Source organism: Lutra lutra, chromosome 4 (assembly GCF_902655055.1).
Source record: "Lutra lutra chromosome 4, mLutLut1.2, whole genome shotgun sequence".
NCBI lineage: Eukaryota > Metazoa > Chordata > Mammalia > Carnivora > Mustelidae > Lutra > Lutra lutra.
The window spans coordinates 88,141,336-88,213,424 of record NC_062281.1 but is presented as its reverse complement, the minus strand read 5'-3'; the positions used below and the strand labels follow the sequence as shown (position 1 = coordinate 88,213,424).

At 41.9% G+C, this 72,089-nt stretch overlaps 1 protein-coding gene, 2 non-coding genes and 1 pseudogene across 3 annotated transcripts in view; 3 read left to right on the top strand and 1 right to left on the bottom strand.

Moving 5' to 3' along the window:
• Positions 1-2,748, top strand: part of LORICRIN (loricrin cornified envelope precursor protein) — a 2,849-nt gene extending 101 nt beyond the window's left edge. The window contains exon 2 of the mRNA XM_047726515.1: positions 1,423-2,748. Coding sequence (XP_047582471.1) covers positions 1,446-2,516 — 1,071 coding nt within the window. The 5' untranslated portion in view covers positions 1,423-1,445 and the 3' untranslated portion in view covers positions 2,517-2,748. The remainder of the gene's footprint in view (positions 1-1,422) is intronic.
• A 27,291-nt stretch (positions 2,749-30,039) lies between these two features.
• On the top strand, positions 30,040-30,231 carry LOC125099365 (U2 spliceosomal RNA). Its single transcript, XR_007127134.1, has one exon. It is a non-coding gene; the product is annotated as a U2 spliceosomal RNA (small nuclear RNA).
• A 9,627-nt stretch (positions 30,232-39,858) lies between these two features.
• On the bottom strand, positions 39,859-56,442 carry LOC125097313 (peptidoglycan recognition protein 4-like; annotated as a pseudogene).
• A 13,639-nt stretch (positions 56,443-70,081) lies between these two features.
• LOC125099350 (U1 spliceosomal RNA) lies at positions 70,082-70,239 on the top strand. The gene has a single exon (XR_007127127.1). It is a non-coding gene; the product is annotated as a U1 spliceosomal RNA (small nuclear RNA).
• The last annotated feature ends 1,850 nt before the right edge of the window (positions 70,240-72,089 follow it).

Below are 72,089 nucleotides of genomic sequence, written 5' to 3'. Positions count from 1 at the left end.
TCCTGGCTCTCATCTTTCCAGCTAGTCTTCCCCAGCCCTGCTCAGGCTAGGTGGACCAGGGCACAGACCTGTAAGGCCTCTCTTCTCTTTGGAAACTACAGGATCTCTGCCTTTCCAACTGCATTCATGTTTAGAGGTAATTCAGGTTGGAAGTTGGGGGCTGAGCTGCTGCTCTACAGATGGTATCTCTGGTTTTCTGGCCAGAATGGGAATTCCACAAAGGCAAGACTACGTTCTGTCTCTCTGGCATCCCAGTAGGGCCAGGCAGTGATGGGCACACATGGACATTCTGCAGACTACCCTTGTGAATGGGCAGGATGGACCTCTTGCACCTGTCAGGAGGAGAGGCTGAGTCTTACTTCCAAAGAGTAAGGGAGAACTGGGAGAGTAATTCAGAGAATGCTGCAGATGGGGGAGATTTGGGGAGCCATAGGAACCTGGTACCAGTTTTTCAGAGATGTTCTGAAAGAGAAATGGTATGAGATACTGGGACACAACTTCCTACTAGTAATGGTTGCCTCAACCAAGCTTGGATGTAAACAAAGCCTACATCTTCTGGTCAGAGATGCTGGTCCAAAGGACCACTGGGTCTTTTCCCCTATGTCCAGACAGGACCGGGGTGGGAGGGGGTAGCCTTTTCTGATAACTAGCCCTGGTATCATGCCTAGGCTCAGACCAAGAATTTGAAATAAGAGCGCTTTTTTTTCCCCCTTAAAGATTTATTTATTTTAGGGGGGGAGGGGCAGAGAGAGAAAGAGAATCTTAAGCAGACTCACTGCTGAAGGAGGAGCCTGCCTCTGGGCTAAATCTAACCCTGAGATCATGACTTGAGCCGAAATCAAGAGTCTGACACTTAGTTGAATGAGCCACCCACCATGGCATCCCTGAACTAAGAGCATGTCGGGTGGGGAGCAAAAACCTCTGACATTCAGATAAACCCCCCCCCCCCACACTCTGTTGTGCCAGGGATGCGTAAAATCCCCTACCTTAGGTGGAGGTTTGTGCTAATTTCTATTTGCATTCAGAGAATCCGTGTTGGGAACGGAGACCTGAAAGATGAAGTGCTCTAACCCTCTCATTTTATAGAAGTCGAGGACGAATGAGGGAGTGTGGGTCATTTGCTGCCAAATCACACAGCAGATGCCAGAGGCCAAGCTGGGAGAAAGAAATGGGCAACACTACTGTCCTATTTAAAGCTTGGCAAAGACTTTCTGAGGGGAAGTACAACTCTTCTGAAAGCACTAATCCTAAGAGTCCCATCTGAGAGCTCTCCCAGATCTCAACAGAGGGCTTCAAGCCAGGCCCAGACAGTGTAGCTCTGAGGTTGATGGGCGTTTTCAGCGCTGCATGAATGTATGCAGCTGCCTCCTCCGCAGCATCCTCTTACGGCTGGTCCAGTGATGCTCTCTGGTCTCCTTCCAGGGTTCCATTCCTCCTTAGACAAGATGTCTCACCAGAAAAAGCAGCCCACCCCTCTACCCCCAGTCGGCTGCGGGAAGACCTCAGGCGGCGGAGGCGGCGGAGGTGGCGGCGGCTGTGGCTTCCCTAGCGGCGGCGGCGGCTCCGACTGCGGCAGCGGTGTTGGCTTCGGCGGCTGCGGCGGCGGCGGCGGCGGCGGCTCCGGCGGCTGCGGCGGCGGCGGCGGCGGCTCCGGCGGTTGCGGCGGCGGCGGCTCCGGCGGTTGCGGCGGCGGCGGCGGCTCCGGCGGGAGCGTCAAGTACTCCGGCGGCAGCAGCAGCTCTGGCTGCGGAGGCTACTCTGGCGGCGGCGGCGGCGGCGGCGGCGGCGGCAGCGGCTCCAGAGGCTGCGGAGGAGGTTCCGGTGGGAGTGTCAAGTACTCGGGGGGTAGTGGCTCCTCCGGGGGTGGCAGTGGCTGCTTCTCCAGCTCCGGAGGTGGCGGCTCGGGCTGCGGGGGTGGCTCCTCTGGGGGCGGCGGTGGCTGCTTCTCCAGCTGCGGCGGCGGCGGCGATTCCTCCGGCTGCAGCAGTGGCTGCTACTCCGGAGGCGGCGGCGGCGGCGGCGGCGGCGGCTCGGGCCAAGAGGTCCAGTGCCAGAGCTACGGAAGCGTCTCCAGCGGCGGCTGCGGGGGCGGCGGCAGTTCCGGCTGCGGCGGCGGCTCCTCCGGGGGCGGCGGCAGCTCGGGCTGCGGCGGCGGCGGCTCCGGCTGTGGCGGCGGCTCTTCCGGCGGCGGCTCTGGCTACTTCTCTCAGCAGACCACCCAGGCCACGTGCATGCCTCAGCAGAGCTACGGAGGGGGATCCTCCGGAGGCAGCTGCGGCGGCGGCTCCTCTGGGGGCGGCGGTGGCTGCTTCTCCAGCTGCGGCGGCGGCGGCTCCGGCTGGGGCGCCGGCTCCTCCGGGGGTGGCGGTGGCTGCTTCTCCAGTGGTGGGGGCGGCGGCGGCTCCGGCTGCGGCGGTGGCTCCTCCGGGGACTGCGGTTCCTCCGGGGGTGGCAAGGGCGTCCCGATCTGCCACCAGACCCAGCAGAAGCAGGCGCCTACCTGGCCAAGCAAATAAGGCCCGTTAGACGCCGCGGAGAAGAAAGAGATGGAAGTATTCTCCGTGAGCGCCAATGGGCTTAGCGATCTCATGATACTGCCCTGATGTTCCCAAATCCTTCAGGTGTCAACACCCGAACCACTGAGCTCTGGGGCTGCATCTTGTTCTGCAGTTTTTCCTCTTTGGTTTCTGTACAACGATCTCCCAGCCCCGGTACATCCTCAGTCAATAAATTTGAAATTCATGAGAATTTCTGCGTTTTCAGGCACCTTTGTAGCTTCCAAGTTCATTCATTTTATTTCATTCATCTTTCCTCCATTCACTCATTCATATCTACATTCATTCAACAAATGTATTTATTGGGGGAAGGTGGGTGGAGAGACGAAAATCATGGAGGAATGGCTGGCAACCAATAAACAAAGATGTGAACTCTCTGGTTTATGCCTGAAGATGGTGAGCTGAGCCCCAGACACTAAGATCCTGGGAAGAGATTTCAATAAACAGCTCCTGGTGGGTTGGGTAGTCCCTGTGGGTTTTCTTCTTGAGCTCAGTGTTTTTTAAAGACAAGTCTGCCCTGGGGAGAGGCTATCTCTCATAGTCCATGTCACACTCTTCAAGGTCTGAAAGCAGGGTGGTTGTACATAAGAAGGACTAGCTTATGCTACCCAGACTCACAGGAGTATGAATAATTGCATCAGATATTTGTGACCCTCTATAGTGTGTAACAATGTTCAGGAGGCATCTGTAAGGAAGAGAAGATGTAGAGGAGATGTTTCCTGCTCTCTTAAAGGAGCTTCACCCAATTTAGGAATATACAGCATAAGTGTATGCAATAAACGCCAGTACCAGAGAGGTCATGGGGAAATACAGGAAGTATACCTATTAACAAGGAAGAAACTACAGTTGGTCTGTTAATTGCATAGCTTTCAAAAGAGATGTAGAACATTTACCTGGTCAGGAACTCTCCAGGCCCTGTTTCATATGCTAATTATACTAGCTCTAGGTAAATGTTAACTTATTGATTTACTCAGAGCAAAACACCTGCTACATCAAAAAAACAAAGTGCTCTCCCTACCCAGTCATTGCTGAAGATAGAAAGACAAATTATCCCTCCCTGACTCTTCCATTTACAGAATCAAAACAGGGAGCGCTTTAAAGACCACAGTAGTCTGACCACTGCATTATTTCTGTTGTTGTTGTTTTATTTTTAATAAAAGTAGGATATTTAGTTCTGTGTCAGATGGAATAGATTCATTTCCCCTTATTGCTGCTGCTAACTATAACTAAGGTACTTGAGCATAATATATGTTTTTTAAAAAAAAAATTTTTTAAAGTCTAAAAGGTGGAGAGAAGGCAGAGTAGCTACAGTCCTCAGAACTTAAGGACTGACACTGTGGTAAGTTTCTTAGGTTTTCTTTTTGCCTCTTATTTATCTCAGACTGGACACTGGAAAGTCTGCAACCTAGAAATGACAACAGGTGCAGGCAAAAAAAATAGCTCCCCCCAAATCTGCTTTCTTTATCCAAAGGATCAAGAAAAGAGATAAAAAGGTGACCTAGTAAGGCAGAAATATTTTTTGATAATATCCACCTGTTTTAGCTAACCATCTTGGAAGAAGAAAATTGGCAGATTGAAATTCTATCTGGACCTAGTGAAGAGATAACATCCCCTACATACACACTTACTTCACTGGTGCAGCATTAGCAGAGACCTGCTATAGTACAAGATTTGAGTAACATCCTGACTCTCCTAACACAATGCTGTAAATGTTTAGCACACAATCTAAAATTACTTATCATACCAAGAACCAGCAAAATCTCAGTTTGAATGAAAAAAAAAAAAAGACAATACTAATGTAAGGTTTTATAGGCGAGATAAACACGACACCAGGTGAAGTGGGTGCAAGGCAAGATTTATTAAAGGCACTCTCCTGCAAAGTTTCAGGGCTCAGGAGAAGGGGAGCCAGGAAAGTTGCCACTGGGAGGAGGTGGGCACCCTCAGGCGAGGTTCCTCAACTCCGGAAAGGGGAGTGGGGGAAGTCGCACTGGGAGGGAGTTGGGAAGGGTCTTTTATCTGTTTCCTGCATAGGTATCGGGTTACCTATGGAGCCCTGACCTGGGCATACATCCTTTTGGCGAAAGAGTCAAGGGTGAAGGAAAGGTGGGGGAGGAGGCTGGAAGATGGCAGGACCCTGAGGTCATTTCTATTGTTCCTCCTGCACTCCTGGAGCCCGCCGACCTAACATTCCGACCTTTTGGGTGTAATAGGGGCGGCGATTCAGATCTCCTCCTGCATCTCTATATCCGCCTACCCACATCCAAAGGACCCTATGACAACTCGCCTTTGCCAGCAGGAAGTAGCCAGATCTGAGTCTTCAGTTTGAATAGTTTCTATTTACTTTTATTCAAGTTCCCTGATTCTTTTGCTAAACTCAGGCTTCTGTGAAGCTGATCCAGTAAAATTTTCATTTCAAATATTGTACTTTTTATTTATATATTGTCCATTAGTTTCTATTGTAAGGTCCATTTTCCTACTGAGATTCCACATCTGATACTTATTCTGACAATTTTTCCTATCAATTCATTACCATCTTGGTAACTGTTTGAAAGTCTGCTAACTGTACCATTTGGTCATCTCTTGATCTATTGCTTTTCTTTTTCCTTTTTGTAACTTAGTAATGTCAAGTCTTTTGGTTCTACTTTCTTCCTTTAGAAAATGGTTAAATTATTGTTTTTTGTTCTGACAGGTAATTACATTACTAGCAGATTACCTTAATCCCGTGGAGGTCTTTATCTTGCATTATATTTATATGTATATTGAATATACATATCCATTTTGTTTTCTTTTTAAAGATTGTTAAATATCTCATATAGTCAGAGTACATATTACATAGTTATAGTCTAAAATTAATAAAATGAATACCTCAACACTTAACATGTATCCAACACATATCTTAAGAAGTAGATAATTACCAGTAGTTTAGAAATGTATTGGGTGCTTCCTCCCAGTCACAACCTCCAATTCCACCTCATCCTGAATTTGTGAAAATCATTGCCTTAACTTTGATGATATAGGTATATAAGATTAAATCATGTAATATTTAATTTTGACCACATTTTTATGTTTATATAAATGGATTCATACTGTGAGGTATCTTCTATGATGTTTATTTCACTTAACATTAAATTCTTGAGAGTCATCAATTTTGAAGCATAAAACTATTTTTCATTAATTTCCACTGATGTATAGTATTCTACATGTGACTATAGTACTGTATACTTATTCATTGTAGTGCTGATGATATTAAATTGCTTTCAAGTTTTACAATGTTAACAAGTCAAACTCTCACTCTTCACAGATGACATGACACTTTATGTGGAAAACCAAAAAGACTCCATCCCACAATTGCTAGAAATCGTACAGGGATTCAGCAAAGTGGCAGGATATAAAATCAATGTACAGAAGTCAGTTGTATTTCTGGGGTAAATGTTGAGTTATTGCATATTGTGTTTATGCATTTCTGGATTAAGGTTACCAATAATTGTGTTCAGAATTTTTAATCCATATACATAGGAGAGTTTTGTTCATTTCTGGCCTTGGTGTCAAGGAAAACCTGACTTTTCAAAATGCATCAGTATATGAGCTCTTCATTTTTTTATTTTATTTTATTTTTAAATTTTATTTTTTATAAACATGTAATATATTTTTATCCCTAGGGGTACAGGTCTGTGAATCACCAGGTTTACACACTTCACAGCACTCACCATAGCACATACCCTCACCAATGTCCATAATCCCATCCCCCCTCTCCCAACCCCCCTCCCCCCATCAACCCTCAGTTTGTTTTGTGAGATTAAGGGTCACTTATGGTTTGTCTCCCTCCCAATCCCATCTTGTTTCATTTACTCTTCTCCTACTCCCTTAACCCCCCATGTTGCATCTCCTCTCCCTCATATCAGGGAGAGCATATGATAGTTGTCTTTCTCCGATTGACTTATTTCACTAGGCATGATACCCTCTAGTTCCATCCATGTCGTCGCAAATGGCAAGATTTCATTTCTTTTGATGGCTGCATAGTATTCCATTGTGTATATATACCACATCTTCTTTATCCATTCATCTGTTGATGGACATCTAGGTTCTTTCCATAGTTTGGCTATTGTAGACATTGCTGCTATAAACATTCGGGTGCACGTGCCCCTTCGGATCACTATGTTTGTATCTTTAGGGTAAATAGCCAGGAGTGCAATTGCTGGGTCATAGGGTAGTTCTATTTTCAACATTTTGAGGAACTTCCATGCTGTTTTCCAGAGTGGTTGCACCAGCTTGCATTCCCACCAACAGTGTAGGAGGGTTCCCCTTTCTCCGCATCCTCGCCAGCATCTGTCATTTCCTGACCTGTTAATTTTAGCCATTCTGACTGGTGTGAGGTGATATCTCATTGTGGTTTTGATTTGTATTTCCCTGATGCCGAGTGATGTGGAGCACTTTTTCATGTGTCTGTTGGCCATCTGGATGTCTTCTTTGCAGAAATGTCTGTTCATGTCCTCTGCCCATTTCTTGATTGGATTATTTGTTCTTTGGGTGTTGAGTTTGCTAAGTTCTTTATAGATTTTGGACACTAGCCCTTTATCTGATATGTCAGTTGCAAATATCTTCTCCCATTCTGTCAGTTGTCTTTTGGTTTTGTTCACTGTTTCCTTTGCTGTGCAAAAGCTTTTGATCTTGATAAAATCCCAAAAGTTCATTTTTGCCCTTGCTTCCCTTGCCTTTGGTGATGTTCCTAGGAAGATGTTGCTGCGGCTGACGTCGAAGAGGTTGCTGCCTGTGTTCTCCTCGAGGATTTTGATGGATTCCTTTCTCACATTGAGATCCTTCATCCATTTTGAGTCTGTTTTCGTGTGTGGTGTAAGGAAATGATCCAATTTCATTTTTCTGCATGTGGCTGTCCAATTTTCCCAACACCATTTATTGAAGAGGCTGTCTTTGTTCCATTGGACATTCTTTCCTGCTTTGTCGAAGATGAGTTGACCATAGAGTTGAGGGTCCATTTCTGGGCTCTCTATTCTGTTCCATTGATCTCTGTGTCTGTTTTTGTGCCAGTACCATGCTGTCTTGATGATGACAGCTTTGTAATAGAGCTTGAAGTCCGGAATTGTGATGCCACCAACTTTGGCTTTCTTTTTCAATATTCCTTTGGCTATTCGAGGTCTTTTCTGGTTCCATATAAATTTTAGGATTATTTCTTCCATTTCTTTGAAAAAAATGGATGGTACTTTGATAGGAATTGCATTAAATGTGTAGATTGCTTTAGGTAGCATAGACATTTTCACAATATTTATTCTTCCAATCCAGGAGCATGGAACATTTTTCCATTTCTTTGTGTCTTCCTCAATTTCTTTCATGAGTACTTTATAGTTTTCTGAGTATAGATTCTTAGTCTCTTTGGTTAGGTTTATTCCTAGGTATCTTATAGTTTTGGGTGCAATTGTAAATGGGATGGACTCCTTCATTTCTCTTTCTTCTGTCTTGTTGTTGGTGTAGAGAAATGCAACTGATTTCTGTGCATTGATTTTATATCCTGACACTTTACTGAATTCCTGTACAAGTTCTAGCAGTTTTGGAGTGGAGTCTTTTGGGTTTTCCACATATAGTATCATATCATCTGCAAAGAGTGATAGTTTGACTTCTTCTTTGCCAATTTGGATGCCTTTAATTTCCTTTTGTTGTCTGATTGCTGAGGCTAGGACTTCTAGTACTATGTTGAATAGCAGTGGTGATAATGGACATCCCTGCCGTGTTCCTGACTTTAGCGGAAAAGTTTTCAGTTTTTCTCCATTGAGAATGATATTTGCGGTGGGTTTTTCATAGATGGCTTTGATAATATTGAGGTATGTGCCCTCTATCCCTACACTTTGAAGAGTTTTGATCAGGAAGGGATGCTGTACTTTGTCAAATGCTTTTTCAGCATCGATTGAGAGTATCATATGGTTCTTATTCTTTCTTTTATTAATGTGTTGTATCACATTGATTGATTTGCGGATGTTGAACCAACCTGGCAGCCCTGGAATAAATCCCACTTGGTCGTGGTGAATAATCCTTTTAATGTACTGTTGAATCCTATTGGCCAGTATTTTGGTGAGAATTTTTGCATCTGTGTATATCAAGGATATTGGTCTGTAGTTCTCTTTTTTGATGGGATCCTAGTCTGGTTTTGGGATCAAGGTGATGCTGGCCTCATAAAATGAGTTTGGAAGTTTTCCTTCCATTTCTATTTTTTGGAACAGTTTCAGGAGAATAGGAATTAGTTCTTCTTTAAATGTTTGGTAGAATTCCCCCAGGAAGCCGTCTGGCCCTGGGCTTTTGTTTGTTTGGAGATTTTTGATGACTGTTTCAATCTCCTTACTGGTTATGGGTCTGTTCAGGCTTTCTATTTCTTCCTGGTTCAGTTGTGGTAGTTTATAGGTCTCTAGGAATGCATCCATTTCTTCCAGATTGTCAAATTTGTTGGCGTAGAGTTGCTCATAGTATGTTCTTATACATGTTCTTATACAAGTTACTATACTATACTACATACTATACATAGTATGTTCTTATAGTTGTCTGTATTTCTTTGGTGTTCGTTGTGATCTCTCCTCTTTCATTCATGATTTTATTTATTTGGGTCCTTTCTCTTTTCTTTTTGATAAGTCTGGCCAGGGGATTATCGATCTTATTAATTCTTTCAAAGAACCAGCTCCTAGTTTCGTTGATTTGTTCTATTGTTGTTTTGGTTTCTATTTCATTGATTTCTGCTCTGATCTTTATGATTTCTCTTCTCCTGCTGGGTTTAGGCTTTCTTTCTTGTTCTTTCTCCAGCTCCTTTAGGTGTAGGGTTAGGTTGTGTACCTGAGACCTTTCTTGTTTCTTGAGAAAGGCTTGTACTGCTATATATTTTCCTCTCAGGACTGCCTTTGTTGTGTCCCACAGATTCTGAACCGTTGTATTTTCATTATCATTTGTTTCCATGAATTTTCAATTCTTCTTTAATTTCCTGGTTGACCCATTCATTCTTTAGAAGGATGCTGTTTAGTCTCCATGTATTTGGGTTCTTTCCAAATTTCCTCTTGTGATTGAGTTCTAGCTTCAGAGCATTGTGGTCTGAAAATATGCAGGGAATGATTCCAGTCTTTTGATAACAGTTGAGACCTGATTTAGGACCAAGAATGTGATCTATTCTGGAGAATGTTCCATGTGCACTAGAGAAGAATGTGTACTCTGTTGCTTTGGGATGAAATGTTCTGAATATAACTGTGATGTCCATCTGGTCCAGTGTGTCATTTAAGGCCTTGATTTCCTTGTTGATCTTTTGCTCGGATGATCTGTCCATTTCAGTGAGGGGAGTGTTAAAGTCCCCCACTATTATTGTATTATTGTTGATGTGTTTCTTTGATTTTGTTATTAATTGGTTTATATAGTCAGCTGCTCCCACGTTAGGGACATAGATATTTAAAATTGTTAGATCTTCTTGTTGGACAGTTTCTTTGAGTATGATATAGTGTCCTTCCTAATCTATAGTCTTTGGCTTAAAATCTAATTGATCTGATATAAGGATTGCCACTTCTGCTTTCTTCGGATGTCCGTTAGCATGGTAAATTATTTTCCACCCCCTCACTTTAAACCTGGAGGTGTCTTTGGGTTTAAGATGAGTTTCTTGTAGGCAAGATATAGATGGGTTTTGTTTGTTTATCCATTCTGATAACCTGTGTCTTTTGATTGGGGCATTTAGTCCATTAACATTCAGGGTAAGTATTGAGAGATATGAATTTAGTGCCATTGTATTGCCTGTAAGGTGACTGTATAATGTCTCCATTTCTTTCTGATCTACTACTTTTAGGGTCTCTCTTTGCTTAGAGGACCCCTTTCAATATTTCCTGTAAAGCTGGTTTGGTATTTGCAAATTCTTTCAGTTTTTGTTTGTTCTGGAAGCTTTTAATCTCTCCTTCTATTTTCAATGATAGCTTAGCTGGATATAGTATTCTTGGCTGCATGTTTTTCTCATTTAGTACTCTGAATATATCATGCCAGCTCTTTCTGGCCTGCCAGGTCTCTGTGGATAAGTCTACTGCCAATATAATATTTTACCATTGTACGTTACGGACTTCTTTTCCCAGGCTGCTTTCAGGATCTTTTCTTTGTCACTAAGACTTGTAAATTTTACTATTAGGTGACGGGGTGTGGACCCATTCTTATTGATTTTGAGGGGGGTTCTCTGAACCTCCTGGATTTTGATGCTTGTTCCCTTTGCCATATTGGGGAAATTCTCTCCAATAATTCTCTCCAATATACCTTCTGCTCCCCTCTCCATTTCCTCTACTTCTGGAATCCCAATTATTCTAATGTTGTTTTGTCTTATGGTGTCACTTATCTCTCGAATTCTCCCCTCGTGGTCCAGTAGCTGTTTGTCCGTCTTTTGCTCAGCTTCTTTATTCTCTGTCATTTGGTCTTCTATATCGCTAATTCTTTCTTCTGCCTCATTTATCCTAGCAGTGAGAGCCTCCATTTTTGATTGCACCTCATTAATAGCTTTTTTGATTTCAACTTGGTTAGATTTTAGTTCTTTTATTTCTCCAGAAAGGGCTTTTATATCTCCCGAGAGTGTTTCTCTAATATCTTCCATGCCTTTTTCGAGCCCGGCTAGAACCTTGAGAATCGTCATTCTGAACTCTAGATCTGACATATTTCTAATGTCTGTATTGATTAGGTCCCTAGCCTTTGGTACTGCCTCTTGTTCTTTTTTTTGTGGTGAATTTTCTGCCTTGTCATTTTGTCCAGATAAGAGTATATGAAGGAGCAAATAAAATACTAAAAGGGTGGCAACAACCCCAGGAAAATATGCTTTAGCCAAATCAGAAGAGATCCAAATTGTGAGGGGGGAGAAAGGGGATAAAAAGAGGTTCAGAAAGAAAAAAGAAAGAAAAAAGAAAATTAAAAAAAAGAGAACCAATAAAGAAAAAATATAAAAAGGAAAAATATATATATATATATATATATTAGATAAACTAGTTAAAAAAACGTTAAAAAAGAAAAAGGTAAAAGTTAAAAAAATTTAGCAGAAGAAGAAAAAAAAATTGAAAAAGAAAAAAAATTAAATTAACTGCAAGGTTATAGAATCATGGGGAGAAAGCCATGAGTTCCGTGCTTTGCTTTCTCCTCTGGAATTCCGCTGCTCTCCTTGGTATTGAAACTGCACTCCTTGGTAGGTGAACTTGGTCCTGGCTGGGTTTCTTGTTGATCTTCTGGGGGAGGGGCCTGTTGTAGTGATTCTCAAGTGTCTTTGCCCCAGGCGGAGTTGCACCGCCCTTACCCGGGGCCGGGCTGAGTAATCTGATCGCGTTTGCTTTCGGGAGCTTTTGTTCCCTGAGCGCTTTCCGTAGAGTTCCAGAGGGCGGGAATGAAGATGGCGGCCTCCCGGTCTCCGGCCTGGAGGAGCCGAGAGCCCGGGGCCCCACTCCTCAGTGCGCCCTCAGAGAGTAGCGCCCAATTACTCCCGTCACCCTGGCCTCCGGCCGCTCTCTGAGCTGACCGAGCCTGAGACCGGTTCAAGGTAGCCCAGAGCTTAGAGCTTATCCTCGGCTCTGTCTCTGTAGCCAGCTTCCCCGTTCTAATACCTGTAAGCTCTGTGACCCTGAGGGACCTGAGGCTATGCTGACCCCGCGTGGGCTTCACCCCGGTTAAGCCTCTGGAGCGATGTCCCTCAGCAGAACTGGCTTTTAAAAGTCCTGATTTTGTGGTCCATTGCTCCGCCGCTTGCCGGGAGCTGGCCCCTCCCCCCACAGTCTATCTTCCCATCGCTTTGGATTCACTTCTCCGCCAGTCCTACCTTTCAGAAAGTGGTTGATTTTCTGTTTCTAGAGTTGCTGTTCTTCTTCTCTTCGATCTCCCGTTGGATTTGTATGTGTTTGCAATCTTTAGATAAGCTATCTAGCTGATCTCCCGCTACCTGAAGTAGTCTCAACCTGCTACTTCTCTGCCATCTTGACTCCCGAACCCCCAAGCTCTTCATTTTTTACTTTGTAATAGCTCCTATACAAGTAGAAAAATCTATTATCTGGAACAACTGTAGAATCTACAGCTGGATATTTTGTTTGTTGAGAAGATTCAAAATTTGTCATAGTTACTTAGACATTCAAGTGTTCTACTGTTCTTAATTCTGTTTTGAATATTTACATTTTTCTTAGACTATTTTCCATGGAAAACTGTGTTTTTGCTTTATAAACCGTGCTTTGGGGTGCACATGGGTGGCTCAGTAAGTTAAGGGTCTGCCTTTGGCTCAGGTCGTGGTCTTGGGGTCCTGGAATCAAGCCCCCATTGGGCTCCCAGGCAAGTGGGGAATCTGCTTCTCTCTCCCCTACTTATGCTCTCTCTCTCTTTCTCACTATCTCTCTCAAATAAAATCTTAAAAAAATATATTTTGGAAACAAAGGACATTAGTGTTATGTTTATTCAACTTGTAAGAACCAGGCCATTTGCCAATTTTTCGATTATCTAAGCAATTTTTCTCAAAATGAGAGGAAATGTATCCCTTAACTTTCTTATTTTTTTTAAACGTTTTATTTATTTATTCATAAGAGACAGAGAGAGAGGGGGAGAGAGAGGGAGAGGGAGAAGCAGGTTCCTTGCAGACAGGACCCTGGGATCATGACCTGAGTGGAAGATAGATACTTAACCAACTGAGCCACCCAGACACCCCATATCTCATAACTTTAGAGAGGGGCAAGTAATGTTCTGCCTCTTGAAAAATATTTGACTTATTTCATTTTACATAAGTTTTTATAGTAATTCTCTATTACCATGAAAGTAGATGTTCTCTACAATTCAAACTAATAAGTGCAATTTGTGTACAATATTTCATTGTAATTTTTAATTTTTTATTTAAATTCAATTGAATTAAGATATAGTGCATTATTAGTTTCAGAGGTAGAATTTAGAGATTCATCTATTGCATATAATGATCAGTTCTCATTCCATTACATGGACTCCTTGATTTGCCCCATCCTGCCCACCCACCTCCCCTCAATCAACCCTCAGTTTGTTTTAAGTGTTAAGAGTCTTTCATGGTTTGTCCCCTCTCTGCTTCCATCTTACATTATTTTCCCTTCCCTTCACCTATGTTCATCTATTTTGTTTCATAAATTCGACATATGAGTGAAATCATATGGCATTTTTCTTTCTCTGACTGACTTATTTCACTTAGCATAATACCCTCTGGTTCCATCCACGTCACTGCAAATGGCAAGATTTCATGGGTTTTGATGGCTGAGTAACATCTCATTGTATATACCACATTTCTTTATCCATTCATCTGCAGATGGACATCTGGGCTCTCTCCATATTTTAGCCACTATGGACATTGCTGCTATAAACACTGGAGGGCAGGTGTGCCCTTTTAATCACTACATTTGTATCCTTTTGAAAAATACCTAGTAGTGCAATTCCTGGGTCATAAAGGAGCTCTATTTTTAACTTCCTGAGGAGCCTCCATGCTGTTTTCCAGAGTGGCTGCACCAGTTTGCATTCCCACCAACAAGCTAAGAGGATTCCCCTTTTGCACATCCTCACCAACATCTGTCACTTCCTGAATTGTTCATCTTAGCCATTCTGGCTCGTTTGAGGTGACATCTCCTTGTGGCTTTGATTTGTATTTCCCTGATGCCAAGTGATGAGGATTTCCTCATGTGTCTGTTGGCCATTTGTATGTCTTCTTTGGAGAAATGTTTGTTCATGTCTTCTGCCCATTTCTTGACTGGATTTTTCAGGTTTTTGCGTGTTGAGTTTGGTAAGTTCTTTATAGATTTTGGATACTAGCCCTTTATTTGATAAGAAATTTGCAAATATCTTCTCCTATTAAAAAGGTTGACTTTTAGTTTTGTCAACTGTTCCTTCTGCTGTGCAAAAGGTTTTATCTTGATGAAGTCCCAATAGTTCACTTTTGCTTTTGTTTCCCTTGCCTTTGAGGATGTGTCTAGCAAGAAGTTGCTGTGGCCAAGGACAAAGAGGTTGCTGCCTGTGTTCTCCTCTAGGATTTTGATGGATTCCTGTCTCAAAGTTAGGTCTTTCAACCATTTTGAATTTATTTCTGTGTATGGTGTAAGAAAGTGGCCCAGTTTCATTCTTCTGCATGTGGCTGTCCAATTTTCCCAACACCATGTATTGAAGAGGCTGTCTTTTTCTATTGGATAATCTTTCCTGCTTTGTCAAAGATTAGTTGACTATGCAGTTGAGGGTCCATTTCTGGGTTGTCTCTTCTGTTCCATTGACCTCTGTGTCTGTTTTTGTGCCAGTACCATACTGTCTGATGATTGCAGCTTTGTAATATAGCTTGAAGTCCGGAATAGTGATGCCTCCCACTTTGGTTTTCTTTCTCAACATTCCTTTGGCTATTTGGGGTCTTTTGTGGTCCCATACAAATTTTAGGATTATTTGTTCCAGGTCTGTGAAAATGCCAATGGTATTTTGGTAGGGATTACATTGAGTGTGTACATTACTTTGGGTAGCTTAGACATTTTAACAGTATTTGTTCTTCCAATCCATGAACACAGAATGTTTCTCCACTTTCTTGTCTTCCTCAATTTCTTTCATCAGTGTTCTATAGTTTTTAGAGTACATATCCTTCACTTCTTTGGTTAGGTTTATTCCTAGGTATCCTGTGGGTTTTAGTACAATTGTAAATGGGATCGATTCTTTAATTTCTCTTTCCTCTCTTCATTGTTAGGGTATAGAAATGCAACTGACTTCTGTACATTGATTTTATATCCTGCTACTTTGCTGAATCCCTGAATGAGTTCTAACAATTTTGGGGTGGAGACTTTGGGTTTTCCACATAGAGTATCATGTCATCTGCAAAGAGTTAGAGTTTGACTTCCTCTTTGCTGATTTGGATGCCTTTATTTCTTCCTGTTGTCTGATTGCTCAGGCCAGGACTTCCAGTACTATGTTGAACAACAGTGGTGAGAGTAATCATCCCTGTCATGTTTCTGACCTTAGGGAAAAAGCTCTCAGTTATTCCCATTGAGAATGATATTCACTGAGGGTTTTTTGTAGGGGACTTTTATGATATTAAGGTATGTTCCCTCTGTCCCTATACTGCAGAAAGTTGTTTTTTTTTTTTAATTTCTTTTTTTAGTTCTTTTTTTAAAGATTTTATTTATTTGTTTATTTGACAGAGAGAGACACAGTGTGAGAGGGAACACAAGCAAGGGAGTGGGAGTGAGAGAAGCAGACTCCCTGCTGACCAGGGAACCTGATATTGGGCTTGATCCCAGGAACCCGGGATCATGACCTGAGCCAAAGGCAGACACCTAACGACTGAGTCACCCAGGTGCCCCTGCAGAGAGTTTTAATCAAGAAAGGATGCTGTATTTGTCAGATTCTTTTTCTGCACCTCTTGAGAGGATCATGAGGTTCTTTTCCTTTCTTTTATTACTGTCATCTATCACATTGATTGATTTGTAAATGTTGAACCACCCTTTCAGCCCAGGTATAAATCTCACTTGGCCGTGGTGAATAATCCTTTTAATGTACTGTTGGATCCCATCCACTGGTATCTTGGTGAGAATTTCTGCAACCATGTTCATCAGGGATATTGGTCTGTAATTCTCCTTTCTGGTGGGGTCTTTGGTTTAGGGATCAAGGAAATGCTGGTTTCATAGAATGAGTTTGGAAGTTTTCCTTCCTTTTCTAGTTTTTGGAACAGCTTCAGTAGAATAGGTATTAGTATTTCTTTAAATGTTTGGTAGAATTCCGCTGGAAGGCCATTTGGTCCTGGACTCTTGTTTGTTGGGAGTTTTTGGATTACTGCTTCAACTTCCTTGCTGGTTGTGGGTCTGTTCAGGTTTTCTATTTCTTCCTGTTTCAGTTTTGGTAGTTTATATGTTTCTAGGAACACATCCATATCTTCCAGATTGCATAATTTTTTGCCATATAATTGCTCATAATATTCTCCTATAATTGTTTGTATTTCTTCAATGTTGGTTGTGATTTCTCCTCTTTCATTCGTGATTTAATTAATTTGGGTACTTTATCTTGTCTTTTTTGATAAGTCTGGCTAGAGGTTTCTCAACCTTATTTTTTTTTCTTTCTTTTTTCTTTTTTATTTCTTTTTTTCATTTTATCTTTTCTTTATTTTGTCCTTTTACAAACCCTTATGTCATCAACCTTATTTTATTTTCAAAGAAACAGCTCTTAGTTTCATTGAACTATTGTACTTTTTTTTTTTACTTCTATAACATTAATTTCTGCTCTTTGTTAAAAACATTTTATTTACTTATTTATTTGAGAGAGGGAGAGAGAGAGAGCAAGGGAGAGAAAGCAAGAGAACACAAATCAGGGGAGAGGGGCAGAGGGAGAGAGAGAGCAGCAGAGTCTCTGCTGAGCAGGGAGCCTGATGTGGAGCTTGATCCAAGGACCCTGAGATAATGACCTGAACTGAAGGCAGATGCTTAATCAACTGAGCCACACTGGCACCCTTGTTTGTACTCTAATCTTTATTATTTCTCTTCTCCTGCTGTATTTAAGTTTTATTTCCAGCTCCTTTAGTTGTAAGGTTAGATTGTGTATTTGAAACTTTTCTTGTTTCTTGAGAAACTCCTGTATTGCTGTATATTTCCCTTGTAGGACCACCTTTTCTGTGTCACAAAGGTTCTGAATCATCATGTTTTCATTATCATTTGTTTCCATGTATTTGTTTAATTCTTCTTTAATTTCCTGGTTGACCCATTCATTCTTTAGTTGGATGCTCTTTAATCTCCATGTATTTGTGTTCCTTCAAAGTTGTCTCTTGTGATTACACTCAAGTTTTAAAGCATTATGGTCTGAAATATGCATGGTATAATGTCAATCTTTTTTGTACTGTTTGAGACCTGATTTGTGACCCAATATGTGAACCTTTCTGGAGAATGTTCCATGTACACTCAAGAAGAATGTGTATTCTCTTGTTTTAGGATGAAATGCTCTGAGTGTAACTATGAAGTCTATCTGGTCCAGTATGTCATTCAAAGCTCTTGTTTCCTTGTTGATCTTCTGCTTAGATGATCTGTCCATTGCTATGGGTGGGCTGTTAAAGTTCTGCTACTATCATTGTACTATTTTTTTCCATTTTTATTTCTATCTTTTGGCAATTTATAAATACAACTTATGTCTTAGTTTACTACATGGTGGCATGACTTCCTGAAGTTTTTCTAAAACCTAAAAAAAGAATGCTTCCATTTTCACACTTAACATTCTGTCTTGATTTTCACAGTTTAGGTCCATAACATTGGGAAAAATACCAAATATTTTCTTGTGTACATAAATGCATATATACAAACAAATGTATAGAGGAAATACAAAATTTCCTAGGATAATAACATTTGGAGATGTCATTACCATCACCACCAACAACAAAAACATTACTGCTGTTAAGAGCTTTACCTTGAAACTGTAATCCTAAATTCCTCTGTTTAGAAGTAGCATGTAATCAGGGTATGAAACTCTAGAAATTTAAGTAACATAAGAGTGACTTGGAATACTTATGTAGCTATAAGACCACTTAATTTTAGGCTACATCTGCATCAGGCAGTTAGTTAAATATTTTTATGGACTAACTGATTCTAGTGAATTTAATTTGAATAGTGAATTCAACTGTGTGTTATTTTCTTCCTTTGATATACTCACAGAACAGACTTTCAGAATCATGTAGAAGCTGAGATAATCTCTTTTGAATTAATATTGTGTTATTACCATTAAAATTCTTCACTCTAACCCAAAATAATCCCGTCTACAATAGACACATTTGGAACCTAAAGATACATCCAGACTGAAAGTGAAGGGATGGAGAACCATCTTTTATGCCAATGGGTCTCAAAAGAAAGCTGGGGTAGTGATTCTCATATCAGATAAATTAAATTTTTAAGGTATAGACTGTAGTCAGAAATACAGAAGGACACTATATCATTCTTAAAGGGTCTATCCACCAAGAAGATCTAACAATTGTAAATATTTATGCCCCCAATATGGAAGCAGTCAACTACACAAGCCACCTGTTAATCAAAATAAAGAGTCATATTGATATCATTGTACTATTATCAATGTGTTTCTTTAATTTTGTTAATATTGGTTTATATAGTTGGATGCTCCCAAGTTAGGAGCATAAATATTTACAATTGTTAGATCTTGTTGGATAGGACCTTTTATTATGATATAGTGTCCTTCTTCATCTCTTATTACAGTCTTTGGTTTCAAATCTAGTTTGTCTGATATAAGGATGACTGACTTTTTGTTGGTTGTTACTCACTTTCTAATAATTATAAGACTGAGGAGTTCTTCAGGTCAACAGTCTTTCCTACTAGTCTTTTCCTCCCAGCTTCCATTCTCTCGCAGATGACTTGTTTGTGCCTCATTCTTTTCCCATGCACCATCAGGAGGCATCACTGGAGTGCTTGGCTTCAAAGATGTATATATATACATCCTCTCCCCCAGAGGCCCGTTGCCAGTACCTTTTTTTCTAAAGACTATACATAAGGATGCTTGGTAACTAGTATAATTTCTCATAGGTTATATTTTAAGCAGTATATTACTCTGAGGGATGGTTACACTCCAGCATTCTTTTGATGTCCATTAGCATGAAAAATTGTTCTCCACACCCTCACTTTCAATCTGAAAGTATCTTTGGGTCTAAAATGAATCTCTAGTAGAAAATGAATCAGTGGAACTTGTTTGTTTGATTGTTTGTTTGTTTGAATCCAATCAGATACCCTGTGTCTTTTGATTAGAACATTTAGTCCATTTACGTTTAAATTTAATGCCATTGTTTTACCTGTAAAGTTGCTGTTTCTGTAAATTGCCTCTGTTCCTTTCTGGTCTTTGTTACTTTGGGGCTCTCTCTTCACTCAAAGGAGTCCCTTTAATATTTCTTGCAGGGGCTGGTTTAGTGTTCACAAATTCCTTTAGTTTTTATTCGTCCTGGAAGCTCTTTCTCTCTCCTCTCTGAATGACAGCCTTGATGAATAAAGTATTCTTGGCTGAATATTTCTCCCATTTAGCACATTAAATATATCATGCCAGTTTTTCCTGGCCTGCCAGGTCTCTGTGGACAGGTCTGCTGCCAGCCTTATGTGTCTATCCCTATAGGTTAAGGACCTCCTGTCCTGAGCCACTTTTAGGATTTTCTCTTTATCTCTGAAATTTTTAAGCTTCACTCTAATATGTTTTTATTGATGTTTGTGGGGAGCAGGGGTTCTCTGTGCCTCCTGGACTTGAATTCATATTTCCTTCCCAGATTAGGGAAGTTCTCAGCTATAATTTGCTCAAATAAACTATCTGCCCCTCTCTCTCTCACAAAATATTATTTTGCTTTATGTTATCACTGATTTCTCAAATACTCCCTTCATCTTCCAGTGGTTGTTTTTAATCTCTTTTTACTGGCTTCCTTGTTTTCCATCATTTTGTCTTCTATATCCCTGACTCTGTCTTCTGCCTCATTTTCCCCACCAATTAGAGCCTCCATTTTTGACATCATCTCCATAACAGCATTTTAAATTTCAGCCTGATTAGATTTTAGTTATTTTATTTCTAGAGTAAAGGATTCTCTAGTGTCTTCTATGCTTTTTTTTTCAAGCCCAGCTAGTACCTTTATAATCATTGTTTTAAATTCTAGTTCTGACGTCTTACTTATATCAATATTGATTAAATCTCTGGCAGATATTGATTAAATCCCTGGCAGCAGTACTTCCTCCTGTTCTTTCCTTTGGGATGAGTTTCTCCATCTCGTTATTATGTTCAGAAAAGAACAAAAGAAAAGAGAGAAAAGACAAAAATAACAACAACATCAGAAAAATACAAATGAAACAAACCAGAAGAAAACAGAAACAAAACAAAATAAGAACAAACCAAAGAAGAGGCAAGACAGAACAAAGCAATAAACTAGATTGGGTATATTTAGGTTTGTTTGTTAAAAGGAACTAGATCCCAAAATAGGAAAGAAAGAAAACTTATATATATACAAAAGTGAAATAAAATACGATGAATGGAAACCAAAAATAAAATATAATATATATATATATATATATATATATATATATATATATATAAACATAAAAACTAAAAAAAAATTAAAAAAATACAAGGAATTAGCTGACAGAAATAAAACTAAAACACTAAAGTATTTAAAAAAAAAGGATCAGTAAACTTGGTGCTAGTGAGTTATTCTTGCTGGTCTTCTGGGGGAGTGGCCTATTACACTGATTCTTAGGTGTCCTTGACCATGGAATTGCACCTACTTTGCCAGGGGCCTAGGTTCAGTGTAAGTGGCTCCAGCGTGAGTGCACTATGTGGTGTTGTTTTGCTCTCTGAAGGCTTTCAGCACCAATGTGGAGGGGAAGAAAATGGTGGCTCCCCTATCTCTAGCTCTGGAGCTGAAAGTTCACACACACACACACACACACACACACACACACACACACACCAATCTTCAGTGAGTTCTCACAGAAAAGCAGTCAATCACTCGTCTCCCTGGTTTCTGACTGAACTCTGTGTTCACCCAGCCTGTGACCAAGAGTTTTTATGTCAGGCATATGACACACTTTTGAGTCTCCAAACTGTCTCCTTTGGCACAGACCCACACCATTCCTCTGGGGGGAAGGAGGCTTGAAGTCTTGTCTTGCTTCTGCCTTTTGCTAGGCTCCTGCCAAGAGAGTGGTTGCATGGTTGTTCTGTGGTTTAAGGTTTATGGCAACATTGAGCGGAAAGCCAGTGCCTAAACTTGCTGTTTTACAGCCAGCTTCACTGCTCCGATGCCTGGAAACCCTGCCACACTCAGGTACCCCAATTCTTCTTTTAACTCTGGGGACCCTGAGGCCATGCTGTCCCACCTGGGATTGTGCCCTGCTTTGCTACCTGAGCACCTTTTTTTTTTTTAAAGATTTTATTTATTTATTTGACAGACAGAGATCACAAGTAGGCAGAGAGGCAAGCAGAGAGAGAGGGGAAAGCAAGCTCCCCACCAAGCAGAGAGCCCAATGCAGGGCTCGATCCCAGGACCCTGGGATCATGACCTGAGCCAAAGGCAGAGGCTTTAACCCACTGAGCCACCCAGGGGCCCCTACCTGAGCACCTTTAAACCAGGGATGTCCCCCATAGTAACAGATTTCTAAATGTTCTGATTTTTCACTCCACTATTTATAATACTTTGCAGTAGTCTCCTTAAGCAAGCTCCCTACCCTCTGCATTTATCCTCTGATATATCATCCTGGATTCACATCTCCACACCTCCTACATTCCAAAAAGTGGTTACTTTTCTGTTTGTTGAATTGTAGCAATTCTCCCATTGAGTTTGCAGGTGTTCAGAATAATTTGATAAATATCTAGCTGAGTTCTGGGGACCAGAAGAAATTAGGGTCCCCTTCTCTTCTGCCATCTTAATGCTTCCTTCGTGTTGTAATTTTAACTTATATTTTTCTGAAGAAAAATAAAGTTAAGCATATTTTTAGGCATTTATTAGTTTTTTTAGCTTTTGTTCTTTTTTTATTTTATTTTTTCAGTGTTCCAAGTTTCATTGTTTATCCACGACATCCAGTGATCCATGCAATATGTGCGCTCCTTAATATCTACGACCAGGCTAACCCATTCCTCCACACACCTTCCTTCCCAAACCCTCAGTTTGTTTCTCAGAGTCCATAGTCTCTCGTGCTTCATCTCCCCTTCCAATTTACCCTAATTCACTTTTCCTTTCCTTCTAATATCCTCCATGTTATTCCTTATGCTCCACAAGTAAGTGAATCCATATGATAAATTGACTTTCTCTTCTTGACTTATTTCACTCAGCATAATCTCTTCCAGTCTCATCCATATTGATACAAAAGTTGGGTATTCATCCTTTCTGATGGAGGCATAATACTCCATTGTATATATGGACCACATCTTCTTTATCTATTCATCTGTTGAAGGGCATCTTGGCTCTTCCCACAGTTTGGTGATTATGGCTATTGCTGCTATGAACATTGGGGTATAGATGGCCCTTCTTTTGACTACATCTATATCCTTGGGGTAAATACCCAGTAGTGCAATTGCAGGGTCATAAGATAGCTCTATTTTTAATTTCTTAAGGAATATCCACACTGTTTTCCAATGTGGCTGTACTAACTTGCTTTCTCACCAACAGTATAAGAGAGTTCCTCTTTCTCCACATCCTCTCCAACACTTGTTGTTTCCTATTCTGATAATTTTGGCCACTCTAACTGGTGTAAGGTGGTATCTCGATAAGGTTTTGATTTGAATTTCCCTGATCGCTAATGACGATGGATGTTTTTTCAGGTGTCTGTTACTCATTTGTATGTCTTCTTTAGAGAAGTGTCTGTTCATGTCTTCTGCCTGCTTTTTTAATGTGATTATCTGTTTTGTGTCTGTTGAGCTTGAGGAGTTCTTTATAGATCTTGGATATCAGCCCTTTATCTGCAGTGTCATTTGCGAATGTCTTCGCACATTCCGTGGATTGCATCTTTGTTTTGTTGACTGTTTCATTTGCTGTGCAGAAGCTTTTGACTTGATGAAGTCCCAAAAGTTCATTTTCACTTTTGTTTCCTTTGTCTTTGGAGACATGTATTGAAAGAAGTTTCTGTGGCTGATGTCAAAGAGGTTACTGCCTATGTTCTCTAGGATTTTGATAGATTCCTGACTCACGTTGTGGTCTTTCATCCATTTTGAGTTTACCTTTGTGAATGGTGTAAGAGAATGGTCTAGGTTCATTCTTCTGCATGTGGCTGTCCAATTTTCCCAGCACCATTTGTTGAAGAGACTGTCTCTTTCCCATTGGGTATTTTTTCCTGCTTTGTTGAAGATTATTTGACCATAGAGTTGAGGGTCCATATCTGGACTCTCTACTCTGTTTCATTTGTCTATGTGTCTGTTTTTATGCCAGTACCATGTTGTCTTGGTGACCACAGCTTTGTAGTAAAGCTTGAATCAGGCAACATGACGCCCCCAGCTATGTTTTCCTTTTTCAACATTTCCTTAGCAATTTGAGGTCTTTTCTGGTTCCATACATATTTTAGGATTATTTGTTCCAGCACTTTGAAACATGCCAGTGGAATTTTGATCGGAATGGCATTGAAAGTGTAGATTGCTCTATACTTGTGTATATATTGTGTAGATATTTAAACAATGTTTATTAATGTTTATTCTTCAGGAACCATGAGCATGGAATCCTTTTCCATCTTTTTGTGTCTTCTTCAATGTCTTTCATGACTGTTCAGTAGTTCTTCAAGTACAGATCCTTTACCTCTTTGGTTAGGTTTATTACCAGGTATCTTATAGTTCTTGGTGCTATAGTAAATGGAATCGATTCTCTAATTCCCTTTCTGTATTTTCATTGATAGTGCATAGGAAAGCAACTGATTTCTGTACATTGATTTTGTATCCTGCCACATGACTGAATTGCTGTATGAGTTCTGGTAGTTTGGCGGTGGCGTCTTTTGGGTTTTCCATATAAAATATCATGTCATCTGTGAAGAGAGAAACTTTGGTTTCTTCTTTGCCAATTTGAATACCTTTTATTTCTTTTTGTTGTCTGATTGCTGTTGCTAAGACTTCTAGTACTATGTTGAACAAGAGTGGTGAGAGAGGGCATCCTTGTGTTTCTGATCTGAAAGGGAAGGCTGTCAGCTTTTCCCCACTGAGAATGATACCCGCTGTGGGTTTTTCATAGATAAATTTTATGAAGTTGAGGAATGTTCCCTCATCCCTATACTTTGAAGAGTCTTAATCAGAAATGGATGCTGTATTTTGTCAAATGATTTTTCTGCATCAATTGAGAGGGCCAGGTGTTTCTTCTCTCTTCCCTTATTGATTTTTTCTATTGCAGTGATTGATTTGCAAATGTTGAACCACCCTTGCAATCCACGGATAAATTCCACCTGGTCATGTGGATAAAATTTTTAATGTACTTTTGGATCCTATTTGCTAGGATCTTGTTGAGAATCTTGGTATCCATATTCATCAGTGATATTAATCTGAAATTCTTTTTGATGGGGTCTTTGCCTGGTTTGGACATCAGGGTAATGCTGGCTTCATAGAAAGAGTCTGGAAATTTTCCTTTTGTTTCTATTTTTTTGGAAACAGCTCGGGATAATAGGTATTATTCCTTCCTTCAATGTTTGGTAAAATTCCCCAGGGAATCCATCAAGTCCTGGGCTCTTGTGTTGTGTAAGGTTTTAAATTCACTGCTTCAATCTCATTACTAGATATTGGTCTATTCATGTTGTCAATTTCTTACTGTTTCCGTCTTAGAAGGTTATAGGTTTTCAGAAATGCATCCATTTCTTCTAGGTTACTTAACTATTGGCATATAACTGTCAGTAATAATTTCTGATGATTGTTTCTATTTCCTTGGTATTCATTGTATCTCTCCCTTTTCATTCATATTTTTATTAATTTGAGTCCTCTCTCTTTTCTTTTGGATTAGTTTGGTCAGTGGTTTATCAATCTTGTTAATTCTTTCAAAGAATAAGCATCTAGTTTCGTTGACATGTTCTACTGTATCTCTAGTTTCTGAGTTATTGATCTCTGCTCTAATCTTATTTCCCTTTTTGTGCATGGGGTTGGCTTAATTTGTTGGTGATTTTTCCAATTCCTTATGGTGTATAGAGAGTTGGTGTATTTGGGATTTTTCTATTTTTTTTTTTAATGAGATTTGGAAGGCTATGTATTTCCCCCTTAGGACTGCCTTTGCTGTATCCCATAGGTTTTGGACTGATGTGTCTTCATTCTTTGATTTCCTGGTTGATCCAAGCATTCTTGAGCAGGATGGTCTTTAGCTTCCAAGTGTTTGAATTCCTTCCAAAATTTTTCTTGTGTTTGAGTTCCAGTTTCAAAGGATTGTGCTCTGAGAATATGCAGGGAATAATCTCAATCTTCTGGTATCAGTTGAGCCCTGATTTATGACCCAGTATGTGATCTATTCTGGAGAAAGTTCCATGTGCACTCAAGAAGAATGAATATTCTGTTATTTTAGGTGGAATGTCCTGTATATATCTATGAGGTCCATCTGGTCCAAGGTGTCATTCAAAGCTCTTGTTTCTTTGTTGATTTTCTGCTTGGATGATCTGTCTATTGCTGAGGGTGCTATGTTAAGATCCCCTACAATTAATGTATTCATATCAATATGACTCTTTATTTTGATTAACAGGTGGCTTGTGTAGTTGGCTGCTCCCATGTTGGAGGCATAAATATTTACAATTGTTAGGTCTTCTTGGTGGATAGACCCTTTAAAAATGATGTAGTGTCCTTCTGTATTTCTGACTACAGTATTTAGTTTAAAATCTAATTTATTTCATATGGGAATCACTCCCCCCAACTTTCTTTTGAGGTCCATTGACATGAAAGATGGTTCTCCTTCCCTTCACTTTCAGTCTGGATGTATCCTTAGGTTCCAAATGTGTATCTTGCAGACAGCATATGGACAGGTCCTGTTGTTTTACCCAGTCTGCAGCCCTTTGCCGTTTTATGGAAGCATTTACGCCATTCACATTGAGAGTGATTATTGAAAGATAAGTTTTTAATTGAGATCATGTTGCCTGTGAAGTCCTTGTTTCTATAGATTGTAACTTTCTGTTCTATGTCACTCTTGGTTTCTTTCTTCTTTTATAGAACCCCCCCCCCCCTTAATATTTTTTGTAATGCCAGCTTGGTGGTCACATAATCTTTTAACACTTGCTGGTCTTGGAAGCTCTTTATCTCTCCATCCATTTTGATTGTCAGCCTTGCTGGATAAAGTATTCTTGGCTGCATATTCTTTTCATTTAGTGTCCTGAATATGTCTTGCCAGCCCTTTCTGGCTTGCCAGGTTTCTATGGACAGTTCTGATGTTATTGTGATGGTCCTCCCTCTGTACATAAGGGATCTCTTCCCCCTAGCTGCCTTTAAGACATATTCTCTGAAATTATGATTCATGAATTTCACAATAATGTGCCTGGATGAACTTCTAGCCTCATTGATTTTGCGGGGAGGGGAGAGGTGGCTTCTCTGCCTCTAGGACATGAACACTTGCTCCTTTCCCTGGACTGGGGAAATTTTCATCCAGGATAGAATCAACTATATCTTCTAGTCTTTCTGTCTTCACCCCCTCAGGGATCCCAATAATTCTGACATTGGAATGTTTCATAGCATTATTTGTTTATTTATTTATCTATTTATTCTTGGTTTTCATGGCCTCTAAGCTGTTTGTTCAAGGCCTTTTCCTGATCCTTCTTTTCTATTAGTTTGTCTTCTAGATCACTAATTTGATCTTCTACCTCACTTACCCTAGCTGTTAGAGTATATAGATTGGATTAGATTTCATTGATAGCATTTTTAACTTCTGGCCTTAGAGATTCTATGTTGTCACTAATGGTCTTCTTCAAATTAGCTATTGCTTGGGTAATTGTTACCCTGAATTCCTTTTCTGATGTATTGTTTATGTCCATATCCAATAGTTCTGTGCCAGAGGTCAAAGTCTCTGAATTTTTCTTCTGTTGGGTGTTCCTTCTCCTAGATATTTTGGTGAGACTTGGTTGAGGGGATTTATAGTTGAATATAGCAACCATGATCTAGGCAATGTGCACCTTGAGAAGTTTCTGAGCAATCGGAAGTCGCCACCAAAAAGAAAGAAAAAAGAGAGAAAAAGAGAAAAAAAGAAAAAAAAGCCACCAAAATGGGCCCCAAAAGTAAGATTACAAGGTACAAAGACAAAAAAAAAAAAAAAAAAAAAAAAAAAAAGACTGACAAAAGTAAAAGAAAAAATAAAGAAAACCTCAGCCAAAATGAACCCCAAGAATAAGATTTATATAGTACAAAAACAAAAGCAAGTACACAGAAACACTGACAGAAGGATAAGATAGGAAGGTGTTTATAAATCCTCGATGTGGGTGAGGAAGTTTATTTCAGTTCTTCCTGGGTTTATCTTGCTATCTTTGTTAAAGGACTCAACTTTCCAGAGATACAGGGAAATTAAAACTGGTTTATATATAGGGGTAGTGTTGCATAGGGAAAAAAAGATTACCTTGAAGCTTATATCTCTATGTATATTAAAAAAGAAAGAAAGAAACAAAGAAACAAACAAACACAGGTATATGCATGAAAAAAGTTCAAGGTAAAAAGTTATTATGTTGTATTAAACCTCTAGTTGTAATGGTAAGGAGGTTTAAAAAAATTAAAAGAACAAGAATTGTGAGAACAAATCTTTTTAAAAAAAAAGTTGTATCTATGAAATATATAGGTTTTGGAGCAACACCAGGAGGTTAATATATTGTTTTCCTCTGATGTTGGGGTTCTCCAATTTTATGGGGATCCCGTGGTTGTTGTCCTCTTGTTTTTTAAGTTTGTATTCTGGGGGAGGGGCTTGCTGTGTTGTTTTCCAGTCAGTCTTGCTTTGGCTGAGTCACCCTGTCCCCATCAGGGGGCTGGGCTCTGTGGAAACTGGTTATTCAGGCTTTTGTTCTCTGGAGGTTTTTGTTCTTTGGGGCCTTTGGGGGCTTTTCGGGGGGGTTAGTGAAAAGTAAACTGTCTGCACCCAGACCTCTACCTCAGAGACAAGCCTTAGTCAGCTCCTCTCTGGGTGGTTCAGAACACACAGACTCCTCCTCTGCAAATTCCGCTGAACACCATAACCTCCCACAGGTGGTGCACACCCCAGCCACCATCTCAGAGGTCACCCAAGGCCCCCACTTGTCTCTGCATCCCTGTGCCACCAAAACCATGAGCAATATTTGTCCAGGGGGGCCTGAAACTGGGTGGCTGCCACTGTCGGGACTGCTGTCTGGAGCCCATGCCCATGCCAGGTGCACTCACACCCGGCAGCAGTGACAGGATGCAGAAGGCTGCAGGCTGAGGGACCCAAACTGGAGACCGCCCTGTGTTCTCTGAGACTGGGCTGGGTATGCTCAGATCCTGAGGCTGTGCAGGTCATGGAAGGCTGTGGTCCCAGAAACCCCCCAGCCAGTGGCCACACTGGGCTCTCTCAGGCATGGGCAGGAGTGTACCCAGCCCGAACAGTGGTGCAAGCAGTGGAAAGCCAGGACCATAGACTGGAGCTCCCATTGGGGGGCTCTGGCACAGGTGATTGCTAGTGGTGACTGTTCTGAGACTGTGGGCTTAGCTCCATGCCCTTGGCCACTTGATTCCACCAGTTGCCCCTTAAAATCTTTTGTTCTTTTTGAGTGCTTTTAACCAGACTCCCAAGTTAATGCTGGTCACCAATCACAGGACACTTTCATATTGGGGTATTACTTTCCAATGGGTCGCTTCTGGTGCCTCCCTCCCCCTTCTGTTTATCCTCCAATATCAGTCCAAGTGTTCCCACTGCACTTTACTTCTCCACTGATGATCTTCTGACACCATAGAGATCCAGAAGTGTATAATCTTATATCTCAGTCTGATTTCGTGAGGGTTCAGAGTGTTCTGGTAGACATTTAACTCACTTTAGGGGACCAGGTGGAAAGAGGGTCTCCTACTTCTCTGCCATCTTGCCCTCCTCCTTTTATATATTTATTAAATATCTAGATATTCTCTTTTGTGATTTCTTTTTCACTTTTGTTCATTCCATTGTTGAGTTGTTTGTCTTTTTTTAACTGATTTGTCAGAATTTTTCAACATAGTTTAATATAAATAAGCAATGTCATTTTTTTTTTCTTCCATGTCTGACAGTTTTAATGTCTGATGTCTTTATGGAACTAATTCTTCTGTTTCTGGTTTCTGCTGACTCTTACTTATTTTATCTTGTTTTTTTCTGTGTCTTGTGTTTTTTACTGTGTCATATTCAGTTTACTAGTAGCTTCACCATATGGGAATGTTTTGAGACCTAGATTGAAGTCAGCTCCTCTAGAAAGAAGGTATACTTAGTCTTTCCAGTCCTCTGGGTATACTACTGACATGTAATCGCTTTCAATTTTTCAATCACCTTGATAGCATGCATTCAGATCACAAACTCACATGTGTTCTGGCTGGTACTTACTAATTCTGAAAAGATTTTTTTCTTGATACCTACTACTAATTTTCAATAAACAATTTTATCCTTATTTTATCCAGGATGGGGTATTTGTCATTCATTCTTACACTGACAGAGTAGCCCTTTGGAATCTGTGACAATTAGTTTGATGTATTTACTTGGTCAGCCTATAGTACCCAATTATTTAATCAAACATTAATGCATTTTGTAGTATGGCCATCATCTGCAATTAGCTGACTTTAGGTAAGATGACTCAGTAACTTGAGTAGGGCTACTTGTGGAGGAACATTTTTTTTCTCACTCTTCAGGATTCTTGGAGCTGGTCTAAGATTTAAATTGACATGAGATAATTAACAGGAGAAAACAACAGCAATGCATTTAATTACATGTATATGGAGACCAACTATAAATATTGAGACCCAAAGATGCCACTAGATATTCAAGTTGAGTAAAGCACAAAGTTAAATTGGAACCTCATGTTCAAAAAAGAAGTTTTGGCTATAAATATAAATCCTAGAGGTAAAGTAATGGATTAAAAAAGGGGATCCCATCACTTCTCAGATTTTTGGCTAAGATCAAGTGTAGTATCTGTACTTATCAGTTTAAAAAAGGGGATCCCAGAAGAGCTCAGTAGGGGATCAAAGGAAGGAGTAAAAAGTTGGACCTTAATGAAAGAGTGGACTCATCACCTCAGAGGCTGATACAAAGAGAACTTTGGGAATGGGGTTGCAGGCACATTTGCAAGGTTTCAGCAAGGATGAAAGTAAGAGGGTGGGAGGGGAAGCCTAGGGAAGGAAGTGGAACATGAGGTTGTTTGTGAGAGCTCAGGGAAAAGGCGCTGACCAAACAAGCAAGAGACTGGGAACTGTCAGGATGGTGGGTGGGTCTCCTCTCTGACCTTAGGACAAGCTACCTTGCCACTCTTCATCCTAATGTGCCAAGAACAGTTTGGTGGCTACAGGTACAGGATGCCAACATCCAACACATCCCTGAAGCAAGTGCCCCAGCAGGTCTGCATGCATCCGCAGCCATTCACCCCTTGTGCCTGGGACTGCTGCTTGCCTGAAGGTGTTCTAACTCCACACCCACCACAGCTTGCCCCACCCCTGCTCTGGCCAGGGAGCCAGACTGCCTGCACCACCTCCTGGCCAAATTACATCCAGAATCTAGCACCCTTCTGCTGCTGTTCCCTCACCTACCTTCCACCCCAACCATTGTAGGAGATAACCCTGGAAAATACCCAGGTCACCTGATTCAACCTCACTGTTGCAGAGAAGACACCAGAGGTATTCGTTCATTCCACAAACATGTGTTGGGCTGCCATTATGTGCTGCTATACCTGACACTATCCCAAGAGCAGGGATGTCCCAACTGGGGATGTCCCTTTCCTCATATACTAACATCTAATGAGAAGATAGATGTAAAATATATAAAATTAATAACAGCAGAATTAAAGTTATGGTTCCAAATCATGCACTTTTGGAAAGGGACATGTTTCTGAATAAGTACATGGCTGACAGTGGGGGAAGAGTTCTTCTTTGAAGACACAACATATTTTATTTTATTTTATTTTTATTAAATTATTTAAATTCAATTTAGTTAATATATAGTGTATTATAATTTTCAGGGATAGAATTTAGTGATTCATCAGTTGCATATAACAGCCAGTGCTCATTACATCAGGTGCCCTCCTTAATGTCCATCACCCAATTACCCCTTCCCTTACCCACCTCCCCTCCAGCAACCAGTTTGCTTCCAAGAGTTCTGCATCTCTTATGGCTAACCTTTCTCTCTATTTTCATCTTATTTTATTTTTTCTTCCCTTCCCTGTGTTCATCTTCTTTGTTTCTTAAATTCCACATACAAGTGATTGAAAACATGACATTTAGACCCAGAATCAAAGAATGTATAGAAATTGATCAGCCAAAGAAATAGAGGAGGTTTCAGACAACATTCCAGACAGAGAAGGCTCTGAGGTCCACAGACCATAACCCTGTCTCAACTCATGTCTCTTCTTTGGTGTATCCCCCCTCCTCCCTTATTCCCACTTTTCTCCAGATGAAAATCTCCCTGAGGGAAGGAGATATTGGTTGCCTTTTGTTTATTCAATTTTAAGAACATATGGTGGTTTTTATACTTCAGACTGTTTGTAACATTGCAAGTTCTTCCTCTCTTTCCTTTAAATACCAACCCAGAGAATTTCATTATTACCTAAACTTGACAAAATAACAAACCAAAAGGGTTTAGCAAGCATCCTTAGCTTTACTGAGCTAGAATCCAAAACAACAATCTCTTTTTTCTTTCTTTTTTTTAAGAATCTCTGTGATTTTAAGTAGCAGTATACATTTAATTTCTTCACACACTAGAAGTCTACAAGTCATGAAGTTCTATCCACTCTCCACAAGCCACACATCACTCAGAAAAGCCCTTCTATCTGTCATACCTGGGTTACTATATACATACAACACTATTTCCTATGTGCCTGGATCCATAACAGGCTAGTGTGCCCAAAGATATCTTGAATAGTTAAGGGCCCACATCCAGATCAATGGACTATAGACTAGAAGATGCATACCTGAAATGTGAACCTCATGACATGTATGTAAAAACAACAAGAAGGGAAGGGGCACCTGAGTGGTACAGTCAGTTAAAGTGTCAGACTCTTGGTTTTGGATCAGTTTGTGATCTCAGGTTCATGAGATTAAGCCCCTTATTGGGCTTGTGCTCAACACAGACTCTCCTTAAGATTCTCTCTCCATCTACCACTGCCCTCTCCCTTTAACTCTCTCAAATAAATAAATAAATATTTTTTAAAAAAAGAACAAGAAGGGAAAATAATTAAGAATTGAGCTAAATTTAGTAAAAAACAAGAATAAAACTTCCATATTTGGGGTACATAAGAACACTGACGGGGCACCTGGGTGGCTCAGTGGGTTAAAGCCTCTGCCTTTGGCTCAGGTCATGATCCCAGAGTCCTGGGATCTATCCCTGCATTGGGCTTTCTGCTCAGCAGGGAGCCTGCCCCCCCCCACCTCTCTGCCTACTTGTGATCTCTGTCAAATAAACAAATAAAATCTTTTAAAAAAAACAACACTAATAATAAATGAAATGAAGACTGTGGGTTCTCCATAATAAAAATGGAGTAATTGAGAGGAATGAACAGTGGCATCACACCAGATACATACACACACCGACATCACACTGCACACACACCACACACACATATACACCACATACACATACCACACGCATATATACACCACACACTACACACACATTGCACACACACCACACACATATACCACACACAAATAACATATACCACACACACCACACATACAACCCTACGCTTACACACATACTCCAAATACCACACACCCCACACACATATGCACCACACATACATATACCACACACATACCACCCATACCACACATACCATATACACATATACACTACACACACACACACACCACATCATACACACACAAACAGTACACATACTACAAACACATACACACATACCACGCATACACAGCACACACACATACACCACACACATATCCTACACATACTCCACACACACCACACGCAAACACATAAACACAAATTTCAGCCACAATTTCTTTCTCCTTGTAAGCACTCCAGAATTATAGAGAGTGATAACACTTGCCATTGCGTTTTTGATTTCTGCATCAAACAGCAGAGATTCGTGGCTTGTGCATGACTATCATCCTTGAGGTATATTTCTGGAAAAAGTGTGCAAAACAATGGTGATACAGGGAAAGCCACCTCAATCTAGGTACTTGACCATATCTCCTCAGTTATTTATCAAGGAAATGTGAGCACAGTGCCCTCCTTGCAGCTTCTTGCAAAGGTCCAATGGGGCAATGTATGTAGAAATCCTGAGAGCTTGTTGCCCAATGTCTGTGGATATTTGGGAGGTGACTGTGAAAGATTTGAATAAGATGCTGGAGAAGAAGAAGGAACTATGGCTCATTAATGATGATTAAATCAAAATCCAAAAGATTTCAGCAGATTTTAACTATGAGGAAATGTTGCTAATATTATAGCAGATTTAGTGTCATATTAGACACTAAATCAAGACAAAATGGAGTCCCACACTTAGGTTGAAAAACAGGCCTGGTGAGGATATGATGGGGTAAGAGGTGGAGTAATAGCAGTTGTGATGGAAAGATCTGCTGGGCAGTGTGACCAAAAGACAGTCTTGGAATGCATTGTTTATATTATTTTTTTATTGAAGTATAATTGGCATACAATGCTGTATTAGTTCCATATAGACAATATAGTGATTCAACCATTCTATACATTACTCAGTGCTCACCACAGTAAGTGTAGTCACTGTTTGTCACTGTATGTTATTACAGTATTACTGACTATATTCCTTATGCTGTACTTCTCATCTTCATGACTTTTATTTTATAATTAGAAGTTTGCACCTCTTAATACTTTTTATCTATTTCACCCAACCTCCCCCCTCCCAATCTCCCCTCTGGCAACACCAGTTTGTTCTATATATATAGAGTCTGGTTTTTTGTTTGTTTATTTGTTTCTTTGTCATTGCTAGCATTATTATTACAAAATAAATTCAGAACTACACCATTTACATAGGGTTTTGCAGGTATCACCTTATAAATTAAAGAATATTGTTGGATCAAGAAAGTAATTACTCCTGTGAACTTTATCTAAGTCAAGGGACCCTGGGTTTTTTGTCCAGTTCTGGCCACCCACTGTAAAGGGAATGTGAGCAACCTGGAGAACAGCCTAATGTCCAGACAAAGAAATAGAAACTCAGTTCAGCACTGGCATGTACTAGCTGCGTAACTAACCTCAGGAAGGTGATGTAATCTCTCCAAGCCCAGCCTCAGTTTCCTCAGCTGTCAAAGAGCCCTACAGAGCTGTTTTGAAGATTAAATGAAATCATATATAGTGATTCCTTGAAGGAAGAAAGACCACTGAATATTATTAGACACTCAGCTATCTTAATTATTCAAATATTGGTGTCCACTCTGTGGGTCTGCTGTGATCTGGTTTGATCCCAGGTCAGTTTCTTCCCTCCAACTTCACACCTTGGGCTCCTCCTTCCTCCCCCACCCCCATATCATGAGCCAGTGGGAGGGACACCATCCAGGACAAACCAGATAAACGAATTACATTTGCCATCTGCTCCAAGACAAGTCAATAGACAATCACAACAACAGTTTCCCTTTGAATTCTGCATGTCTAAGATGTTTGCTGAATACTGACACAGACATGGATGGGGTAAACATGGTCCCCACTGTCATGGCCCTTATCATCTAGTATGTCAGTCAGACAACATAAAACATGTACACACATATGGGCACACACACAGAAAAACATGTAAAAAAAATAATTACAAATGAACAGAATGCTAAAGAAGAACCATACAGAAGAATCCTAATTTGGTAGCCTCAAAAGATGGACTCTTAAAAGAAGGAAAATATGAGCTGAACCTAGAGGGAGAGTTAAGAAACTTCCCATCTCCCCTTCCATGAAGACAGCTGCATCATTCTTGGGTACCAAAAGGCCGCTGGCCACCCTGAAAGGGAACACCCAACTCCCTACCAGGGGGAGTCACATTTTACTGCAGTCCCTGCAGAAAGTCCCCTAAGTTCCTCCCACACCTCCCAAGACCTCCCACCCCACCCACCACTCTTCCCAGCTAATAACACCTTCTCTTCTCTCCTAGTCAGCATTTCTAATTAAGGCCTTGCCCTCAGTCAGCCCTGCCAGGCAAAACCTGCTGGGTCAGAAACACACCTGTCCTGCTTCTGCTTCTGTGTGGCATTAAATTCTGAAAAATGTGTCCCTTACCCATAGCCACACCACCCTTGGCCTCCTGCTCCTCCTTCCACTCCCTGGCACCCTGGAAGCCCTGGAGCAGGGTGGGACACATTGGTGGGGATCAATAGTGCTAAGGCACAGGCCCCTTTCCTGCTGCTTCTTCCATGCTGCCATTTTCTAGATGCTGAGGAAAGCAAAAGAAGAAGGGCAGAATCAGGTCAGCCACAGAACCAGAAGGGTGAACAGAGACAGAAAATGAGAAGCATTGAAGGGCAGAGAGGGAGGCAGTGTGAAAGAAAGCAAGAAAAAGGGAGACTTAGGCAGAGGTGAGAGGGAGACAGAGACATAGAGATAATGAAGAAGGTCGCACGTGCGATAGAGAGAGAGAGAGAGAGAGAGACAACTGAAGTGGGAAACAAAGAAGCCAGAGGGACAGAGGAAGAGCCTGGGAGTCTAGGAGGTAGCTGGGCAGGTGGGGTTGGGATAGTCCCTGTCCTACCCCAGCCCTGGCTGAGGCCTTCACAATAAGAAGGTCACAGAAGCATCCAAGGATGGTGGGGGAACTTTGGTGGTGGAGCATGTTTTTTTCCCAAATCTCACTGATTTGTGGGGGTGGGGGGAGTACACCAGAAGGTGGGAGCAACTGTTGTCCCAGAATAAAGATGGAATTAATTTGTGAAAAATCTGATGTGCTACAACTAGTGGGCAGTTTCACGCAATGTGAAGACACGGGATTTTCCACTCTTGACAAATTTCTCAAAACCAGCTGAGGGAATAACAGCTGCCTTCCCAGGCTGGGAATGCTTCCTCTGCTCACCCAGCCCTGCCCAGGCATGGCTCTTCCCCTTCCATTGCACAGACGCAAAGGCCTCCATGTGCCCCTGGAGATCCTGAGACCTGGCAGGTGTGGTGCAGCCTGGGGAGTCCAGGTTGGGAGGGAGAAGTTGGGAGGGAGAGGCTCAGGTGAAGTCCATGGGCACCTGGGGCAAGAAGATGTCATTTCTGGTCCAGAGAATCAGGAAGCCTTTTGGAAGAGCTAGCCTAGATTAGTGTTTTAAACCTGGTGTAATTGCAGTAGTCAGGAGTGGGGCAGGGACAGTGTGGGCAAAGGCTCCAAGATGGAAAAGCCCAGCAGCTGAGCCCATACCTTGCCCACCTGGGCTCATTCTGTGAGAAAAGATAACTTGGAGTGAGATTGTAGAAGGCTCTAACTGCCATGCTGAGTTGTTTACTCTGTCTGAAAGGAGGGACCACAAAATTATCTTGACCAGACAGGTGAGAGGAATGGTGCCATGCTTAGAATCTGAGTCTCTCTTCCTTTCTTTAACTCACTGAGTGAACTTGAACAGGTCATCTGACCCCTTTGGGTTCAATTTTCTATAAAATGTAGGGCTTTAGCGAGATAAGCATTTTATTCTGGAACCAAGAAAAAACTTCGTTTGGTGTCTTTTTTTTTTTCCCCTCCCAGCTACTAGTTGTAGAAAACAACTGACAAGATAAGCCCTAGAACCCCTCTCACTCTGACAGTAAAGGGGCCATGAAGGAGGTGTGTGTCCCTCGTTTACCATGGGCTCCTTCTAACCTGCCAAGGCCTGTGTGCCACAAGCGTCAGGCCAGCCTGCTGTCCTGGGGAGTGTCCAACTCCTGGGAGCTCCCAGGGCTGGTGCCTGCATAGCCACGTCCTTTCTGCGGCAAATAGGACTAATTGATACTGAAGGAAAGAGAAAATTCTTCTCTAAACTTGAGGTCTTCTGGCTGGACTGGAAATTAAATTTATATGAGATAGATTAACAGGAGAAGAAAACCTGAAAGTTATTAAGTGCACACAAAGGCCTAAAAATAAAATTGAGAACTAAAGAAATCACCAAGGCTGTTAGTTTTTATATATTTTAGACAAAGAGATAATAAATTTGTCAGGCATTGACAGAAAAAAGGAAATTTAACTTTGGGAGCTTGGGGTAGTAAATTAGTAAAAACTAACAATAATTTTTTATATAGCCTTCTCTGCTCTCAATTCCCCACCTCTGGTGATGAGGATATCTCTTTACCTTATGCTACAGGGGAGGTAACTTTCACATGGAGATTTACTTCTGCTTTCAGCAGGATTGAGAAAGGTCTGAGTGTCCTTCTAGGACAGGCTGTCTCTTACATAACTTTTACTTAAAAGGATTGATATGCCAAAGTGGCACATTTTGGAGCAGCCTGCTCTTGGCTCCTATGACAGCAAAACTATAGCAACAGCAATATGAATAACCATACCTCCAGGAACTTTAATAGAATCATTATCACATGCCAACCATGAGGTCTAAGACCTTACCACACTTCATTCACTTAACTCTCACAACAACCCTCTGAGGGGGTGAGGGTTAGTATGAACCCCACTTCATGATTAAGTAGAGTTGGGAAGAATTTATCTATACTGAGGACTCAGAAGAGGCAATGGCACAGAACAGGCTGCCTCAGAATTTGCCATGGAAAAAAAAGCATTTGCCCATTTGAGTGCTCTGTTTTTTACTTAGATTGTATATATGAGACCAATACAAGTTAAGTATTTGCAAAAGACAATAGTCTAGACCACAGTGGTGTTGATTTGAGGAGGCCTTGAAGAGTGCTTGTGGAGGTCAGGGTGTCTACAGCCCTGTCTACAGCCTGCCTGGGACAGAGGCTCTGGGAGGCCAACAAGATCCTCCGGGATCAGGTTTGAATCAAAGGGAAGAGAACCTTCCTCAGTCAAAGGTAGGATTGTAAGAAAGGTCAAGAAATTTGAAGGACACAATTTTTATTGTGATACTATTCCTCAGCATCTCACACCCTCCTTGTTGGCTACTCCCTGTGTGAAGGGTTGGGAAACTCATCTTTGATGTTTTAAGTGATGGAGAAATAGAAGTTTCCCCTGGGAAGTCTGTATCCAGCCCCCTCCCCCAAGGAAGGAGACTCTGGTAGAGAGAGCTCAAGGGGGTTCTCCAGGAGCCAACTCTTGAGGGCTCAGTAAATCAGAAAGGGGCACTGGGTCCCCTAGCCCACCTAACCCTCGAGATAAACCATTCCTTCCTTTGCTTACATGCCAGGTGGCCAGACAACAAATAACAAAAGGACAGCAAATCCAGTAAGATCACAGGGACAGTCTTTTAAAAGCAAAGGGGCTGTAAAAATAAGAGGCTGTCAAAACCTGCCTTGTTGATACAAAATTTGGGTATTCACCCTTTCTGATGGCTGTGTAATATTCCATTACATATATGGACCGCATCTTCTTTATCCATTCGTCTGTTGACTCTTGGGTCTTTCCACAGTTTGGTAATTGTGGCCATTGCTGCTATGAACATTGGGGTGCAGGTGGCCCTTCTTTTCACTACATCTGTATTTTTGGGGTAAATACCCAGAAGGAAGAGATGTAAAACACCAGACACAGTATGAATACCAAAGGTTATAGAGGGGAGAAAAGTCATGTTTCTGGCTTCTTCTTTTTAACCCTCCCCTTCTTCTTCCCCCTTCATGTCTCCAGATCAGGAGAAATAAGATCCTACCCATGTGCTTCCAGTGCACAGCAGAATACTGCCTACTGCATGCAGAATACTTTCAGTATCTGGCTTCTCTCTGGGTGGGAGGATCCCAGGCCTAGAGTGCAGAGTGCCAGGTTCTATGTCCCCAGTGAACCCACACCTAGGAGGGCACAGGTGACTTATATGGACACAGCTCAGATAGGCCTGGAGGAATGCAGTCTCTGTCCTCAGGGAGTTCAAGGAGGACAGGACACAGGACCCTTGAGGCATAGCAACCATTACACATAAGCCACAAGAGCTGGCTCTGAGCCTCAGATGGGGAAGGGCAGGAACAGAAAGAAAGCTGGCAGGATGGAGGACTGCCCCAGAAGGTATCCCAGAGAAGGGGTAGTGGAGCAGACTGAAAAGGGGAGCAGGGACTTGATCCACTCTTTCATTCATTCATCCACCTCTCCAACAAACTTCTGTAGCACCTACAAGACTCAGACACTGCTGAGGGCCTGAGGATATGGGGAAAAAGAAAACTGGAAATCCTCACAATCCAGTGGAGGGAGGTAGCACACCTATAAGTGATGGAGGCCTGAAATAAGGGCCACATTCACACTTGGACAAGTTGGTGTGTGTGCAGAGAGGGGCTTCAGGCCTTGAACCTGTGTGAGTCTTGGGGGCTGCCAGGCAGATGGCAGGGCTAAGGTACATGGGACAGAGGGGCAGCCAGAAAGGGAAAGAGAAGTTAAACAAGCATCAGCCCACCTTCCCACCTGGCTTAGGAGCTGGGTGCTCAGGGGAGGGGAAGATGAGGAGAGAGGAAGGTGGGGCCTAATCAGAGGGCTGGGAATGTCCAGCTCTGGGGTCTCAGAGCTGCTTGGAGGATAGTGGGGTACTAGCAGTAGAGGATCATCTTAACCTGAGAAAGGGGGGACAGGATGGGGCTGACAGGGACAGAACACCCAAGTGTTGAGTCAGGACGGAGGGTGAGGACAGGGAAAGCCCAGCAGCCAGGCAGGCACAGGGAATAGTCTCAGAGGGAGCAAGGGCTTCCTCAGTGTTTGAAATGAGGCCAAGCCTTAATGATGTTGTACAAAGTTCACCCAGGAGACAGGGTGTTGACAATATCACTGTGCCCCACCAGCAGGTAGTTGGGAGGTCACTGAATCAAGTTCTGGGCTGCCTCCAAAGCTGTGGCATTGGGCGAGGTATCTGCAAAACAGTTATCTATCTGTTACAGGTTTCCAAGGCACCCTACCCAGGGCAGGACCCACTCCTGAATCCCCCTTAATGCACCCCTACCACCATTCTAATATATTCTGCTACTGCCTGCAAGTCTATATGCAGAAAACATAGTCAGGCCTTAGATTCATCAGCATCAAAGTTCTTCCTGAATGAAAAGAACAGAGTCTGGGATACATAGAGTTGTTTGGGGATGTACAGAATGTTTGTCCATTGCAAATATTTAACCTGGTAGTTCTCAAATAAGGGAATTTAGCCTCCCAGGGGATATTTGGTACTGTCTAGACACGTTTTTGGTTGTCACAACTAGGCAAAATATGTTACAGGCATCTGGTGGCAGAAGCCAGGGATGCAGCTAAGGGTCCTATAATACACAGGTCAGTTCTTCTACAAAGACTTACCTGATCCAGGATGTCAATAGTGTTGAAGCTGAGAAACCTTGCTTTGGCCACAAGGTGTGCTTCCTGTACCTTCACACACCCACCCCCATCCCAGGCACCTTCCTAGGTATCCCCTCGCCCCACCCAACATTCATTTTAGTATCACCCTGAACCAGTCCCAGTGACATGGGCTCCTCTTCCCAGAGGTGCAGCAAAAGTTCCCTGAGTTTAAACAAACTCTAGTCAAGAGCTCTGAACAATGGCAATTGTCAGTGAACATTCTGGATGCTGATACAAGGACTAATCCAGGGATGTGGCAAATAAGGTAAAGGTTCCCACATTGTTGCCATGGCAAAAACTTAGCAAAATATATGCACAAAGATATTTTCCCCTTGTCTTATATATATTTTGATGTCAGAAGAGAAAGACATTTGATTGGTTGTGAAGGAGATAGATTCAGGGTGGGCATTTCTCTCTGGGGGTGGGGGAGTTCACTCCTGGTAACACTCAGATTAGTCAAATGATAAATCTGAAGCTGGCTAAGTCTAGCATATGCTGGCACTGAAGTGATGCCTGAGTTTGATGCTGTTGTCTTGCATTTGAGACACTCTCCCTCAAACACCATACAATGACTGCTACTGCCCAAAGCATGCACTTACCCAAGAAAGTGCCCATAAAGGCAATGCCCAGGGCAGTGTCATTGTAGCCAGGAGCATGGGAACCTTGGACATTTCAGCCCACTCCTTCATAACAGCACCATCCTGCCCCATGAGGAAGCTAAAGGACCATGAGGGGAGATGGATGTCAGCATGACAGACAGACAATCTGGGATTGTTTCATTTATTTATTTATTCATTCATTCAATCACTCATGCTTTATTCAGCAGACACTGATTAGCTATTAAATTCTAAGCACTGAGTTACAAAAAAGACAGCAAGGGCATGTTGATAAACCAGCTTTCATCAGAAAGGGGCAAGGGGAGGAAGCCCAATTTATAGCCTTCACTGATTTCTGTAGTGTAAAACTCCCACCATAGCTGATTTTCAGCTACTGATGATTTAAAAAATGTCCTGGCTCCCTAATAATCCACTCTCCTGAGCCTATCCAGCTCTGGCACACTGCTGCTACCTTAAGGAGCTCACAGTCTAGGAAGAAAAGAGCAACAGCTGTCATCCCTGCAACCTGGCTTTCCCCAAACCTTGCCAATGACACTGTTTCCCTGGAGGTAAGCTGTGGCTGCCTTACTACTAAGGTCAAAGTATATTTCTCTAGCCCTGCCTTGCCTGATCCCTCTGCATCCACAAACATCCTCCCCGCTTCACTTCCACCCTGCTCTCTCTCCCAGCTGTCTTTTGTGGCTGCCCCTCACTCCTCTGCACCTTGTCTCCCTGTGTCCTTTCTTTAAATGTGCAGTTCTTCAGGTCTTTCTGATACAAATTTAATATCAAATCCTGCTTTTAGTCCCTTGGCAACATAGTCCAAACTTCCCAGTTTAAGTGTCAAGATTATTCATGAGATGGCCCCTGTTTGCCTCCTTATCTTTCACCATCTGTCTCTTTGTCATCTATTTTTATTATGATAAACTTCTCTTGGTTCCTCAAAGACACCATTTTTGGGCTGGCATCCAGGACTTTCCACAGAGGTCCTTTTTCTCTGCTTGAAACACTCTTCCCACTCTTCTGACAAGTTCGCTCATTTCTTAGGTCAGCTGATAGTCACCTCTCAAGTAGTACTTCCTTAATACCCAATACCTTAGCAAGCTAGCATGTTAAAAATGTCTCCTGTTTATATTTTTGCACCCTTTATCATAACACATAATGTACTCTATTATGATTTATTCATTTATCTTTTATTTTTTATTCAATTATCTTTCTCATTTAGCAGAGTATCAGCTCCATCAAGGCAAGAACCAAATCTGTGCTACATCTGATAGCATCCCCAGAGCATAACCTCATGTCACAGAGTAGGCATTCAACTGCATTCTCAGTGAATTAATTTATAGCAAGTGGGTGTTTACTCCTGACTACAGGTCATTTCACAGTGAGCAGGGTCATGAAAGTTATGGTACAAGGGACACAATAAAAGGTCAAAAACCAAGAGACAGGAAACTGGCTTCTGAAACCTGAATGGAAAAAGGAAAAGGTCCTTTCTCAGCACCCATGATTTTCCAGTTTAGGTTAAAAACACATAGTAAATTTTCAGGTATCCATTCTATTCAAAGAGAGCAACTCTGTATAAACCTGCATAGCAGGATATAGCAGAGCACTTGACAAGTCTTAACAGATGAAAGGTATTAGAGGAAATTTTCTCCTATCTCAAAAGGGTTGAAACTAAAGCAGGAAGGAGAGAGGAGATTCTATCAGCATAGAATCACGTGGTAATTGTAATTCCACGGTAATCACAATTGGTAAATATAAGCCCACTGGATTTGGTAATCCAGGGGTAATTGGTAAATCCAGCTAAGGCAGGGCTACTGCTCATGGCTAAGCTGTTTGTACCCTGAACAGAGTGCCTGGCCAGAAGGAAGGTAGGTCTAAAATCCAACTCCACTGCTAAGCCATGAAGCCCCTAGACAAAGGGCTTCTTGATTAATGTGTACTGTCTGGATTAGTGGTGGCCCATCCTGAGACTTAACATTCAGTATGATTATTTCTGATGGATATGAGATGGTCTCTAACCTCATACATCTTATCTGTGAGCTTGGAGTGCATCCTGCAAGAAGTTTTTATAATCCCATTAAGTCAGCGTGTTCTTTATTAAAAAAAATTACAGGAGAAAGGGGAACCCTCCTACACTGTTGGTGGGAATGCAAGCTGGTGCAACCACTCTGGAAAACAGCATGGAGGTGACTCAAAAAGTTGAAAATAGAGTTACCTTATGACCCAGCAATTGCACTACCCTAAAGATACAAACATAGTGATCCGAAGGGGCATGTGCATCGAATGTTTATAGCAGCAATGTCCACAATAGCCAAACTATGGAAAGAACCTAGATGTCCATCAACAGATGAATGGATAAAGAGAATGTGGTATATATACACAATGGAATCCTATGCAGCCATCAAAATAAATGAAATCTTGCCATTTGCGACGACGTGGATGGAACTAGAGGGTATTTGCTTAGTAAAATAAGTCAATTGGAGAAAGACAACTATCATATGATCTCCCTGATATGAGAGAGTGGAGATGCAACATGGGGGGACTGGAGGGTAGGAAGAGAGGGAGACAAACCACAAGAGACTCTTAATCTCACAAAACTGAGGGTTGCCGAGGGGAGGGAGGGAGGGAGAGGGTGGTGGGGTTATGGACATTGGGGAGGGTATGTGCTATGATGAGTGCTATGAAGTGTGTAAACCTGGCATCTTTAAAAAGGACACATTTTGAGTACATGCCCAAGGAGAATGACTAGCCCTTTAGCTATATCCTAAGTAAGACTCACCCAGAGCTGCATGAAAAATCAAAGTTATAGGGGCACCTGGGTGGCTCAGTGGGTTAAGCCTCTGCCTTCGGCTCAGGTCATGATCTCAGGGTCCTGGGATCGAGCCCCACATGGGGCTCTCTGCTCAGCAGGGAGCCTGCTTCCCCCCTCTTTCTCTGCCTGCCTCTCTGCCTACTTGTGATCTCTCTCTCTCTCTCTCTCTGTCAAATAAATAAATAAAATATTTAAAAAAATCAAAGTTATACATAAAGCACCTCTAATATGGTGCACATTCAGTAAACTTTACTTTCCTTTCTCTCCCATTCAAAAGTTCAGAGTCTGTCCTCAGGTAAAAGAAGCCCACATGTCCTGAGGTCCACTTACTTATAACCAATGTTACATGAGTTCAACCTGTCTATGAAGAGGGACTGGATATCTTTTACCAGCAGGCAGCACTCATCAGACATGATGCAGGTTCTCCCAGCAGTGTGGATGATGATGACGTACTTAGCTGGGAGGTTCATCTTGGGGCAATGGGTCTTCCTGGCCTCCCATGCAGACCATGAGATAATGGTGGAGCAAACTGAGAAGGGAAGCAAAAAAAAAGGTGGATATGTGGGCTTATTGTGCCCACCCATGTTCACTACTGAACATACCCATCCTGACCTGACTCTGACTGTGTAACTCAAGAGAGCCCACCTGGGAGGTGAGTATGTTTGCCTGATTGGATTATATTCAAAAGGCAAGAATCATAGAGCCATGGGATCTAACCCAAAAACAAAACCCAAAGGACAGTGGGGATGTTGATCCTAAGGATAAATGGATGTTCATTCCCAAGGAAAAAGGATACCTATCTATCTGCATGATTGCCATGTGCGTATGTGTGTGTGTACCTACATAACAGGGCCCTTTGTACAAATTAGTTGAATCACCAGCTGAAATCATGTCTTTGAGACTTACCTGTAATCCCTAAAACTCTCTGTCAATATAAGCAATTATTAATTTTAGTAGATAGCACTAATCCAACGACTGAGATCAAATTTACTCAGAGCTTTCATATAATAGAGATAATTATCTTTAAAACTTTATTAAGACTAGGAAAAGGTTGAAAGTGGTTATTAACTATACTTTTTTTTTAAGTGAACTCTCTCCCCAATGTGGGGCTCAAACTTAAGACCCCAAGATCAAGATTCACATGCTCTACCAACTGAGTCAGCCAAGTGCCACTTAACTATACTGGTTTTGATGTTACTGTTTGTTAAACCCTTTTTTAAATCTAGTATTTAGTACCCAAATTACCCTAACAATTTCCTCTGACTTCGGTATTGGTAGTGATGTAAGCCCTTCAGTTTATCAGTGCTGTTCTGGTTCAGAAAGATGTGCATTTGTGCTTTTATGTGTTGTGCTTGTATGTGTTAGATGCCTATTCCTCTCCATGTTTTTTTGTTTTGTTTTTGTTTTTGTTTGCCTCCACAGCACTTTTTACCTTCTAACATGCCAAATATTTGACTTGTTTATTTGCTTTTTTTTTCCTACCCTCTAGGTTGAAACTTCACAGGGGCACCACTTTTGTGTTTTGTTCCATAACAGGTTCTCAGTAAGTAATTGTTGACTGATTAAAAATAATGAGAGCACATATATTACGCCAGGTTAATACAATGGCTCTATCATTCTAGGAATCTGAGGGATAAAGAGGTAACCTGGAGGGTCCTTCGCAAGGTGTGCCAGCCCCAAAGGTTCAGAGAGCTATGTGACCAGTTGCCTATCAGAAAGGATCCAATGAAAGCCTAACTGAAAAGTCCACTCCCAATGGCATTTGGAAATTTGTAGGGGGTAGTCTGGTTGGGTGGGTCTAGAAGGAGGCCCCGGTAGGATTGAAGGTCTTACCTTCCTTGGGATTTGCCTTCTGCAGAGGGAGTAGGCAGTTCTCACCTTTCACAAGAAGGGGCTGAACGTACTTTGATGACAGGTGGCCCTTCTGGACAGCATAGGAGATCAGGCCCTTCATTGCTGATTGGGCAGCCAGGCTGGGACTGTGGCCAGAAAAAGAGCCATCTGTAGCAACCTGGGTCTGGCCTGCATTTCATGGGGTTGTGGGGGAAGGATTAGATGACCTGCCAGCCCTTACATAGCTGTTGGCAAGAAACTGGCTCATCACCTAGGTTGGAAAGCCTAAAAGTCAAGGATCCACCTGCCCCAGGATGAAGACCTTTCCCAATAACCTGCCAAAACTTCATTCATTGCTCTTTCTCCATGGAGGAGCTAAAATGCAGCCCCATGTTCAGGAATGCCCAGCTAGCTGGGTCAGGGTTTCCCATTGGCAGGGGCTCTTCCAGGCATGTGCCAGCCTCTTTGCTGTATTAATTTCTTTAATCCTCAAACCACAAACCTCTGAGGTAGATGCTGTTATGTTATTATTCACAGAAGGGAACTTGAGGCTTCAAGAAGTAACATGCTCAAGACCCTACTACTAACAGGGTGACACCCAGGTAACAATAACACATACACACACACACACACACACACACACACACACACACACACACACATGCTGAACACAGAGTCCTCTGGTGTGCTGGAAACCACCCTGGAATTGGAAATGGAAGGTGTGAGCTTGCCTTCTGATTCTTCTTGGGTCACTTCCTCCAGAATTCAGGCTGTACTTTGTGTAACAGCAGATCAGGAAACTTGTCTGGATTTTCTCACAGAGTATTGGGAGGGGACAAGAAAAAGAGCTTTAACAGTCAAGGGTGCATAAACTCAGGGGAATGGTCCTGGAGCATGTATGTTAGGATGCTGGGAGAGTTGGGAGGACAGACAGCAGTAAGACTAGAAGAAAGTGGAAGGGACTCAGGGATTGGAGGCCTCAGAGTGGTCTTAAAAATTGTACAGAAATCTTGAGGTAAGAGAGATGGGAGGATGAGGTGCCTGGTAGGAAACGGGAAGCAGGGTCTGGTGCTGCAGAAGGGTCAGAGTCAGAGAGGAAGATGTGACAGTCACTTACAGAAGAGAGCAGAAGCCTACATCCTTCCATAAAGAGAATGTTCATAAAGAGAAACACTGGCTACCACCTCCACTGCAAGATATCCAGGGGAAGAGGAGACACCTCAGAGACTGAGGAGGAAACCAGAGTAGGAAGAGGAGAATCAACACCATTCATGTAAGCCAAGAGAGAGGGGAACTGCAGGACAGTAGATCATCAGGGAACTAGGAGAAGGTCAAGGAGGCAGTGTAGAAACAAAGAAGTAGGTAACTCTTTGGAGAAGGGCAACTGAGATGATGATTCCCTTCCTTGGTGCCAAAGAAAGCAAAGCCCAGGGAGATGTTCTTGTATCCCTGGGTGTGCACGCCTTGGACATTCCAGCCAACACCTTCATACACCCTGCCATCGTCCCCAACCAGGAAGCTGTGGAGCAGGAGATATAGGCTGAGTGGTTGGCACTGTGGCACACCCCCACAAAAGGAACCATTTATCAGTTTCCAAAAGGAGAAGGGCTTAAGCTCTGTTCACTACAGGGAATTTGCATGTACTTGTCCCAGACAGTGGATAGGCCAAGTCAACTATATTCCCTTAGAATTCAGAACCCACCCCCAAACTCCCTATCTCCCTCCTTTGTTTAGAAGCCCAGGTTTTATGTAAATCATCCTACACACTAAGAAGGAAGAGAGGCCCTGGTGCCACCAGAGTAGCTAACCCAATTACACTGTAAGATTCTTCTTAGCTTCCACATTGCCTCAAACACAGCTCTCCCCCTTCTTCCAAAATGCATGTTAACCTGTGTCATCTCCACATAGGCTGTTCATGTGATTTCTCCCTGCCAGGTTACTGTCTTATATAGATTTCTCAGGAAGTATCTCCTCAGATAAGGACATGGATGCAGGCACTTTTTTTGAGAAGGGGTCCCAGAAGCCAGTATGAGGGAGCAAGGAGAGTGAGTCAGAAGGAAGAAATCCAACAAAGTATACACAATTGGGCCAGCTTCACAATGGCTACCTGGGGCTCAGAACATTCCCCCCCATTGCCTGCCACCAGACAGGTAGGTAAACTTCCAAGGAACTGAGTACATGCACCTAAAGATTGTCCCTAAGAAGGACTGAGGGCTGAGGAAGTTATTTACAACTGTTGACCCCTGGGGGGGATTAACTCCCTTTCACCATCAGGAGTGGTAAAAGTCTGAAGCAGAAAAACAGAGATGCAGAAGGTCGTCAAAGTGAAAAGCAATCACCATGCATAGGAACTGTCTACACCTAGGTAAGGTCAGAGGTGGGCTGAGGACATGCGGTCCTAGGCACTAAGAGGGCCCACTAGAGTGACCACTAGAGTAAGACGCCTCACCATAAGAGCCCCCTACATGCAGTGAAGTGGAACATGCAGTGGGCAAAGAGCCAGTTTTGAGTCAGTCTGTGCTCCACAACCTTGTAATTGGATGACTCTCAGAAAAATCAAACAATGTCCCTGCCTCGGTCCCCTCACCTGGAGCATGGTAATGTATGCCTGACAAATGCACCCACGCACTTGGTAGTCATTCATAACTACCAGTGTGCTGTGTGAACCAGTTTTGGAGGGAGCCAGGAAGTATAGTTATTATTTAACCTTCCCTGCTTCCTTTTAGGAGATCTCCTAGGAAATTCAAAAGGATTTAGAATTTTATAGGGTTTTTAATATTTTATTCACTATAAATCTGATATAAGCTCAACCCAGGAAATGAGGAAAGAAGACATAAGTAAGGGTGGGAGGAGCACCCTAAGGAACAACATTGATCATATACCCCCACATGGCCCTTACTTGTAGGCCACATCACACCAGCTGTTGTGTATGTGATGAGCCTGCAGCTCCCATAGCCTCTGGGCTACTACTGCATGTAGTCTGGTTGTGACACTCCAGTCCAGGGATATGGTGCATGACAAGGAAATCCATGGGCATGGTTAGTGGGGTGCTGCAGCCAACAGCTTCGGCCCCCCATTCCTTGCAAGAGATCACTGTGGATACATCTGTGGGGTAATCATGAAGGTGAGGATGATATCACTCAGCATATCCTGCCCCACTGCTGCCTCACTAACCTCCCTGGTTCATGGGTGCCATTCTGGGCTGCATCGGCCCAATAGGGGTGGAAGAGCCCTGGGAGGAGGCTTTCAACAGACACCATCTACTTTTCAGACACACCATCTCCTTCTCACCTCCTCAACTATTTCCTCTCCACTGCCCCCACCGCAGAGTATGCACATGCCTAGAGCAGCTTAGATGCTCTGCTTCCCTATAGAGGGCATCCATATCCCACTGGACAGACTCCACCCTGAAGCTACTGCCCTGCTCTACTTCTGGACCTCTGCTTTAGGGAAGAAGCTCCTTCCCACTGCTTCCCCTGGGAAAGCCCTGAGTGGCCCCTCTGGGTTTCCTTGCTGCACTAATCCCTTCATTGCTGCACACTATGCTCACTGACAGTTTGCTCTGTGACTCTTACTGTGTCCTTTGTCCTGCCCTGAGTGCTTTCTGAGGGGACTAGATCTCTTCCTCAACCTAGAGGCTCTCTGCAGATAGGTCCTGGCCCTCCCATTCAGTTGGATGACTCCCTCAGGGCAAGGTGAGGTTCTCCATCTTAAGGCTAGAGGGCTCTGAGTGCAGATGCTGAATCTCCCTGTCCTGGCTTCTGTCCTCTTCTGGTACCACACCAGACCCCCAAAGCCTGGGGCATCCCTGCAGGTGTTTTCTTGATGCTCCACTGTCTCAGTCCCATTTACCACATGCCAACCACAAGGGGCAGAGCAGATTTCAGAAGCACTCTAGTCACAGAACATACCCAGCTCTCTTTAAGCCTCCTCACCATTGAGACTGAGTTTTCCGTTCTCAGTGAGATGAGAGATGTTGCCAAACAGGTCCCGAAGGCCCTCTGATACACGTTTCACTTGTGTTTCATCCCAGGAGAAATCACCTGCAGAAGAACAGTCCATTTTACATGGTCCTCAGAGAGTCCCAGTACTAGCCATCTCAGAGACAGATTCAGGCCAGATCACTAAGGCCTCTCCAGGAGAACCCTCTGTGCTGACCAGAGGACCACCTCCAATAGCAACACATGCATATTTTTCTTCAACACCAACTCCAGGGAATCCCCAGAATACAATTAAATAGCCAAGAGCAGGAAGTTGGAAATATACCCATTTCTCATGAGCTGCATCTATATACACTATTGGGAAAACAACAACAAACTGGAAATGTATCTAAGCATCTCAAAAGTGCAAGGTTTTCTTTTGTATGGATTTTACCAAGTAGAAACAATGAAAAGATGATATGGAAAATTGCACAAATCAAGTCAGTTCTTTCAGGCCTGATTTGGGGTCATGTGTTGTGCCAAAGCCCCTCTGTATGTGACTGACACCCCTAGCCTCAAGAAACTTTCTCTTACTGAGAAACTAAACCCCAGCCACATACAGATAGAATCATTGCTTCCCTTGCTCAGGTGCAAAGTTCTTCATGTGCATTATCTCATTTAACCCTCAAAAGTTTGGGAAATCATAAATTTATTTCAATTATCAGATGGGAAAATAAAGGTTTAAAGGGGTGAATAATTTGCTTAAAATCATTGCTGGAGGTAAGCCAAGGATTTGAAACCAGGTTTATAGACTTCAAGTTCTGTGTTCCAAAAGCAAAGCTATTTTTTCTCCCTAAGGGAGAGGTAACATTTAAAGAACTCTGCTATGAGGTAACATTTAAAGAACTCATTTAAAGATCCAGTAAAGGGAGAGGAGTCAAGATGGCGGAGAAGTAGCAGGCTGAGACTACTTCGGGTAGCAGGAGATCAGCTAAATAGCTTATCTAAAGATTGCAAACACCTACAAATCCAATGGGAGATTGAAGGGAAGAAGAACAGCAATTCCAGAAACAGAAAATCAACCACTTTCTGCAAGTTTATCTAATATATATATATTCTTTTCCTCTTTTTATATTTTTTCTTTATCGGCTTTCTTTTTTTTAATAGTTTCTTTTTTTTTTTTCTTTTTGAACCCATTTTTATCCCCTTTCTCCCCCCTCACGATTTGGGATCTCTTCTGATTTGGCTAAAGCATATTTTCCTGGGGTTGTTGCCACCCTTTTAGTATTTTACTTGCTCCTTCATAAACTCTTATCTGGAAAAAATGACAAGGCGGAAAAATTCACAACAAAAAAAAGAACAAGAGGCAGTACCAAAGGCTAGGGACCTAATCAATACAGACATTGGTAATATGTCAGATATAGAGTTCAGAATGACGATTCTCAAGGTTCTAGCCGGGCTTGAAAAAGGCATGGAAGATATTAAAGCAACCCTCTCGGGAGATATAAAGCCCTTTCTGGAGAAATAAAAGAACTAAAATCTAACCAAGTTGAAATAAAAAAAGCTATTAATGAGGTGCAATCAAAAATGGAGGCTCTCACTGCTAGGATAAATGAGGCAGAAGAAAGAATTAGCGATATAGAAGACCAAATGACAGAGAATAAAGAAGCTGAGCAAAAGACGGACAAACAGCTACTGGACAACGAGGGGAGAATTCGAGAGATAAGTGACACCATAAGACAAAACAACATTAGAATAATTGGGATTCCAGAAGAAGAGGAAACAGAGAGGGGAGCAGAAGGTATATTGGAGAGAATTATTGGAGAGAATTTCCCCAATATGGCAAAGGGAATAAGCATCAAAATCCAGGAGGTTCAGAGAACCCCCCTCAAAATCAATAAGAATAGGTCCACACCCCGTCACATAATAGTAAAATTTACAAGTCTTAGTGACAAAGAGAAGATCCTGAAAGCAACCCGGGAAAAGAAGTCTGTAACGTACAATGGTAAAAATATTAGATTGGCAACAGATTTATCCACAGAGACCTGGCAGGCCAGAAAGAGCTGGCATGATATATTCAGAGTACTAAATGAGAAAAACATGCAGCCAAGAATACTATATTCAGCTAGGCTATCATTGAAAATAGAAGGAGAGATTAAAAGCTTCCAGGACAAACAAAAACTGAAAGAATTTGCAAATACCAAACCAGCTCTACAGGAAATATTGAAAGGGGTCCTCTAAGCAAAGAGAGACCCTGAAAGTAGTAGATCAGAAAGAAACAGAGACAATATACAATAACAGTCACCTTACAGGCAATACAATGGCACTAAATTCATATCTCTCAATACTTACCCTGAATGTTAATGGGCTAAATGCCCCAATCAAAGGACACAGGGTATCAGAATGGATCAAAAAACAAAACCCATCTATAGGTTGCCTACAAGAAACTCATCTTAAACCCGAAGACACCTCCAGGTTTAAAGTGAAGGGGTGGAAAAGAATTTACCATGCTAATGGACATCAGAAGAAAGCAGGAGTGGCAATCCTTATATCAGATCAATTAGATTTTAAGCCAAAGACTATAATAAGAGATGAGGAAGGACACTATATCATACTCAAAGGAACTGTCCAACAAGAAGATCTAACAATTTTAAATATCTATGCCCCTAACGTGGGAGCAGCTAACTATATAAACCAATTAATAACAAAATCAAAGAAACACATCGACAAGAATACAATAATAGTAGGGGATTTTAACACTCCCCTCACTGAAATGGACAGATCATCCAAGCAAAAGATCAACAAGGAAATCAAGGCCTTAAATGACACACTGGACCAGATGGACATCACAGATATATTCAGAACATTTCGTCCCAAAGCAACAGAATACACATTCTTCTCTAGTGCACATGGAACATTCTCCAGAATAGATCACATTCTTGGTCCTAAATCAAGTCTCAACCGGTATCAAAAGATTGGGATCATTCCCTGCATATTTTCAGACCACAATGCTCTAAAGCTAGAACTCAATCGCAAGAGGAAATTTGGAAAGAACCCAAATACATGGAGATTAAACAGCATCCTTCTAAAGAATGAATGGGTCAACCAGGAAATTAAAGAAGAATTGAAAAAATTTATGGAAACAAATGATAATGAACACAACAGTTCAGAATTTGTGGGACACAACAAAGGCAGTCCTGAGAGGAAAATATATAGCGGTACAAGCCTTTCTCAAGAAACAAGAAAGGTCTCAGGTACACAACCTAACCCTACACCTAAAGGAGCTGGAGAAAGAACAAGAAAGAAAGCCTAAACCCAGCAGGAGAAGAGAAATCATAAAGATCAGAGCAGAAATCAATGAAATAGAAACCAAAACAACAATAGAACAAATCAACGAAACTAGGAGCTGGTTCTTTGAAAGAATTAATAAGATTGATAAACCCCTGGCCAGACTTATCAAAAAGAAAAGAGAAAGGACCCAAATAAATAAAATCATGAATGAAAGAGGAGAGATCACAACGAACACCAAAGAAATACAGACAATTATAAGAACATACTATGAGCAACTCTATGCCAACAAATTTGACAATCTGGAAGAAATGGATGCATTCCTAGAGACCTATAAACTACCACAACTGAACCAGGAAGAAATAGAAAGCCTGAACAGACCCATAACCAGTAAGGAGATTGAAACAGTCATCAAAAATCTCCAAACAAACAAAAGCCCAGGGCCAGACGGCTTCCCGGGGGAATTCTACCAAACATTTAAAGAAGAACTAATTCCTATTCTCCTGAAACTGTTCCAAAAAATAGAAATAGAAGGAAAACTTCCAAACTCATTTTATGAGGCCAGCATCACCTTGATCCCAAAACCAGACAAGGATCCCAACAAAAAAGAGAACTACAGACCAATATCCTTGATGAAGACAGATGCAAAAATTCTCGCCAAAATACTAGCCAATAGGATTCAACAGTACATTAAAAGGATTATTCACCACGACCAAGTGGGATTTATTCCAGGGCTGCCAGGTTGGTTCAACATCCGCAAATCAATCAATGTGATACAACACATTAATAAAAGAAAGAACAAGAACCATATGATACTCTCCATAGATGCTGAAAAAGCATTTGACAAAGTACAGCATCCCTTCCTGATCAAAACTCTTCAAAGTGTAGGGATAGACGGCACATACCTCAATATTATCAAAGCCATTTATGAAAAACCCACCGCAAATATCATTCTCAATGGAGAAAAACTGAAAGCTTTTCCGCTAAGGTCAGGAACACGGCAGGGATGTCCGTTATCACCACTGCTCTTCAACATAGTACTAGAAGTCCTAGCCTCAGCAATCAGACAACAAAAGGAAATTAAAGGCATCCAAATCGGCAAAGAAGAAGTCAAACTATCACTCTTTGCAGATGATACGATACTATATGTGGAAAACCCAAAAGACGCCACTCCAAAACTGCTAGAACTTGTACAGGAATTCAGTAAAGTGTCAGGATATAAAATCAATGCACAGAAATCAGTTGCATTTCTCTACACCAACAACAAGACAGAAGAAAGAGAAATTAAGGAGTCAATCCCATTTACAATTGCACCTAAAACTATAAGATACCTAGGAATAAACCTAACCAAAGAGACTAAGAATCTATACACAGAAAACTATAAAGTACTCATGAAAGAAATTGAGGAAGACACAAAGAAATGGAAAAATGTTCCATGCTCCTGGATTGGAAGAATAAATATTGTGAAAATGTCTATGCTACCTAAAGCAATCTACACATTTAATGCAATTCCTATCAAAGTACCATCCATTTTTTTCAAAGAAATGGAACAAATTAACCTAAAATTTATATGGAACCAGAAAAGACCTCGAATAGCCAAAGGAATATTGAAAAAGAAAGCCAAAGTTGGTGGCATCACAATTCCGGACTTCAAGCTCTATTACAAAGCTGTCATCATCAAGACAGCATGGTACTGGCACAAAAACAGACACATAGATCAATGGAACAGAATAGAGAGCCCAGAAATGGATCCTCAATTCTATGGTCAACTAATCTTCGACAAAGCAGGAAAGAATGTCCAATGGAACAAAGACAGCCTCTTCAATAAATGGTGTTGGGAAAATTGGACAGCCACATGCAGAAAAATGAAATTGGATCATTTCCTTACACCACACACGAAAATAGACTCAAAATGGATGAAGGATCTCAATGTGAGAAAGGAATCCATCAAAATCCTCGAGGAGAACACAGGCAGCAACCTCTTCGACCTCAGCCGCAGCAACATCTTCCTAGGAACATCACCAAAGGCAAGGGAAGCAAGGGCAAAAATGAACTTTTGGGATTTTATCAAGATCAAAAGCTTTTGCACAGCAAAGGAAACAGTGAACAAAACCAATAGACAACTGACAGAATGGGAGAAGATATTTGCAAATGACATATCAGATAAAGGGCTAGTGTCCAAAATCTATAAAGAACTTAGCAAACTCAACACCCAAAGAACAAATAATCCAATCAAGAAATGGGCAGAGGACATGAACAGACATTTCTGCAAAGAAGACATCCAGATGGCCCACAGACACATGAAAAAGTGCTCCATATCACTCGGCATCAGGGAAATACAAATCAAAACCACAATGAGATATCACCTCACACCAGTCAGAATGGCTAAAATTAACAAGTCAGGAAATGACAGATGCTGGCGAGGATGCGGAGAAAGGGGAACCCTCCTACACTGTTGGTGGGAATGCAAGCTGGTGCAACCACTCTGGAAAACAGCATGGAGGTTCCTCAAAATGTTGAAAATAGAACTACCCTATGACCCTGCAATTGCACTGCTGGGTATTTACCCTAAAGATACAAACATAGTGATCCGAAGGGGCACATGCACCCGAATGTTTATAGCAGCAATGTCTACAATAGCCAAACTATGGAAAGAACCAAGATGTCCATCAACAGATGAATGGATAAAGAAGATGTGGTATATATACACAATGGAATACTATGCAGCCATCAAAAGAAATGAAATCTTGCCATTTGCGACGACGTGGATGGAACTAGAGGGTATCATGCTTAGCGAAATAAGTCAATCGGAGAAAGACAACTATCATATGATCTCCCTGATATGAGGGAGAGGAGATGCAACATGGGGGGTTGAGGGGGTAGGAGAAGAGTAAATGAAACAAGATGGGATTGGGAGGGAGACAAACCATAAGTGACTCTTAATCACACAAAACAAACTGAGGGTTGATGGGGGGAGGGGGTTGGGAGAGGGGGGTGGGGTTATGGATATTGGGGAGGGTATGTGCTATGGTGAGTGCTGTGAAGTGTGTAAACCTGGCGATTCGCAGACCTGTACCCCTGGGGATAAAAATATATGTTTATAAAGCTGTAAAAAAAAAAAAAAAAAAAAGAAAGAAAAAAAAAATAAAATAAAGATCCAGTAAAGGAATACTCACCCCAGGCCCTAAGACCCAGAGCCAAAGAAACATCCTCATGTGGTCCCAAAACACTGATAGGAGAGTGAGGAACTCAGTCCTAGGAGAGACACTGACAGTTAATCAGACTATCTTCACTCCTCAAACAGGCCACCCACCCCACTGCATGGTACTCCTGTCTGCCTTCCTGCCAAACTATGGGCCTCCTGAGGGCCAGCATCTGGCCAGGACTCTCAAGGTCCCCAGTATATGTCAGGTGTTCCTTGGATGGGTAAACACCCTCATTCTGTTTCCCCGGGCAACTAGATTTCACTGAGTGACTACTAATGTACAAGGCCAGCATAGACATTCACACATATAATCTTATTTAATCCTTATGCTAACCCTGCCATGTAGTATTATTAACCCCCATTCTTATAGAAGAGAACTGTAAAATCCAGGAATAGTAGAACTAAGAAATCCAAACACACATGGATGGGTCTAGTGCTGAGAATTCCTTCCCAGTTGGGGATGCAGTGGGGTGAGAGAGGGTACAAGAGTCAGTCAGGGGTATTCCCCAGCTCTAGGGCAGAAGAGATCTGATCTTAACACTCCATGTGGTACATCCAGTCCTTTCCAAGGGAGAGGGCTTCACAACAAGAAACACACTCACACCCACACTCAGAAATACCTGTGGGTCCTGCACTGTCCCAGCCCAACCCAGGTCAGGGTGCAGGTGGCTCTCCCATCATTGGCTGGCAGTTCCTTCCTTCAAATTTGGCCACTGGCCCTGCCCTGCTCCTCCAGCTGCAACCTCCCAGGCCTTCACGCTCCTTCTCACCAAGGGAACACTTGAGCTCTGGTCTTCCAGAGGGAAGGGGATCCCTATTGGAAGGTGGAGAGGGGGCAGAGTTCTGAGGCTCCCACAGGTTTTATCCAGGGCACCCAGAGGAACTGAAGGAGACCAGATTCAAGCTGAAAGCAAGGCCTCGCCCTGTGAATAAGCCCAGGTACCTCCTCCCTGGGAAATGACGTGATTGCCCTAGGCTCCCTGAGCTGTTTTCTCATTGCCAGTCCTTAGAAACCTGACCAACCCAACATCTGGGAACTTCCTGGCCTTGGAGACTGTAAGAGGAACAAATTTTGCCACTCCAAGATATGCTTCTTTGGCATATTGATTATGCCAAGCTGGTTATTTTTTTAAGGAAATACACAAGAGCCATGAGAAATGCTGAAAACCAAGAAATAAACTTTTTGTAAGAGGCCTTTACATAAATAAGGGAAATCTCCACTTGTAAGGGTGACTCCTTTAGTACCAGAAAGAGGGAGTGACTGTCAAATCTCTAGAAGATGCAATCAGTGGAGAAAGCAATGACTTGAATTTGCTTAAACCTTGCCCTTATTTGCTGTGCTTTTCCTGGTGACCTCCCACAATTGATTCCCTGCCACCAACATTTTTGGTCTTTAGCTGAAAATGGTATTCAAGGTGATGGCTTTGGCCATTTCAGTGAGTAACTCAGTTTTCCAGGGGCTCTCCCATGTATACAGGAGGAATATAATTTCTTTTTTTAAAGATTTTATTTATTTATTTGATAGAAAGAGAGAACACAAGTAGGCAGAGAGGCAGGCAGAGAGAGAGGAGGAAGCAGGCTCTCCGCTGAGCAGAGAGCCCAATGCAGGGCTCGATCCCAGGACCCTGAGATCATGACCTGAGCCAAAGGTGGAAGCTCAAGCCACTGAGCCACCCAGGTGCCCCAGGAGGAATATAATTTCTTAAGCTTTGTTTGATTTTCTCCTGTTAATATGCCTCACATCAATTGAATTTTTAATCCAGCTAAAGAATCTTGAAGGGCAGAGGAAAATTGTTTTCATCCCCAGCAAGACTGACCTGCTTCAGGAGTTTCAAGGCTGTAGATAGGGGTCATTGACCAATATTCCACCCCACCCCACCTCCTTCCAAGGGGTTCACCTGCACCGATAGGATGGGGGCAAGGAAATAGAAAGGTACATTACAGAAGGCAGCACAAAATGCCATCATCACTAGAACTTATTCTGGCCAATGCATCTGCCACCACCACCAAGAGTGACTGGCCCCTCACCTACTCAAGGCCCTCATACAGTCATCACCTGACTGGTTCCTTAGTCTGCATCCTGGCCTCCTGGAAATCATGAGTCTTCACAGAATCTTCACAGAGGAAACTCCATTCCCTGTGTAGATATTTCCCTCATGGGGAACCTGCAGGGACCTGTAGAGTTTTCACTTCCTAGGGAAAGAGGGGCAGTCTCCTGAGACTACAGAAAGAACCCTTCTAAGGGAATGTCCCAAATCCAGACAGGTGGGCCTAAGTGGGACTGCAGTCTTACACTCAGGTCTGTGGGCCCCAACAATGTCCCCTCGAGAAGCCCCCATGAGTGTGCCAGTTCCACCTGCTATTCTCCCCCATTTAATTGACCAGACCAGGCTGGGGAGAAAGTCCTCAGGAGCAGTGTGAAAGAGAGCAGAGGGGTTCTGAGTTTACCCAGTTATAGCCTGGGACCAACACTGTAAGGACCACATCAGTTTCCCAAGCTTTGCTGACTTGCTGTTTTTCCTAACCTTCACTTTCTTCTCATCTTGACTAGTAGTAAAATGCTTACAAAGAATAAGTCTGTGTCACAAATGACATATCAGATAAAGGGCTAGTATCCAAAATCTATAAAGAACTTATCAAACTCAACACCCAGAGAACAAATAATCCAAACAAGAAATGGGCAGAGGACATGAACAGACATTTCTGCAAAGAAGACATCCAGATGGCCAACAGACACATGAAAAAGTGCTCAACATCACCTGGCATCAGGGAAATACAAACCAAAATCACAATGAGATACCACCTCACACCAGTCAGAATGGTTAAAATTAACAAGTCAGGAAATGATAGATGTTGGAGAGGATGCAGAGAAAGGGGAACCTCCTACACTGTTGGTGGGAATGCAAGCTGGTGCAACCACTCTGGAAAACAGCATGGAGGTTCCTCAAAATGTTGAAAATAGAGCTACCCTATGATTCAATAACCACACTATTGGGTATTTACCCTAAAGATACAAATGTAGTGATCTGAGGGGTCACATGCACCTGAATGTTTATAGCAGCAATGTCCACAATAGCCAAACTATGGAAAGAACCTAGATGTCCATCAACAGATGAATGGATAAAGAAGATATGGTATATATATATACACACAATGGAATACTTTGCAGCCACCAAAAGAAATGAAATCTTACCATTTGCAAATGACGTGGATGGAAATAGAGGGTATTATGGTGAGTGAAATAAGTAAAAGAAAGACAATTATCATATGATCTCTCTGATATGAGGAATTTGAGAGGCAGGGTGGGGGGTCTTGTGCATTAGGGAAGGAAAAAAATGAAGCAAGATGGTATCGGGAGGGAGACAAACCATAAGAGACTCTTAATCTCACAAAACAAATTGAGGGCTGCTGGACGGGGTGGGCGGGTGTTTGGGATAGGATGGTTGGGTTATGGACATTGGGTAGTGTATGGGCTATGGTGAGTGCTGTGAAATGTGTAAGCCTGATGATTCACAGACCTTTACCCCTGGGGCAAATAATACATTAGATGTTAATTTTTAAAAATGTTAAATGTTTAAAGACCCACTTTTAAATCTGTTTTGGGCCTTGGAAAAAACACATGACCGTTGAATGTAAGTCTGTGCCTGGAGAGCTGATAGTGTATATATAGTCTGTCTTAGTTCAGTGTTCTGCAGTGCATGGTGGTCTGCAGATTATTTGAAAGTGGACACAAGTGCTGTTTCTATCACTGTTGTGATTTAGTAACAGTTTTCTGAATGAAAATTATATCCAAATTATAAGACATATGAAAACTAGTGGTGTTGCAAATATTTTTAGAAAAAGTGACTTGTAACAGAGGGAATATGCTAAATGAATTTGGAAGTGATGCACAAGGGAGCAACATCAGGCAGAACACTGTCACTGGAATTGTGTCTTTGAAGTTGGTCAGATGAGCTCTTAAGGAGAATCCATGAATGACAAGATTTGAGTGGTACTGATTTATGTAGGTTGCACTGCTGAAGTGCCATTTGATGTTATATCCTTCTCACAGGTAAACCTTATAGCCATAGATCCTAATTTTAGGTGAAATTCACCTAACTGGTGAATTTCAGAACCATCATTATTATGCTTTATTGTCCACAAAATTGTTATGGCCACATTTTACCCATTTAATGTTAAGTTTCCCAAATCTTAAGTTTGACTCCAAAAGGGAAAGGAAAAAACTGCTTGTGAGGATATAAGGAAGATAATAATAATTTTAATATTTCTTTTTAAAGTATATTTCACTTTTCAGACCTACAGATTGTAATGTATAACAGTATATTTGAAAATAGATCATTCTGAAGTTTTCATGATATTTCATCATTAGTGAAAAAAGATAATTTGTAAAACTTGATTATAGAGCATTGATTATAGAGCAAAATACGGCCTTTTGTTAATTAGAGCTTGATGATTTAAATAGACTGACATACCATTTTAGAATTGGAATTGAAATATTATTTCTCAAAAATTGGTTTGATAATTTCAAGTATTATACAAATATAAGCTAATAGAATGCTGAAAATACAATATGTTTTATGGGTAACCAAATTTGGGGTTATGTGAACAGTTTGTATTACTCATTTGGTTTATACAATTTTTTTGTCTCAGAAAAACAAACTGTTGTTCCCCTCAGAAGTGTTTAGGTATTACTGCAAGCAAGTTTTAATTCTACTGTATGAAATATTTGATATTTTGTTTGAAACAACAGACATCGAAGAACCAATATATCAACTAATATTCTTATCTTATTTTGGATAAGATAAGATATTCTTATCTTTGTTTGGATGACTGTAATTCAGTTTACTGCATCTAGTTTGGTGTTTGATGGTCTGGAAAAATATTTCACAGTTGGGGGAAATGCTCAATGCTTCTATGAAGCAGCAAATCAATATTGGTCTGACAATATTTGATGCAACTGAAAAATGTCTATAGGACATAGCACTTGCAAATTTGTCTCAATGTACAAAGCTATAATTTTGAATTAACTTGTTCCCCATTGATTCTCTCATCTACCCAAGTATAAAAATTGGTAAGTTTCCCATGTCTTAAGAGTAACATTTGAATTTCAGTTCTGAATTTCAAACAGACAATAAAATATTTTAATGCTAGTTTTTAATCCACCTAAAAGTTTACAGATAAACCTGTTAATTATTGTTATTCTGGATCTGAAAGTTTATGTATAGATCACATTCACAAGCCCCTGGGTCTAAAACTATTGTGAATGTAGTGCCTGATGGATTCAGTATTTTCTCCTTATATTTGTTTCTACTCTCTGAAAAATAAGTAGGAGGAGTTTTCCCTGTAGTTGGATAAAATTTGCTTTTGGCCTTTATTTGGACAACCAAGTTAGGATTCTGTGAATGCTGCAGTTTTGTAAAAGGAGAAACATAGGTATCATTTGATCACATTTTCATTTAAGTAGAAAATTTAGCTTATTTGCGAATAAAATATAATAAGTATGCAACAATGTGGAAAATAAACCTTATTTTGAGAAAAAAAAGACACTAAATCCCAAAATTGTAAGGAAAGAAAGCATATGCGTATATATATATTATATATATATACATATATATAAACAGTGAAAGGAAGCAAAAAATGAAGAATATATCTATAAAATGTAAGTGTAAAAATTAAAATTAAAAAAGACTTTAAAAAAAGAATTGAGGGGTGCCTGGGTGGCTCAGCCAGTTAAGTGTCTGCCTTCTGGCTCAGGTCATGATCCAAGGGTCCTGGGATTGAACCCTACATTAGGCACCCTGCTCAGCAGGGAACGTGCTTCTGCTGCTGTCTCCCATGTGCCCACTCTCTCTCTCTACCTCAAGTAAATAAATAAAATCTTTTAAAAAAAAGTCTTAAAGAAAAAACGGATAGTTGATAAAATGAAAAACTAGTTGAAAAGGGAAAAAGGAAAAGAATATTTTGAACTGAAAGACTAAGGACTTATGAGAAAAAAACTTGAATTCTATATACTATTTTCTGCTAATGTGGGAGTTTTTCAGTTCGGAGTGATCCATAAACTTGGTATTTGACTGATGTTCCTGCTGTCTTCTGGGGGAGCGGCCTGTTGCACTGATTCAGGGGTCTTTGTCTGCACAGTGCCTAGTCAGGGGGTGGGCTCAATGTAAACTGCTTCTGGTTTTTCTATGTGGCTTTTCTTCCCTGAAGGCTTTTTGCACCTCTTGCAAAAATTGGTCGATTTTCTATTTGTAGAATTGCAACAATTCTTTTCTTAGATCTCAGGTTGAATTCACAGGTGTTCAGAATGATTTGATAGATATCTAGCTTAATTCAAGGGACCAGATGAAATGAGAGTCCCCTACTCTTCCACCATCTTCCCTCCTTCAGCATTTTTAAAAATATAAGTATTTTTCATTTAAAAAATGTGCCAGTATAAGACGGGTTTACTAATACCCAAGTGAATTAGTATTTTAAACTTTAAATTTTCTGATATTGTAAATATTAACACATATAACCCACATAAACAAGATTTCTTTGGTTTCTTCAATAATTTTTCAGGTGTAAAAGGGTCTTGAGAGCAAAAGTCTGAGAATTGGGATCCAAAGAATGCCATAGGCTGTCCTGCAGCTGTAAGGCCACAAGGGAGCAGCCTGCTCTCCGGAGTCTTCCCAGCTTGCCGTGCACCACACCTCCCACTTTGTTTCCTTCTCTGCACTCTCCCACACTGCACAACTTCTTAATTACAGGAAGTAATCCTCTAAGCATGGGTTCCATCAAAACCAAGACAGGCACCTACTTTTCTTCAAATGTTTATCAGATGTTTCAAAAGCAAATCTTATCATCCAGGGCTAAGTAAACATGAAAACCCCAGGTCTAGAGGAGTTAATAATCTAGTGAGGGAACCAGTCCCAAAGGCCAGTAATTAGACTGCCACCAAGGTGATGTGTGTGAAAGCCCTATATTTTCTGAAAAGGACTGAATACATCAAAGGAATTTCTTACAGGCAGAGGGAAGCCAACAGGGAGATACTGAGATACTTGTTAGGAATTTCTAGAAGGATCTGGAACCTCAGGGCATAATGAGGACAAACATTAGGTTCTGCAAGAGATAGGAGAGGAGTGGTTGGAAAAGCAGAAGCCAGGAAACACAAGAGGTAACAATGGATTTTTCTGTTTAGAAGGTGAAGTTTCCAAGAAGTCATGAGGGTTTGAGTGAAGACAGCAGGTAGAAAGGGTTGGGGAGAATGTTCTCACTTGGGAGTGCTGCAGGTGGGGATCTAAGGAGCTGCTTACAGGAGAGACCTCACTGTGGAAGTGTGGTGTGGGTGCCAGATTGCTGGGAGCAGGCTGTCTCAGATATTGGTAGGGTGGTCAAGCTTGGTGTGGACTGGTCCAAAGGCCCAGAACAGTGGTCTGACATTGCCTACGGCCTTCCTAATGTACCAGACACACAGAATGAGCAGTGGAGGGGCAGGGGTGTTAGGAAGCTTGTGGTCAGGAGTCTAGATCCAGAAACCTCCCTGGAAGAGGGGTACCTGGCTGGCTCAGTCAGTAGAACCTATGACTCTGGATCTCAGGGTTGTAAGATTCAGCCCTATGTTGGGTGTAGAGATTACTTTAAAATAAAATCTTTAAAAAGTTGGAGGGGATGCCTGAGTGGCTTGGTCCATTAACCATCTAACTTTTGATTTCAGCTCAGGTCTCAATCTCAGGATCGTGAGTCCAAGCCCCACATTGGGCTCTGCACTGGGAATGGAGCTTACTTCAAAAACAAAAACAAAAACAAAAACAAAAACAAAAACAAAACTCCAAGCATCTGGGAATCCTGGCCCAAGGGCTGAGGAGAAGGGAGGGAAGGCAATGAGAATGAAGGGAGGTATGAAGGAAGAGGCAGCAGGTTGTATGGCCAGGAAGGGGCTGGGGCCCTAGGCATCATCTGCCCTGTGGGGAGAGTAAGCCTGACTTCCTTTGCTGGGGGTGCCTCGAATGGGGCAAGAACAAGGCCCTGAGAGCTATGAGGCCTGTGTCACCTGAAGTCAATGCTAGAAATGACTAAAGGCCAGCCAATACAGTCTTCTCGCTTAGCGGATAAGAAAATGATGGCCTGGACAAGGTAATGAATGATTGCTAAAGCCCACCTAGCAAGTCTAGCAGAACTAGAGATAGAACCCAGCTCTGGTATCCCCAGTCTGCCATGAGCTTTTGCCCAAGGTCCCACAGGCAATAGTGTACAGTCAGGGCCTGGGGAGATCCACCGTGTACTGGTGTCACTGTTCATTACAGAATAAACAACTGAGAAGAGGCAAACTTCCTTGTGTGCCAACAGCAGGACAACAATGGAGAAAGTGATATGGGCAGAGATAGCCCCACTCTTGGTCCTGGGTGTGCAGGAGGAAGCCTAAAGATAGGACTGGAGCCTCTGTTAGCTCAGTTGTCTGTTTTAACATTACACATGGCTGAGTTCCTCAGCCATTTCACACCTTTTTTTTTTTTTTTTTCCAGGGGCAACCTCCAGAACTACTGTCCAGAAACAGAAAGTTGCCCCAATTCATTGTAGGGGCCAAGGGCTGACCACCCCAAAATGTGCCATTTTGGCATACCAATTATTTAACCCAACCAAAGAGGTAAAGGATCTGTGCTCTAGGAACTACAGAACACTTATGAAAGAAATTGAGGAAGACACAAAGATGGAAAAACATTCCATGCTCTTGGATTGGAAGAATCAACATTGTGAAAATGTCTATGCTGCCTAGAGCAATCTACATTTTTAATGCAATCCCTATCAAAATACCACCGACATTTCCCTCACAGCTGGAACAAACAATCCTAAAATGTGTATGGAACTAGAAAAGACCCCAAATTGCCAGGCCAATGTTGAAAAAGAAAACCAAAGCTGAGGGCATCACAGTGCCTGACTTCAAACTATATTACAAAGCTGTGATCATCAAGACAACATGATACTGACACAAAAACTGACATATAAGTCAATGGAACAGGACAGAGAACCCAGAAATAGACCCCCAGCTCTAGGGTCAACTAATCTTCAACAAAGCAGGAAAGTATATCCAATGGAGAAAGGACAGTCTCTTCAATAAATGGTGCTGGGAAAATTAGCCACATGAAGAAGAAGGAAACTGGACCATTCTCTTCACCATACACAAAGAGGATGAAAGACCTCATTGTGAGACAGGAACCCATCAAAATCCTAGAGGAGAACACAGGCAGAAATCTCTTCAACCTTGGCCACAGCAACATCTTGCTAGCCACATCCCCAAAGACAAGGGAAGCAAAAGCAAAAATGAACTACTGGGACTTCATCACGATAAAATCTTCTGCACAGCAAAGGAAACAGTCAACAAAACTGTAAGGCAACCTATGGAATGAGAGAAGATATTTGCAAATGATTTAACAGATAAAGGGCTGGTATCTAAGATCTGTAAAGAACTTCTCAAACTCAACACCAAAAAAAAAACAACAACAAATAATCCAGTCATGAAATGGCCAGAAGACATGAACAGACACTTCACCAAAGAAGACATACAAATGGCCAACAGACACATGGAAAAATGCTCTACATCAATTGCCATCAGGGAATAACAAATCAAAACCACAATGAGATACTACTTTACACCAGTTACAGTGGCCAAAATTAACCAGACAGGGAACAATAAGTTTGGTGACATTGTGAGGAATGGGGAACCCTCTTACACTGCTGGGGGAAATGCAAGCTGGTACAGCCACTCTGGAAAACAGAATAAAATAAGATCTACACTATAGTCCAGTAATTGCACTACTGGGTATTTACTCCCAAAGATAAAGATGTGGTGAAAAGAAAGGGCACCTGCACTCCAATGTTCAGAGCAGCTATGTCCACAATAGCCAAACTGTGGAAGGAGCTGAGATGCTCTTCAACAAAGGAATGGATAAAGAAGATGTGACTCATATATATAATGGAATATTACTCAGTTATCAGGAAGGATAACTGAGTTAGGATAAAACAATTTGCATTGACAAGGATGGAACTGGAGGGGATTACACCAAGTGAAATAAGTCAAGCAGAGAAAGACAATTATTATATGGCTTTACTCATATGTGGAATATAAGGAATAGTGTGGAGGACCATAAGGGGAGGGAGGGAAAACTCAATGGGAAGAAATCAGAGAGGGAGACAAATCATGAGAGAGGCTGGATTCCAGGAAACAAACTGAGGGTTGCAGAAGGGAGGGAGGTGGATGACAGGGTAACTGGGTGATGGGCATTAAGGAGGATACGTGATGTGATGAACACTGGGTGTTATGTGCAACTGATGAATCTTCAAACATTATGTCAAAACTAATGATGTAGTATATGTTGGCTCGTTGAATTTAAATTAAGAAAGGGATGTCATTAAGGGGAAAAAAAGGGAGTAAATGGAAAGGAAGGAAAGAAGGAAGGAAAGAAAGAAATCAAGAAATCAAGAAATAAATCAAGAAATAGATCCCTAAATATAGAGAACATACTGATGGTTACCAGAAGAGAGGGGGATGGCTTAAATAGGTGGTGGGGATTAAGGAGTGAAGTTGTGATGAGCTCAGGGTATTACATGGAAGTGTTGAATCACCATATTTTACAGCAGAATCTAATATTATACTGTATGCCAACTGACTGGAATTAAAATGATTTTTTAAATATTTTATTTATTTGATAGAGAGAGAGGGGGGAGCACAAATGGGGGGGGACAGGCAAGAGAGAAGTAGTCTCCCCGCTGATCAGGGAGCCAGATTCAGATTCAGGGCTCAATCGTAGGACCCCGAGATCATGAATGACCTGAGCTGAAGGCAGATTTTTTGTTTTGTTTTTTTAATTTTTATTCACAGCACTCACCATAGCACATACCCTCCCCAATGTCCATCAGCCAGTCACCCTATCCCTCCCCTCCTTCCAGCAACCTTCAGTTTGTTTCCTGAGATTAAGAGTCTCTTATGCTTTCTCTCCCTCCCCATTCCCATCTTGTTTTATTTTTACCCCCCTTCTTCCCACAAACCCCTGCCCTGCCTTTCAAATTCTTCAAATCAGAAAGATCATATGATAATTGTTTTTCTATGATTGATTTATTTCACTCAGCATAATACCCTGTAGTTCCATACATGTCATTGCAAATGGCACGATTTCATTTTTAATGGCTGCATAGTATCCCACTGTATATATACCACATCTTCTTTATCCATTCATCTGTTGATGGAGATCTAGGCTTTTTCCATAGTTTGGCTATTGTGGACATTGCTGCTATAAACATTTGGGTGCACATGCCCCTTCAGATCACTACGTTTGTATCTTTAGGGTAAATACCCAGGAGTGTGATTCCTGGGTCATAGGGTAGCTCTATTTTCAACTTTTTGAGGAACTTTCATGCTGTTTTCCAGAGTGGCTGCACCTGCTTGCATTCCCACCAACAGTGTAGGAGGGTTCATCTTTCTTCGTATCCTTGACAACACCTGTCATTTCCTGACTTGTTAATTTTAGTCATTCTGACTGGTGTGAGGTGGTATCTCACTGTGATTTTGATTTGTGTTTCCTTGATGCCAAGTGATGTGGAGCACTGTTTCATGTGTTTTTTTGGCCACTTGGATGTCTTCTTTGCAGAAATGTCTGTTCATGTCTTCTGCTGATTTCTTGATAGAATTATTTGTTCTTTGGGTTTTGAGTTTGGTAAGTTCTTTATAGATTTTGGATACTAGCCATTTATCTGATATGTCATTTGCAAATATCTTTTCCCATTCTGTCAGTTGTCTTTTGGTTTTGTTGACTGTTTCTTTTGCTATATAAAAGCTTTTAATCTTGATGAAGTACCAATAGTTCATTTTTGCTTTTGCTTCCCTTGCCTTTGGCAATATTTCTAGGAAGAAGTTGCTGTGGCTGAGGTCAAAGAGGTTGTTGCCTTTGTTCTTCTCAAGTATTTTGATGGATTCCTGGCTCACATGGAGGTCTTCATCCAATCTGAGTGTATTTTTGTGTGTGGTGTAAAGAAATGGTCCAGTTTCATTCTTCTGCATGTGGCTGTCCAATTTTTCCAGCACTATTGGTTGAAGAGACTGTCTTTTTTCCTTTAGACATTCTTTCCTGCTTTGTCAAAGATTAGTTGACCATAGAGTTGATGGTCCATTTCTGGGCTCTCTATTCTGGTCCATTAATCTATGTGTCTGTTTTTGTGCCAGTTGAAGGCAGATGTTTAACCCACTGAGCCACTCAGGCATCCCGAAAAATTTTTTTTTTTTTAAAGAACACACATTTATTAAGAATCCAAAAAGGATTTCATGGAACTAAAATCAAGGTGTCAGCTGGGCTGCCTCCCTTCTTAAAGCTCTAGGGGACGATCTGTTTCTTTGCCTTTTCAAGTTCCTACAGTCCCTGGACATTCCTTAGCTCATCGTCCTTTTCTCCATCTTCAGCCCTAACATAAGTAGGTAGAGTCCTCCTCATACAACATCATTCTGACCTCCCTTTCTGCCTCTTCCAGTTTTAAGGTCTGCATGTAATTCCAGGGAGTTGCCTGGGTAATCTGGGGTGATCTCCCCTTCTCAAGGTCTTTAACATAAACATCTATGCAGAGTCCCTTTTGTTGTGTGATGTAACATAGTCGCAGGTTCCATACATTAGAATGGAGGAAACTTCTAGGGATGGGGCATTATTCTGCTTACACTATTCACTCAGGTGAAAACTGATGTCAATTGCCTCTCTAAATCTTTTCTATTTCAACAGTTTAGTAAAGGTAAACCACGATCTCAAGGCGCAATCAAGACAAAGGCAAATCAGAACCCTAGAGGGCTCCATCAATGACCATAAATTTGCCCAAGTACTAGTCTCTTCAGAGTAGTTGCTTTGCTTTGTTTTCCAGACTCTTTTTTCCCTCAAAAGGTGGACTTTGCAGAAATCTCATCCAAGAGGAAGTGCCCAGTTGTGGAGGGAGGGAAGGTGGTGAGAGAGTGGAGTGCCTGGGACCCCACTAACACCCCTCCTCCCCCGCTGTGAACTCTGAGCTGGGTCTGAGTAAGTAGAAAGGATGGTTTCCTTTGAACCTGCCCTTGCCTCTCAACACAGGGATCCCAGTGCACCTCCCCGGGCGGCCACGAGAGGGCGAAGCAGCCTTGCCTTAGGAAACCTTATGAAAAAACAGGCACCTGGATGTTTTCAGCGTGTGGGATTTGGTTTACAGGGGTCAGCACCATTGCCCAGAGGTTACTGACTTTGGTCACACCCCGGGGTTGTCCAGGCCTGTGGGGTAGGTTGTGGGAGGACTGGCTTGGAGGCTGAATTCCTCAGGTGCAGCCATCGCACTCTGTCTTCTGCAAACCAGGTTCTGACCGGAGAGAGTGAAAGAGAGGAGAGATATATCTGCACTTCCCTGGCTGGTGGAAAATTGTCCCTCACATTCTCTCAGGCTGGCGCAGCCTTCCCTGTGCTGACAGCTGAGTGTGTGTGCGCAAAGGTGTGGAGGTGTCTGCCCTAGAGCTGCAGGGAGAGGGAGGAGGAGTGGTAACCAAATCAGGGGGGAGGGGAGAAGATGGAGAAGACTGGGAGCGGGAGGAAGGAAGCCCAAGCAGGTGGAGGGCTGAGGAGGGAAGAGGAGGAGCATCAGAAATCCAAGGTGGGAGGGGAGCTTGGGGGCAGGGTTACCCGACTGGGGGTTGGTGAGGGAGTGAGGCGAGGCCCTTGACTTCTTGGGCGGGTCCTGTCTGATGTAAATCAGGCAATGTTTTGGTGCCTTTCAGGATGGTAGAATTCCCAGGGCTGTGGAAATAGCATAGCTGTTGCTTCCATTGTATTAGGAAGACTTGTGTAGAGGGTTAGGACACTTGAGACAGGACGGGGTGTAAAGGGTTTTGGGGTGTAGCAGCCTAGTGACTATGTTTGTATGGTGGAAGGTATTTGAGGCTCTGATGGGGTGGAGGCAGAGCAAGTCATATTGGGGGGTGCGAAATGTCTTGATTGTGAAAGTGCCTTCTTCAGAGTGAGGCTTATCCATTGCACTCCTGTTGTGCTGACCTTGGCAATTTCTCCAACTATGGGAAACTTGGTTGCATAATTTGTTGAAGAGGGGAAGTGCATTTATGCTTTTTGGAAACTTCTTAGAAGCAGTATAGTAAGGTCCTTGAGACAGTCAGAATTTATGTTCCTTTCTCTTTTTAGTGCTTAGCTGGTCAGTGCGTTGGTAAAGTTGCTTTCTGTTTCTCTCTTCCCACTGAGGACAGAGGTAAGAGGGCTAGGTGTTACCCCTCAAACACTCCACAAAATCTCAGACAAAGCTTGGACTCTGAAGGGGTTTCTGACTTCATGCTTTCACCGGTGCTGTGGCTCTGTAAAAGTCTCTTTTCAGAATCTATATTGACACTTTCCAACTTTGATTTTCACTTAACGGAGTCACACCAATGTGGACTCACAAGAACTGGTTTAATTTCTTGCCTGAACAACAAAACAAAACAGCAACAAAACCACACAAGATCTAGGAAATGCAGATTTCCAGATACTCGGTATCAGGCAAAGAAGACAGCCAACCTGGAAACATGGAAACACACAAGTGAGCAGAGTTCTATAGTTGCTCCAAGGTACTGCTACCAGAGAGTTTCCAGACAAGGCCCAGGGGAGGTGAAATTGAAGATTAGCCCAGTAGACCTTGTGGAGTTGAGGACACTGAGCTGAGAGTCCATAGGACAGTGTATGGGCAAGGACAGAGCTGCAGAAAGTCAACTAGTGAGAGCTGTGGAAGGGGCCCTCCCCCACTGTAGCAGGGTCCTGCTCAGGGCCTCCATGGGAAGCAAAGATAGCAAATCAGTAGACAATCCTTTGAACAGGGACTGGTTCTCACACAGCTCTGGGAATAGAGCCTGTGCCCAACAGATAGACTGAGACAAAGGAACACTCCTAATTCCCAAGGCATAATGTGGAGTACTCAGAGAGGTCTTGCCACAGTTCTGGAAACTCATTAACCCTCCAAGGAGCACTATTCTGGACCATTGAACAAATCGTTAAAGCAACACCAGAAATGATCAAACTGTTTCCAGGTAACTTGAATACACCTTTGAACAAAGCTCAAAATTATAGAAAACAGAAGTATCTAGCAACAAACAAGGTAACATTCACACCATCTGGCATTCCATCCAAGAGTTTGAGGTATGCCATGAAGCAGGGGACATAACCCCTCATGAGAAGACAGATGAATCATCTGAAAATGACCCAGAGCTGACACAGATGTAAGAATCACCAGAGAAGTGACAATTAAGTTTTTATTATACTGTATTCCATCAATTCAAAACATTCAGCAGACCCACAACCATATGGTCAACTAACCTTTGACAAAGCAGAAAAGAATACCCAATGGAAAAAAGTCTCTCCAATAAATGGTGTTGTGAAAACTGGACAGCAACATGCAGAAGTATGAAACTGGACCACTTTCTTATACCATGCTCAAAAGTAAAATAAAAATGGATGAAGAACCTAAGTGTGAAACAAGAAACCATCAAAATCCTAGAGGAGAACACAGTCAGAAACCTCTTTGACCTCAGCTATAGCAACTTCTTACTAGACATGTCACTGGAAGCAAGGGAAACAAAAGCATAAATGAACCATTGGGACTACATCAAGGTAAAAATCTTCTGCACAATGAAGGAAAAAAAATCAACAAAACTAGAAGGCTGCCTACAGAATGGGAGAAGATATTTGCAAAGGGCATATCTGATAAAGGTTTAGTATCCAAAATCTATAAAGAACTTATCAAATCCAACACCCAAAAACTCAAAATTTTAAGAAATGGAGAGAAAATGTGAATAGACACTTTTCCAAGAGGACATCCAGGTGGCTAACAGACAGATGAAAAGATGTTCCACATCACTCATTATCAGGGAAATACAGATCAAAACCATGATGAGTACCTTACGCCTGTCAGAATGGCTAAAATGTACAACACAGGGAAC